Below are 72,089 nucleotides of genomic sequence, written 5' to 3'. Positions count from 1 at the left end.
ACATATCATTCTTGCCCAAGCAGAGATGGCGAACAAGTTATAACTTGTAGGAATTTAAGTCATTCTTGACATGATTGAGATGTTTCATCTTGAAGTAAGGCTAGGAGATTAATGTGTCCCAAAATTTTGAGACATGCTTGAATCTAAGTGTGAGGATCCGCAGGTGTTACCCATACATGCTGCGGGTTGCCCTCATGACATACATGCTTGACATACTGGGGCATTGTAGCAAGGATCACAGACAGTTCGCACAATAAACCATCTTCACGCTGCAGCGCTACGGGTATCGAACCCGTGACCTCTTGCCCTTTGTCTTCCACAGAGGGAAGCGCCTCTTACCAATTGAGCTGCCTTTTTTGTGAGGACCCCACGCCAGGTTGACCCTGGACCGCGAGTAGACCCCAGGATGACCCTGGACAGTCCCCCCATGACATGCATGCTTGACATACTTGCAGCTCAATTGGTAAGAGGCGATTCCCTCAGGGGAATGTAAAGGGCAAGAGGTCACGGGTTCGATACCCGTAGCGCTGCAGCGTGAAGATGGTTTATTGTGCGAACTGTCTGTGATCCTTGCTACAATGCCCAAGTATGTCAAGCATGCATGTCATGGGGGGGGGGGGGGGGGGGGGACTGTCCAGGGTCATCCTGGGGTCTACTCGCGGTCCAGGGTCAACCTGGCGTGGGGTCCTCACAACAGCTCAATTGGTAAGAGGCGATTCCCTCGGGGGAATGTAAAGGGCAAGAGGTCACGAGTTCGATACCCGTAGCGCTGCAGCGTGAAGATGGTTTATTGTGCGAACTGTCTGTGATCCTTGCTACAATGCCCAAGTATGTCAAGCATGCATGTCATGGGGGGACTGTCCAGGGTCATCCTGGGGTCTACTCGCGGTCCAGGGTCAACCTAGCGTGGGGTCCTCACACTAAGGATGTCCATCATTATTTCCTCTGGGAAGTGAATTTTCATGGCTCCCTATAGATAGGATAATGGCAAGTGCTTTAGTAGTTTAAATCTTTAGAGCTCACATATATGTGTGAGAACCAAGAACAAGTATTAAAGAAGAAAGCTATATCAATTATAATATTCCCCTTATGCGGCGTACTTTCCTTTTTAGTATATCTCAAAAAGAATATATTACCTTTTTATAATTAGAAACATTTAATTTAAAATTTCCCTTTTACCCTTAATGAAATAATTTATAGCCACACAAATGTCTAAAGTTTGTTTTACACCATAAATTTCAAAAGTCTTTTTTTTTTTAAACTAGTCAACCAGTGCCACATAAATTGAAATTGATGGAGTATTATTTAAAAGAACTTTTTAGTCATAGCAAACACACCTAGAATCTCTCAAGGCTAACCAAGAATAATTAAACTCAATTATAAGTAACAACACCCTGAAATCAGAACTCACTTGAGAATCCACAATATCCATCTGCTTTTATTTGATGGCTCCACAACTGCAATTTACTTCACAATTTGTGGTTAGGTCCATTCATATAGACGATAAAGCACAAGCAGAATAGAGGGCATGGCAGGGGTGGAATCATAATATTAGATACGGGTTCAGATGAAGCCAATAGCTTTTACTTATGTATTTGTATTAAGAAATCCATGTATAAGTATTTAGTTGTGATCCCAGTAACTAAAAGGAGCTATGAGTTCAATGATAAGTTGAGAACCTATAAACGTTAAATTTTGGATCCGTCTCTGAAACACATACACCACTTTAAAAAGGGAAAGTAAAAAAAAAAAAAAAAAACACACACACAGAGCAGTGCAGCAGCACAGAGAAACGGGGGATCAGCTACAGAGTTTCGTGGCCATACAAGCCCTGAGCACCAAGCATCAACAATACATAGAATGAAGAATAACCTAGATAGTTGTTATCCAATTGCTTAAACTAAAAATAGCCAGCAGATGAATAGTACATGTGTAATTCACATATAATTTGTGTTACAATTAATGTAAATGTATAACGACTTAAAAAAAGTAGGCATAATACATAAACAGACCTTTAAACTTGACCTCAGCTGGCAAGTATGTCTTCCAACTTTGGGTGTGCACAAGTAGGCACCTCAACTTGTATAAAGTTGAACACATAAACACAAATGCTTACGTGGCACTAACGTGGCAATGATGTGGCCCTCCAAAATTTATGTGCCACATCAGTGCTTGCGCTCACATGTTCAACTCTAGACAAGTTGAAGTGCCTACTTGTGCACACCCAAAGTTGGAGAGCATACTTGCCAGCTGAGACCAAGTTTAAGGGTCTGTTTATGCATTATGCCAAAAAAGTAAATAGTAAATCTACTGCCGCCAGTACAAAAGATCACATACAAATTTTTTATCTTCCCTTTCTCTTCAATATTCGTTGATTTAAGGTATTCAAGTAAGCCAAGTAGCTAGTCTTCCCAAAACTTTTTGATACAGGAAGAAGTCTACCGGTTATCTGTCTGTCTTGAAAAGGGTAGAGAGAAATCCAACTCAAGAACTAAGGTGATATGCTCTTGAATAAAGCAGAAAAAAGGTCTCAGAATTACAATACAATAAAGTATAAAGTCCTAAAAAATAAGTTTTTCTGATACTATGTATTCAAGTTGAATCAATCATGTTTGCATAAAATGATATACAACACCCCAGGACTCTTATCCTGGAAAATTAAAAAAAAAAAAAAATTGAATCAATTTATGTATCCAAGTTGAATCAATTTTATAAGCTTGTTACGTATTTTAAGCTATAAATGGAACTACTTCCATTTGACTTCCCCACACATGGTCACATTCATGAACAGTGCACCATTCCAAAAGAAAGAAAGAAAAGTAAAAAGGATGGAGAGAAACTCCCATGCGTAAACAACTAAATAAACAATATTGGAATTCCCTTCGTATGCATGAAAGTTAAGGACCATGGAGTAACAGAGAGGAGCAAGAAGAACAACTACGGCTCAGTCCCAAACTTGTTTGGGTCGGCAGAAATAACATTAATCTATATTTGATCAGATTAGAAATTATTACATCAGAGGGGCCAAATTCCCGCCCTAGACACAATCCAATAACTATAAAATCGCGAGAAATGATCTCATAGGTGGTTGTTATAGGCAACTGACCAGAAGCAAAAATGAACTGTTACTAAGGAACTTACAAGTTTTGACAAAATAAGTCATTCTGCAGCTTTAAGCCATATAAAATGCATACAGGAAAAAAGGGATGTATAATATTTTTGTCACTCATCGTAACAGTTGCCTGTTAACATGTAAGAATGTAAAAGCGAAACTCCGCCTTGAAGATCGATGTACAGCTTAATGAACCTAGAACAATGATCAGGTAAATGTCAGAAACAGGATACACCACTCTATAAGAACATGTTTCATAATATGATAGAAATGACTTACTAGTGCTTCCCATCATGGAAATGTGCATTTTTTGATGACTTGAAAGTTTCTAAAAACTCTTTTCCCTTCTGCAATTCTTGTTTCTGCCTAGACTTGTCCCATTTGTGCTCTGCAGCCAGTATCTCTATTATTCGTGGCAGTGCTCGCTGTGCAGCATCAGTGTCAAGGAAGGCTAGACGACATCTTCTAGCTACAAAATCTACAGCGGATTCACAGTACTCTTCCCGAGCACAGTATGCAACCTCAGCTTCCAAGAAAGGGTATCCATGAGCCAGTCGTTTTCCCAGATTTTCGTTCTATAATTGAGATCAATCAAATTAAGCTAGAATCTCATAGAAGTAGACATGAAATGCCAGAAAAATAGCTTCTTCACTGAGTGACTTTGAAGTAGAGCATAAAGGAGCCGATTGAACAACTTTAGGATAAAGTACTTAGAAAAAACTCTTTTGGCAAAAAATTGTGCAAAAAGGAAAAAGTTCTTTAAAAGAAACTTTTCTTTGAAAGACACTCAAACCACGATATACTTTTTTTTTTTTTGGTGTTGAAAGGTAAGCACTCAAAGCAGAAAACAGTTTTTTGAAAAAAAAAATTGAAATAATTTCTTGGAACAACTTAAATGAACCAAGTTCTCAGGAAACTATTTTTGCAAGGTTATTAAACATCTTCCATGACAAACGCCTTGGGAAGATCCTGAAATCATATTGAGGGGCTGTGAATTCGCGTACATTTTCCCAAGTATTTTCAAAATCTGCTTGATACATTATGGAGAACGGTTTTAAAGCCAGTATGTTCAATCGACAATCTTGCATTTAACATGCATCTTATTCAACAAGTTCTGATACCTATTGACAGTACATGACTCTCAAACAGCAAAAGTTCTTACCCCAGAGTGTTACTGTTACGACTCTTTCATAACATAGGAAGCTTGTATCAAAAATCAAAATCTACTCCACATGCAAGTGTTAACATTGAGAATTTATGTTAATTCAAAGTTGATATGCTCCTAACAAATTTCAAGTCTCAGAGAGAAGTCCATTGGATCAGATATTCCTCCTCAAATCCAAATTCATGAATAGACACATCCCTGATTCTATTCAAAGCTTGGAGACCCGTAGGGATTGCTCAATGACAATAGAAATACTTAGTTCTTTATTGATTCCGAGAAACCTTAAACCTAGCATCTTCATGCAATCTACAATAAATAAGCCAAAAAAAGAAAGAAGCTGTACAGATACCAGAAACTGCAAAAACCACTTTATACTAGCGTCTAAATCAGCAAGCATGTTCAGCTGAACACCTTATTTATGTTTATTTTTGTGCGAGCTACCTTAAGAAGCACTTAAAATAAAATGCGTTAAGGTTAGTATAAAGACATATAGCCAAAGAACTAGAAGAAAAAAGGAACAATTGGAACTAAGAAGAAAGCGAACCTGAGCAATAGTAGCCACTCGTTCAGCCAACGCACCATATGCATGCGATAGATGTTTGGCAGCAGCTGTGTCCATTGCTCCTGGAACAATCTTCCCTGCATGTGACCTTTTCATGCGAACATATTGTTGAGCAAGTACCGTAAAAGATGCAGGATCCCATCCATCTGCACCTATAAGTTGTAGGTTGTATGTCAAGCATTTGTTTGCTGGGTTCAATTTTCCAGATTTTATAGCCGCATCAACCGCATCTTCTGCCATGCTGAAATGGGTTAAAACTTTAAAATCTTAATAAAGGAGAAAAAGAATTCAGGAGATGGACATACATAAGATAACCTGATCTTGGATTGACTTAACCTCATAACCTTGCACATCGATCTATGCGTTAAGCCATTTAAAGGAAAGCTCCTATGATAAGAGGAGTATGAAAAACTAAAACCGCTAGCCTAGTCAGTCTGCTTTGAAGAGAGATTAGGATGCTCCATTCTAAATTGCGTATGGATTTAGAACTTTTTTTTTGGCTTTGCAATAAATCAATTTATTTGCTTTTTTTCAGAAAACAGTTGAGTGTTCGGATTCAGGTTTTTTGGAAATTGTATTGGGTTTGTCGTTTAGAAAGAATAACTATACCTATAAACATTTTTTGAGGCTATTATATGGGTGAATTCTTTCATATAAAATCAAATTGATATCATTGATTTCACAATTCACACCAAGAAGGTGCAAGAAACTATTATATTCTATAAAAAGTTTACTAAACCGATTGAACATCTTTAGATGTTACAAAACGTATCTCCTAGTAGTATATTCTAAAGAAAAAAAACCAAATTTCCAATTTAAAAGGGGGGGAAAAAAAACTATGCTCCAAATTGCAAAAGCTGAAAAGAGGGCACCCAAAAAAAAAGGCTGACCCACTGTTTTTGGAACAAAAAGTACCCTCTCTGGTTCGTTATAAAAAGTAGCTGAAACTGCTTTCCAGAAACAGCATCGCTGTCTGCTAATCCAAACAAGCCTAAGTTTCCCATATTCAACGGAACTGCACCTCTACAAAGACAACTTGGGCCTGCTTTCTAAACAAACAGGCCTCTTTTCCATTTTGAAACGGATCCGCATCTCTTAAGACAGCTAGCAGTACAGCCAGTAGTTCAGATATTATAAGTTACCTTCTATACGTAGTCCATTTTCCACCAGTAATTGTTACCAAACCAGGATGATCTTCAGTGACAACATGATCTCTGGAGATGCTCGCCGTACTCTTTGCCTTGGGATCAACTGCTAGAGGGCGGATACCACTCCAAGCAGATAGGACATCAGCACGCCGCACCTATATTTGAAATCTAACATCATTCTCCATAAGAAAGATTGAACACTATAGGTGATACATAATACAAGAAAAATTGTCTAAACTGACATTTTGGTTGCCTTCAAAGGAAATAGGGAAATCAAACATTCAAGTATGGCATCTGGCCATCTTTACAAACTCTTAACAGAAAAAGCAGCTCTTTTTTAGCAATTTGTGTGTATGACAAAACATGCTCATTGTACTGACAACTTCAACTCTGCTTACTGAAACAATAAGCTCAAACCGAGGAAAAAATCCATAAGCTACTAAGATATTTAGATTCAAGTATTGAGCATGACTGTTTACATAGGAAAAGTATCCTCCTCATCAAGAGGTCACCACATACATAAATACTAACAAGCCCAGTAGTGAAGTTCCTATGACTCACGAACAAAAAGATGGAGCATTCCAACTGCTAAGAAGCTCATTATATGACTTTTAAATTCACATTATTGACAAAGTCCCCTTTTCTCTTCTCTCTTTGATTTGTCCTTTCTCTGCCCCTCTCTCTCTCAATATTTTCTCTAGGATTTCTGAGGTCCTCACAAAATTTGTTGGCTACTATATCCGCTGGAGTTGATATTAGTTACCAAGTTCTCCTCACTTTGTAAACACAATCTTTTAACAGATTAGAATATTATTCACTAGGCCTAAACACCACTCTGAGGGACTTAAAGCTCAGCTTCCAGGAAGAAGTTCTGTTATCAAACAATACATCAAGAGAAACCATCATCCACTATTTGCAAGTTAACATGGCTTCCCTGAATGTGCATACGCGCAGCTTGACCACAGCAGTACTATATTTGTGGAGTTAGCAATTTGCCCCACATATGAAACAGCACTTGAATTTGTTTTATCAACTATGAATTTGGCAAGTACTTCTTTTTGCAATATAATTTAGATAATAAGAAGATCTTTCCACAAACTATTACCATAATATACATCAAACAGGTCGGATAGCAATACTAGACCCATTGGGGAATATATAATGTTCCATGATCAATTCATGGATTTAATACAATGCACATCACTCTGGCTTAACTGATTGTTTGCTCAGTAATCCAAGATATCACCTGTAGATAAGCTACCAAATGGCCAAAAGAGAGTATATTGAATATGTCCTAGACACTTACTGTACTAGCTAAAGATATTTTAGCTACATCCAAAAGCTTAAGAAATTTCAACTGCTTTACATTGATTGTGTACAATTAAGATTCATGAAAAGAAATAATGAAATAATAGTTAGCTCAGTGAAAATGATAGAGCAATTATGCTATCCGATCAGGAAACTAACATTTGAAATTTGATAATAAGCCAAAACGGCGGTCACAGTGTAAACCTATGTTCCGGATTCCCAATGAAGAATAATAATTATATAAATTCATTGACTTACAACATTTAGATTAGAGGCACTCTATGATATTAAGAGAACAAAAGGAAGATCAGGATCGATACCACATCACTGAAATCAACACACCTTAACATTAAGATAATCAGAGATGGCATCCAAAATGAATTCGATCTCATCCTCATGAGGTTCTGGCAGCATTGTTATGCTGGTGTTGGAATCAGTAGTGCCAGCTACTGTTCTACCCAACCATGGAAGCATAAAGACCACTCGACCATCCTTAGTTTTAGGGACAATCAAGCCCATTCCATCTGGAGAATAGTAATCAGGAAGTACAACATGTACACCACTACTGGGACAGATCATGGGTTTTGCATCTTTATCAGCCAACTTTCGTACAGAATCACAGAAGGGCCCAGCAGCGTTAACAACAACTTTTGCATATGCATCAAACTCCTTTCCTGTAAATTAACCTAGAGTGAGACTTTGAGACGGATGAGCAACATACGAACAAAAGGAGAAAACATTAAAGGTCAAATTAATATATCGTACTAAAAGCATCTCTAATCGTCTAAAAATTGAACAGGGACTTATATTGAGATATATAATGGGGTTGGTAGTGTTCTAGGGACAAGTAATACTTACTACCCATGATATCTTTTCTATTCACTCCCCTTTTTGTCTTCTTAACTAGTTTTCTGCTATGTTTGACTACAAATTCAGTCTAGGTCCAAGGAAATGGGAAGCTGAAGTGTCGGCACCTAACTTGTTCAAACGTGTATATACATATTTAAATCCAGATATTGAAAATATAGTTTACTTATCAACCTTAATGGTTCACACAGGATTACAAGCTAACTGTAACCAGTGAACTGAGTAGGAAAACAACTTCCAAATAAAATTCATGAAGTACCTGACAAGTTGTTCCGAATACGTGCACCAATTATTCTACCATCACCCTCATCTTTGAGAAGGGTTACAACTTCTGCATGGTTAAGCACAGCTGCACCAGCCAAAGCAGCAGAGCATGCTAATGCAACATTGAGCCGCGAGTCGTTCATTTGACCATCATAATATACCACAGTTCCCTTCAGAGTTTTTTCTTTACCATTTCGTGCTAGGGTAGGAAACAATTCAACAGACTCTTGTGCAGAATAATACCTAGACAAATGCAGTAGGTGTCGCCCTGCGACCAAATCATACATTTTCAGGCCGGCCCAGTAGTAGATCGCGTCAAACCAATCAAAACAAGGAGTCATGCATGGTAAAGCATGACAAAGGTGCGGAGCATTGTCAATGACCTGTTTACGCTCCTCGAGGGCATGGAAAACTAGCTTTAATTGCCCGTAATCTAAGTTGAAAACTGCTTTCTCCAAATAGCGAACTCCTGAAACATGGGTTCTTAGTATAAGCAGTTTGCATACCCTAGATAAAAGAAGATAACTATGACAAATAAAAGAAAGCTTCATGCAAATATCTAACTACTAATTCAGGGATGCCTCAATGGAGAAATCAAAAGGACCCTCCAAAATTTCTCAGTGCAGAGTCAAGTGAAATCCATTCTGAACCACTAACGATTAAGGTAGCACAAAGAATAACAACTTAACCTGTACGGCTATTGCTTGCTATACCTTTCAAAACTCAATGGTCTGATAGAGGACAAAAAAACATAATTTGGTGAGAGAATCTTAACTGACTAGCCTTTTCTTTGCCTTTTCCAAATTCCCTGGTCAAGATGCAGACCTATTATTTTGGAAGCGTTAGAAGTTCTAAAGGGCTAATGGGCTAATGAAAAGTTGCAATGGAGACAAAATACCTATTGCAAATGGTTTTACGGACATCGTCCTGAGCCTGAGATAAATGTTTGAAGCATTTTATACCAACCAGTGTCAATTGAAAAGAGTCTTAACTCTTCCTTCACTGTACCTATCCCGAAGAGAAGCCAGAGCTAGGGATATGTCGGAGTTTTTGGCCTATTAGCTTGTTCTGGATTATATACAAAGTAAAAGAGGACATATTAGCAAAGAGACTTAAAGATGATAGATAATCCTGTATCCACATTTCAGAATGCCTTTGAAGAAAGAAGAGAAATCCTTGACGCATTACTGATAGCAAATAAACCAGTGGATTTAAAACTAAGAAGCAGAGAGTAGGGACTGTCGTGCAACTTGAATATCACGTAAGGATCATGTAATCTAAAAGTTCCTACTCCCGATGTTTGGGAGAATGGAGATTGAACAAAGAGGGAGAGCATGGATAAGGCACTATCCATGGTGACATATTTCATTCGGTACCATGAAAGTCTCTAACTTACCAAATGGTACTCCATGGGAGTTATTTAGTAGCCCAAGGGGAATAACAGGAGACCCTTTGTCTCGATACTGTTTCTTTTCGTAAGAGAGGCATTCAGTAGACTCATACAAAGGGGATTTTTTAAGGGTTCAAGGGTAGTTGAGAAAGAAATGGAAGAATGATGATATCCCAATTATTGTTTGCAGATAACATTCTAATTTCTGATCATATTCTACATAGAGTTGATACCTCTTTAAAGCTCTGATACGGTTCGGGCTTCGTCAAGATTATGTATAATGGTTTGAATTGTTGTCAGCGATGAACTTAGATTATCCAACGTCTGGCATTGAATTCTGGATGTAAGGTTGATACATTGCATAAATTTTATTTGGGACTACCACTTCGGCGAAAACCAAGATAACCACCTATGGCGACCTTAATCGAAAAATTCAGGAGAAACAAAAGTTGTTATTAGAGGGGTAATATTTGTCCAGCAGAAGATTAAGATGTTGAATTCTACAGTATCTAACATTCCAACATATTATATGTCTATGTACTTGATGCCTTTGACGGTTCTACAAAGGTTGGAGAAGATGATGAGAGACTTTCCATAGAAAGAAAAGGAGGGAAAAGAAAACTAGGCGTGTAATATTTTTTAAATTATGTTTCAGTTTCAAAAAAGGAGGGAAAAGAAAATTCCGACTAATAGATTGGGGAAAGATACTAGGTTCCTATTTATGAGGGGAGTTTAGGGATATGATATGGATTATTGAAGTAGTAGTTGGATTTGTCCATGAGCATGTGAAGGGGTTTTAATGAAGAAATAAACAGATTCTCGATCTCTAAGCAAATCGATGGATTCTTAGTAATGGTCAAAACTCAAAAGTTACACTCTTGGAAGAACATGTGCTGCAGAAAAGAATGCGGGAAGAACTATTGCCATATGTGTTTGGCATGCGAACGACAAAGAGGTTACACTGGCGGACTATTTTAGGACGAAGAGATAATATCAGTTGAGATATTACTTGCAAAAGAGACGTAGAGAATTTGGAACGAGAGGACTTCCTAAATAAAGTCTACGAATAACCAATAAGGATTAATGGGGAGATAGGGTGAAGTAGTGAACGGAACAGGGGAAGGAGCGAATGGAAAAATCTATTATAATTTATGGTAAACCCCTTGTCCCATACCCCTACCTAGGAGCCAAAAGTGACCCTTCCAATTTATTCCTTACGTGACTTGACCTCCAACATTATGCTAAGAGGTGGAGGGTCCTCATCGCTTAGACTGTTCTCTCTAGTCAATTTCATGTTTGATAACTTATTACTTGGAGATATCTGAAAGTGGAGATAAGAAAGAGCTATGGAAGAAAGAGTCGTACCCATCCGAAGAAAATAACTTGCTTACCTGGTCTGAAGAAAAGGAGGCAATACTGATAGCATATTACTTCAGAAAGAGAAGATGCATTGAGGTGCTGGTATTATTTATGTAAAAGGACCACAGTGAAGATGCAAATCATCTCCTAACTCAGAGCAGGTTCAATACTCAGCTTTGAATTGTTTGTACAGTGTTTAATATCACCTAGGTGCCATCTAGAATGAACTGAGAGGCAATCACTACGGGCAGTTCGCAGAAACCACGCCACTGTGCCTTTACTGGGCAATTTGGAATGAGGAGAAGGAGTTTGATCCAGAACCCAAAAAGGGTGTAAGAAGTATAAAAAGGCCTTTTTTGTTTCATTCATCTACTTTTCCCCGGTAGCTACTGATGATTGAAACAGTCATCCCCAATTTGTAAGTGATTGCAACATAGTTGATTTTTAAAAGAGAAAATGTCCTTGTGTATACTGTATGGTTTCAATAGTTTTCTATATGATTCAATAGTTTTATAGATGATTGTGGTTGATCCAGTTACATACTCTAAACACATTTCTGACACCACCTTCGTATGATATTGATAAAATATTGACTAATAAATAAAGGCTAATGCCTTCGATTTTGATAATATATGTGCAAGGAGCTGAAAACATCAAGATTATTCCCCAGGGAAGAAATTGGAGGCATAATCACTTCGATAAAATATTAAGAAATTACTGCAGGCAAGTAACTATTGAGCATACTAAATTGATGAATTTAGTACTTCTCCTATTGAGATTCTCAAATGATAAGAGAAGCTTCCTAATCCTTTCTCATGTATCCTGTCTGATGAGAGATACATGTGTATCCAATCTCCAAGTTCAACATCACAAAGAATTTTAAGTTGGATATTCCTGTGAATTGTGATCATCATCTCAAAAGCCTTTCTTTTCAATCCAAATTTGCCTTGACATTGCGAACTCAGTCACACAACAATAGATGCCTCAAGTAACAATGTTCCACATATCAAGACCCCTCCCCCTCAAGAATAGCTCCCAGAGTTCAGAAACATAGGCAATATTATTCTCAAGGAAAATTTTCGTAAACCACATTAAATCAATTTCAAGATGTCCCAAACAACCATATATAGGGTACCACACTGCATAAATATAGTGTCCCAAAACTAATGCTGCTTGCCTATTATAAATGATACTACAAGATCCCCGATTTTAAAGTTCCATTTATTATATTAGGCTGTCCTGAAATTGTGTCACTTTCATAAAAGGGAAAATGATGCTCGACAGTCTTCAATTCTTTTAAATATCTATCTTATGATCAAAAAGAAAATTTGTACCCTACTTCTATTTTTAAAAAATTCAAATAACAAAAAAACTAGCTTTTATCCTCATTTTAATCTGTGGACGTCACTTTTCATTTTTTTTTTAAAAGTGTCAAAGTGTTACCTCATCCGTAAGCTTGAATCCACTTTTATTTATTACCTAATAAAAAATTACGATGCGTCAGCGAAAATTCCAATAAAAGCTCATATCAATCATTAACTGCACCTCAATCACAATTCAGTTCGAATCAACTACATGTCCTCTATATCCATAAGAATACAAGATGTCCTCTATATCAACTACATGTCCTCAGCACTTCCAGGTGCTGCTTTTGGATATGAATACAAGATGTTACCTTTATCAAAAAAAATAAGAGGATACCTCATAATTTGACTATTTTACGCTGACTGTTATCCTCGTTTAAATTCAATATGTCACCTTAACGTCATTGAATTAACTTAAGCCTAGTATATCAAAGACCTGGAAAACTATCTCGTGAATGTATGCGTGTACATACCAAAACTGATGAAAGTTTTACACTCTTGTTCGGATGGTTGTTACATATCATTTCATAATGTCTCGTATTATATTGTATCGTGTTATATTGTTTTGATGAATATAATGTTTGGACAGATTGTATCGTTTCCCTTTGTTACATAATGTCAAACATCAGCAAATTAAAGAATTAACCTACAAGAAAAGTAGGGTATGGGGTAGAGCTAATATAAAAAGGTAGGGTAAAGGATAAAATCGACAACACTTAGCTACCTTGTAACCTTCCCAGACCCCACTTGTGGGATCACACTGGGTTTGTTGTTGTTGTCGTCCATTTTTACTTGTTCAGTATACTAAAATAGATGTCCACTTTTATTTGCCCAGTTTGGAAAACCAAGAGATACTTTACCATTTCATACCTATTTTACCCTTATTATTAATTATTGACTTGGAAACTTCAAGGAATTGTCAGGGGTTGCACAACATTCAAAGTATGTTTTGATTGATTTCAATTATTTAGATGATTTATAATAATTAGGGCTGATAAAGTAAAATTGTCATTTTATTTTTTACTACTTAAGGGGTGTGCCAAGTCAAACAGAGACAAGTAAAAATGGACAGACGGAGTAATAAGTAAAGACAAAATGAGAAACAAAAATAATGTAACGACGCAATCACACCGAATCCGTCGTTATGCAAAATGTACATAGTGATGGAGATACGATACATTAATAAAATTTAAGTAACAATCAGAACAAACATTGTATTTAAACTAACAGCACAACACAATACAATACAATACAATACAATACAAAAGGTAGGGCAAAGCACAAAATCGGATTATTAAATAATAAGTAAAGACAAAATGCGGGAAAAAAAAGGTAATGAGGCGATCACACCTAATAGGTAGGTTACACAAAATGTACTTATAACAATGGAGATATAATACAATCAAACTTAACATTGTATTTAAACTAACAACACAATACAATACAAAAGGTAACAACCATCCAATGATCCAAACAACCTTAAAGTAACAATCAAAATTAACATTGTATTTTAAACTAACAACACAACACAATACAAAAGGTAACAACCATTCAATGATCCAAACAACCTTAAAGAAGGAAATTTTCAAAAATATACAGCCCAACATAAAATATTACGCCATGTAGCCCAATATACAATATTATACGACATTATACCCGGGCAGGGGGAAGGGGGCATTATACATAATATATCAACCTTGTATATAAGTATGGGCTAATAGAGTATACAAGGGGTGTTTATACACAAAAAATGGGCTAAACCTGGTAACAAACTCATAATGCGGGCCACTTGGTGTAAATATTTTCTCCCAGTAGACATAGAGCTTAATTTTCCCTACATAATATAGGCTACGTGGCAAAAAAGATATTTGTGTGGTTATAATTTATCTCGTTAATCATAAAGGTAAAATATAAAGTTAAATTGATGTCAAATAAAGAAATGTGTCATCTTTTTGGACTGACTAAAAATGAAAGTGTGTCGTATAAATTGGGACAGAGGGAGTAATAAGTAAAGACAAAAGAAGAAGAGAAAAAAAAAAGCAAATAAGTTGTCACTATCAAAACAAACACTATATTTAAAAGGTGTTTATACACAAAAATATGTGCTTAAGTGGCGTAAATATCTTCTCCCAGTAGACATAAAGCTTAATTTTCCCAAAAAACAAGGTAAAAACGCGATCACACGAAATAAGCAGTTACGCAAAATGTACATAACAATGAAGATATGATACAGTAAAATTTAAGTAACAATCAGAACAAACACTGTATATGAACAAACACAATACAATACAATAGGTAACAACAATGACTAACCTCCATGAATTAACTTAGTGGACCTTGAAGAAGTACCAGATGCAAAATCATCTCGTTCAATCAATCCAACTCTAAGTCCACGTGTCGCAGCATCAAGTGCAACACCGCATCCCGTAGCGCCGCCACCAACAACAAGCACATCAAGTGGATTCGCCGAACTGGAACCAATCAAAGCCGCTTCCTGTGCGACACGTGGCGGAACGACAGCCAAAGGATCAGCTATTTTGCGACGAAAATTGTCGAGTGCGGTAGTAGTGGATGAGTCGTTTGATGAGAATGCAGGTTGCCGGAGAATTGTGTATGCTCCGCCGCCTACGGCGGCGATTGCACCGAGACGACGGAGGCGAATTGAGGTTGCCATATATTGGTGTAGGTGAAGAGTATGGACGTCAGACTTTTGAAGATTGAATTGTTTTCTACTCCTTCCACCCGAATTTATATAACTATATATATATATATATATATATATATATATATATATATATATATATATAGTTTAATTGGACACGAAGTCAATAAAAGCTAAGCTTTTAAATTTTGTGATCAAAATATATTTGTGTGGGCCGATGCAGATCTATCATTTAAATTCTAGAGTTATGAATTTATATCTATTATTTTGGAAAAATTTTAGATATAAATTTATATTTCGTGTTGAAAATTTAGGATTTAATTGAATTTCAAGTTATAGTGCTCCATCGGCACCTATGTGCGAGTTATAAATCAATCATGCCTGAAGGCTTATGAGCCCGTTTGGATTGACTTATAAGTTGCTTATAAGCTGTTTTCAGCTTTTTTTATTATTTAGTTGACCAGCTTAAAGTGATTTTGTTTTTAAAATAAGCTCAAAAAAATAATTGAGCTCATTTGACTTAGCTTATCTAAAGCAGCTTATAAGCTGAAAATAACTTATAAGCTAAAAAAAAATTAGACTACCCGAATTTATTTTTTTTAACTTATAAGCTGCAAACAACTTGACAATAAGTCCATCCAAATAGGCTCTATATCTCGTTACACATAAAGTTTAAAATTTGAAGTTAAATTATTGTCTAATGAATAAGTCATTTTATTTAGAACGGACTAAAAAATAGAGTGTAACAATATAAATTGGGTTTATATTGAGACAGGAAGTAATTGAGAAGGTTGCATTGGGAATCGAAAAATGGTATGTGTACCCTCTTGAATGACTATAATGCCCTCCTTCTAGAGTTGAGTTTCGTTCACTCTTTACTGTAAGTGTGCCATTAAAGGACACCACGGTAACTTATAATAAAATCTTTAAAAAAGATATGAAAATTAATTAGAGTTCTAGTGTACCCCTAATCAAATATATTGTTTCCTTTTCTGGTACGTGTCCCTATATAATGTTGATTAAAATTTTGACTTTTCATATTTTTAGTCAAAAAAAATCTTCGGTATAATTGAAGTAATCCTTCATAGTGTTAAATATTGTAAATAATTTTTTATAGTAAGGAGGATTTGAAGGAGAGTAAAAGTAATTGTAGTGCTTAACTTTAACAATCACAATAATATAGTCATTGTAATTCCACAAGTGAGAATTTTTACGGGATAGAGAAATAATATTCAATAAACGTTCGTCTCAAATAAGTATAAAAAGATAAGAAAAGTGAATAACCTTTAATAGCTATGTTAAAATAAAAAAGGGCAAAAATGATTTGATTGTCTATTCATTCAAAAACTCTTTCCATCTTCTATTCCATTGTCTTATTTTACCTCTAAATCTAGATTCTATTGCCATGTTAAAGTAAATAGAAGAAAAAAGTTAAAAACCAACAAACATTATCCATGATGGACCAATTTTGTTATTACATAATGGAATAAGGACATAAAAGGAATTTAAGCTAAATGATTGGAAGAGGATGGAGCTTTAGTGGGTCAACACTTTCCACGGCTGCCGCGCAGAAGAAGCATGGGCTCGTGACACGCCCCACCCACTTTTTACTACATATAACAACAAACTTATTTGTTACTCCATTAGATTTACACGACACTCTTTCCTTTTTAATCAGTTTAAAAAAAAATAACATATTTATTTATTTAGTTAAAATTACCGTTAATGAAATAATTTATAGCCACATAAATTTCTATAATTTATTTTATATAAAAAAAAATTAAAAATCTTTTTTTATTTTTAAATTTCGTATTTAGTCAAATGCCTTGGTATAAAAGGACGGAGGGAGTAACTGTTTTCCCAAATACTTGAATACTTTTGAATTTTCTAACCTCGTAGTAGTTTTCATTAATGCCTTTCTGCCAACAACTCAAGCATCTTGTGATCCTTCAATTCCTTGTTTCGATTGAATTAGTACTCCTTTCAATTTTGCTTCATTGTACTTATTTCAATTTGGGTGGATGGATTTCCTTTCAAAAGATATAACTTTGACTAAACTTTTTTTATGTTTTGATTAGTATGTTTTGATTAGAATAGTAGGGGACGATGGGCCAAAGATCTTGTATAGAATATTAAAATCAGAATGATATTGTTCATTTAAAAAAAAGTTGGAAATTAATTTTAAATAGTCACTCGTACAAAAATAGCTGATAATTTAATCGAGCAGCCAAACGTGTAACTTCTCCTTAAAACTTCATGCAAAAATGAGCTTTACCACTATTTGTTTATTATTACGGCATAATCACCTCCCTCTACCATTGCATAACCACCATTGCCAAGCACATACCAACCACTACCATCACTAATCCCTAGCATAACCATTACCAGGAGATCATCGTCAACGATTATCACCAGCAACGTGTTTCATCAAACAAATAATATTTATATCAAATAATATTTAATTCTTATTTTATTTAGAATTTAATTTGTTAATTCTTAAATAAACATTCACGTGGTGAGAAAATAGCTAGTCTTAATTATCATGTGTTTGTAATTTTAAGGACAATATCTTAATAATCAAATGTCTACTTTGATTTAGACATCTTAACTCAAGGGTCCGCCTTTTACCGAGCTTTTTGCATTTGAAAAATGGTTCGAATCCATGAGACAACTAAACACACATCACATTCTGCATTCTTAGTGGTATACAAAAGTCGTGGAGCGGTGAAGGCTTCGCTTAGTAATATTTATTTCTCTTGCTCGACTCTGAATTTATTGTAATACACCAACTCAGTAAGAAAGTTAAGTTTGATCATGATGCAAGATTGCAGTAGAATGAGCTGGATATGAGTTGGATTGAAACTCTTCCATTAGTTGGTTATTTTCATTAGTTAGTTACAAGTCAGTTAGGAATTAGTTCAAGAAGTTAGTTAGACTCATTGACGGTTAGTTGACAGCTTGCATTGCAATTCATATGATTGTTGTGTACAAGTAACCAATTCAAATGTATTGGATATTCATTCAATGAAATAAGATTTACTTTCTCTCTCTTATACATTTCTTTTTAGCTAAAGCACTCGGTTATACCTATTTTAGCATCATCTTCTTCGAGCCCTAGCTCCTAGATTAACATTTTCCATCAGTCGATTCTCTTAATGTGCATCAATTGGTATCAGAGCTACTGATTCTCGGCACTAAATCATGACTAGAAGCTGTGAAATTGTAACAAGAAGCAAGAACCAAGAACAACCCTCGGATGAAATGGGAGATAAATGGTCTCAGATTCAAGAGCAATTACAAAAATTGATGGAAGGGATGAGCAATATGACTGAACGTAATTTGCTAGCTGACAAGGAGATGATGGAATTAAGAACCACCATCAATCACATGAATGGAAAAGGAAGGGAATCTGAAGTAAGGAGGGTTGAATCTTCATCAGTTGACAAAAATTGTTCTGTAGAAGTTATGCCAGAAATGAGAACCAAGGAGAATCATACTAACCACACACATACTGGTAACTTCTTTACCAGATATTCTAGGTTAGAATTTCCTAAATTTTCTGGCCGTGATTTGAGAACTTAGTTATACAAAGTAGATCAGTTTTTTGATATATATGAGGTTCCATTTGATCAAAGGGTCAAGGTAACTTCCATTCATTTGGAAGGTGAAGCAATTGCTTGGCATAGGTCATAAATTAAATCAGGGAACTCAGTTCTGGACCCTACTTGGACTGAATGTGTTCTAGCTTTGAATGAAAGATTTGGGGAAGAATTTGAAGATCACATGGAGTCAATAAAAAATTTGACTCAGACTGTTAGTGTTAAAGAATACTAGGTTGAATTTGATAGATTGTTGACAATGGTTAATCTGTCAAGTGAAAATACTATTAGTTGTTTCCTAGGAGGACCTAAACCTGAGTTGAACAAGGCTGTTAAGATCCAATCCCCAAGAACATTGATGCAAGCCTACAAGATTGTTAGATTACAACAAGAAGCTTTTTAAGCTTAAGCTAACACTTGGGGTTTAAAACCTGTAGCTAAACCTACACATGGTCCTCTCTTACCCACTCCAAATATTCCTAGATATAAAAACTTCCAGAGGTCAACACCACCAAACAATTCTTTCAAGAAACCTTTTGAACTATATCCTAACATACTTAACAAATTCTTAAATTCCAACCCTGGTAAAAAACTGTTAACTGCTGCTGAGATGGATGAAAAAAGAGCTAAGGGATTTTGTTTCCTTTGTGATGAGAAATGAGTTCACGGTCACATTTGTAAGGGTAAGAAACAACTTTTCTTGGTAGAAGTTCTAGATGAAGGAGAAATGAACTTTGATGTACCAGAAAAGGAGGAAATGATTCAAGAGAAAAGTGCTGGAAACACTGATGAGTACATGACTATTTCCTTACAAGCCTTTACTAGTGTTACAGGATACCAGACCATCAGAGTGACTTGTTACCATGAGAAGAAACCACTGCAAGTGCTTATTGACACTGACAACACCCACAATTTCATTGACAAGGAGGTTGCCAAGAAGTTGGGGTGCAAATTTAGTCCTATAATGGAATAATCTGTGAGTGTAGCTGATGGGAGGAAGGTTCATACTGCTGTAGTTTGTAAAACCCTTTAATGGTTACTACAAGGAACTACTTTTTCATCTGACTTCCTTCTATTGCCATTAGGAAATGTTGATATAGTTCTAGGTGTGCGGTGGTTAAACACACCAGGCAAGATTTTGTTTGATTTTTAGAATAGAACTATTGAATTTGTACATCAAGGCAAGAAACATGTTTTGAGAGGGGAAACTACACAACTTGAGAAACCAAAGCCAAATCCTTGAACATGAAGACAGATGAGCAAATTCAAGTTTTTATGCTTTCACTGATTTCAACTGTTGAACCACAAGGTCAATGTAACAGTATTCAGGCTTTGCAGGGTACTGAAGTCCCTTCTATTATTGCATCATTGATGAAACAGTATGATTGCATCTTTGAATTACCAACTACATTACCTCCCCATAGAGGACCAGTTGATCATAGGATACCACTTATTGACTCAGTTATGCCAGTCAGTAAAAGATCATATAGGTATCCTGATATTAAGAAAGACATTATTGAGAAACTAGTGCAAGAAATGATGGACCAAGGGGTGATTCAGTATAGTACTAGTCCATATGCCTCTTTAGTGTTATTATTGGGAAAAAGGGATGGAAGCTGGAGGCTTTGTGTTGATTATAGAAAATTGAACCAATTAACTGTGAAGGATAAAATTTCCTATTCCAATAATAGATGATTTACTGGATGAAGTAGGAGGTGCTGAGGTATTCTCTAAGATTGATCTTAGAGCTGGATATCATCAACTGAGAATGGATGAGGCTGATATCCACAAAACAGCATTCAAAACCTATGAGGGACATTATGAATTTCTAGTTATTCCCTTTGGGTTAACCAATGCACCATCTTCTTGTCAAAGTTATGAATTATGTTTTTAAACCACTCCTTAGGAAATCAATATTAGTTTTCTTTGATGATATACTGATTTACAGTAAAGACATATCTACTCAGGTAGTGCACTTGGAAGCTATTTTTTCTATTATGAAAAAACACCAATTATATGCCAAGGGGTGAAAATATGCTTCTAGGGAGGCTGAGGTGAAAAAACACCAATTATATGCCAATAAGAAAATTATTGTTGTCCAAACTTGGAAAATTCCTGAAACATTAAACAACTAAGGGGATTTGTTAGGTTAGCATGATATTATAGAAGGTTTATTCAAGGTTTTGGAGTTATATGCAAACCCTTACATGAATTACTCAAGAAGGACAATTTTGTTTGGAATGATGATGCTACTATAGCTTTTATCGGACTCAAGGAAGCATTAGTCACTGCTCATGTCTTGCCTATGCCAAATTATACAAAGACATTCATTATTGAGACTGATGTAAGTGGGCTAGGTATTGGTGTTATTTTAATGCAACAAAGGCATCCAATTACTTACCTCTGTCAGCAAATCACTTGGCCCTAAACATCAAGTTATGTGTGTGTATAATAGAGAGTTGCTAGCCTTAATTTGTGCTGTGACTAAGTGGTCACACTACTTATTGGGAAATCATTTATGGTCAGAACTGATCAGAAGGCCTTGAAACATCTGCTTGAGCAAAATATACATACTAAATTCAAAGTTGCTGGGATTTCTAAACTTATGGCATTTCATTTTTTTCATTGAATATAAAAAGGGAAATGATAACAAGGCTGCTGATGCTTTGTCTAGAAATCAAGGGGCTGAGCTCTTGGCTATCTCCTTACTCACTCCTCATGACACCTTGTTGACTTAAATTCAACAGTCCTGGGTGTCTGTTGCTACTCTACAGGCTGTAATCACCAAGCTACAAGCTCAACCTTACAAATCTTTTACTTGGATAAACTCTCAACTCTGGTGGAAAGGCAGGCTAATTGTAGGTTCTGACCCTCAGCTGAAGCAACATATTATTCACTTATGGCATTTCACACCCCAAGGTGGTCATTCAGGTATGAATGCTACTCTCAAGAGGTTGCAATCTTTATTCTATTAGAAAGCTATGGTTCAGGACATAAGATACTTTGTCAACAAGTGTGATGTGTGCCAAAGACACAAGTATGATGTTGTTGCATATCCTGGTGTTATTCAACCTCTTCTTATTCCAGATGGCGTTTGGACTGATATCAACCTGGATTTCATTGAAGGATTGCCAAAATCCAAGGGAAGAGATGTTATTTTGGTGGTGGTGGATAGGTTGAGCAACTATGATCATTTCATGTGCTTGCAACACCCATATACTACTCAAACTGTGGCACAATGTTTCCTAAACAATGTATTCAAACTGCATGGTATGCCTTCCACTATGATCAGTGTCAGGGATTCTATATTCTTGAGTTCATTCTGGCAGGAATTATTCACTCTACAAGGTATGCAATTACACAACTCCACAACATATCATCCCCAAACAGATAGTCAAACTGAGGTATTAAATAGGACCTTAGAAACATATCTAAGGTGTTTTTGTTCTGATCATCCCCAAGAATGGGCTGCCTATTTACCTCTTGTTGAATGGTGGTACAATGCTACCCACCTTCTGCCATTAAGTGCTCACCTTATGAGGTTCTATATGGGCAAAAGCCTCATATTCACCTCTCTTACCTTGCGGGTTAGTCCAGTTCTGAAATGGTTGATAGATCATTGGATGCAAAAGAAACTATCATTGAGTTGTATTATCCAGGGATCAACAAAGAATGAAGGATATGGTTGATAAACACAGATCTGATAGGGTATTGCTCTGGGTTGTTGGGTATATTTGAAACTTCAACCTTATAGGTAGGTTTCTATAGCAACTAGACCATTTAACAAATTGGCAGCCAAGTACTTTGGTCTTTATTTGATTGTTGCAAGAGTTGGGGCTGTGGCATACAAGTTGTTACTTCCTGCTGATGTACTGATCCACCATACATTTCTTGTTTCTCAGCAGAAAAAATGTCATGAGGTTCCCTACAGTATCAATCATCCTCTTATTCTTCATATGTCAAGCCCTTATTGTCTATTGTCCGAAGCTTTTTTGGAAAAGAGGATGGTAAAAAAGGGGAATAAAGATGTCTGTAAAATGCTGATAAAGTGGGTTGGTATTGACACTGCTCAAGCTACTTGGGAGTATCTCACAAAATTAATGCATAGATTTCCAACCTTCACCCTTGAGGTCGATAGTGTTCTTCAATAAGGAGGTATTGATGCACGATTGCAGTAGAATGAGTTGGACTGGAACTCTTCCATTAGTTAGTTACAAGTCAGTTAGGAATTAGTTCCAGAAGTTCGTTAGACTCATTGGCAGTTAGTTGACAGCTTGCATTGTAATTCATATGATTGTTGTGTACAAGTAACCAATTCAACTGTACTGGATATTTATTCAATGAAATAATATCTACTTCCTCTCTTTTATACATTTCTCTTTAGCTAAAGCACTCGGTTATCCCTGTCTTAGCATTATCTTCTTCGAGACCTAACTCCTAGATTAACATTTTCCATCACTCGATTCTCTTAATGAGCATCAGATCAATTCAGAAAAACATGATGCTGATGTTGAGGCCAAAGAATCATTGGATGCAAAAGAAACTATCATTGAGTTGTATTATCCAGGGATCAACAAAGAATGAAGGATATGGTTGATAAACACAGATCTGATAGGGTATTGCTCTGGGTTGTTGGGTATATTTGAAACTTCAACCTTATAGGTAGGTTTCTATAGCAACTAGACCATTTAACAAATTGGCAGCCAAGTACTTTGGTCTTTATTTGATTGTTGCAAGAGTTGGGGCTGTGGCATACAAGTTGTTACTTCCTGCTGATGTACTGATCCACCATATATTTCATGTTTCTCAGCAGAAAAAATGTCATGAGGTTCCCTCCAATATCACTCATCCTCCTATTCTTCACATGTCAAGCCCTTACTGTCTATTGCCTGAAGCTGTTTTGGAGAGGAGGATGGTAAAAAAAGGGAATAAAGATGTCTGTCAAGTGCTGGTAAAGTGGGTTGGTATTTTTTTTCCAAGTTCTCAAAGTCCAAATAGTTGAACAACTTCAATGTGGTTGTACTGGAGATGTCTGTCAGCCGGAGATTTTGAATTTTGGGGTCCTACTCTTGTGACTCTTGCCTATTGGTCTAGTGTAACTTGTCTACTGTATACACTGCCAGTAACAAAGATAATCCAGTTAAATTTCTCTCACTCACCTAAGAGTTAAGACATACTACTACGTATTTACAGAAGAAAAAAAAACAATTTCTAAAGATATTTCCATTCCTGGTTGGTCCAAGTAAATCAATATAAACCCCCGCCACCACCACTCACGCACAACAGAAGAAAAAAAAAACTTACATATATTGACAATGTAGAGAATTTTATACAACAATATATTTCGACATGATATAAGAAGCTATTTATTTCATATATCAACAAATTAAGATGATTCATACAACCAGGGGCGGAACTAGCATAGAATTTGGAATTCAGCCGAACCCAGTAATTTTGGTTCAAACCATGTTTTTATCTTGAAAAAATCATTGAATATGCATAAATTGTTACTTAAGAACCCAGTAACTTAAAAGAATTAGAATCCCGAATTCACAAGGTTCAAATTCAGGTTCCACATCTGCATATAACAACATGCAAATTAAGATGCTATGTACAACTACCTGTTGTTGTAAGTAATCTTAACCTCATTGTGTAAAACAATCGCCCGGTTAGCGCACAAAAGATGAGCTCAAAAAAATAAACAATGATTAAAGCCAGTAACCGGTGTCTAAGCTTCACTTCTGATTCCAACAATCTTTAGCAACCTGAAATGGTAAGAGTAGTGTGTAACTCTTGTAGTAATAGATTGAACACAAGAAAAACACAGATTTTTTCTTCATTTCTCATCATCAAAAGTGGAAAGTGACAGTGCTTCCATAATCAAACACTAAGTGGAAAGTATTAACAATAACATTATACAGCTACAAACACTGTTTTGAAAAGAAACAACCCTTTAACCCTGGACCAAGCAGTCAAAAAGAAGTGAAAACATACATATAGAGAAAAAGATTGTTGACTTTATAAAGGGATCTTTCCCTGTCCGCGTGTCACAAGTGTGGTCCAGTTCCATTTTTTGTGTACATACATAGACATGCGCTTTTAATTACTGGATTGCCTGACCTCCATGAAGTTCTCAGGCAGAATTAATCCTTCAAGATTCACACATCTACTTCAATATATATAGTGTCATGAATCAACTACATCGACTCGTTGGAGAAGTTCCAAAACACTTCCGGCTTTTCTTTTAGCTCTATCTGTTCCATTCTCTGACAATTCCTTTAGTGCCTCTTCTGCTCCGAGATCCCTAGCTACCTTTAAGTTCTGTACATCACCAGTACATAGAGACCACAAAATAGCTGCAGAATTTTCTCGGTTCCGAGGAGAACCTGTCCTAATTACCTCAACTAAGATCGGGATCGGCTCAGATTGACCGATAGCTGCTTTACCCTCCTGATGACTTGCAAGTATTGCCAATATAGCAAGTGCTTCATCCATCATTCCACCCCCGTGATCCTTGAGCAATCTCATTAGTGGTGGCACAATTCCCGCCCGTACTGCCCGCACCTTGTTTCCTTGATAGATCGAGAGGTTGAATATAGCAGTGGCTGCATCCTTTTTTCCTCTTGGAGTTCCCACACAGAGCAAATCAATAAGCGCTGGGATAGCACCAGCAGCTCCTATTGCCACTTTGTTTTCATCAACCACTGATAAACTGAAAAGGGTAGCAGCTGCGTTTTCCCTTGCTTCCATGCTTCCATTTCTTAGAACATCTACTATGTCGGGTATCGCACCAGCATTTACAATAGTTCCCTTGTTACCTGCATAATCAGGGGTGACAAAATTAGCCCATGAAAACATGACCCGCCCAAGTTTGGGCTGGTTATTGAGCTACCCATTTATTAGCTTAGCCCATAAAAAAATTTGGCTTATATGTAGCCCAAATTGACTTATGAGAAATCTTGTCCAAATATTTCAAAAAGACATTATTTTCTTTGATATGTTATATCTAACCACAATAAAGAAAAAAATAGTCTTATTAGGGATTAAAAAATTATAAAAGAACAAACAAAGAAATTAAAGCTTCGTAAGAATTAGGCGAGTTGGGTTATGACCCGCTTTCTAGCCCAACCTGTTTCAGCCCAAGTAACTTTTGTGCGGGTCAATAACCTGCCAATTTATTATCTCAGCTCATTTTAACCCGCCAAAATTCAGCCCAACCGCACATTTGACACCCTTACCTTCATTTATGGATAGGTTAAGGAGTGCGGTGACAGCATGCTCCTGAGTACGAGAATCTGATGAAGATAGCAGTTCGACAAGCAGAGGAATCGCACCAGCTTCGGCAATGCATACTCTGTTATCAGCATTTCTTTTGGCAAGCAAACGGAGCTCACCAGCAGCTGCTCTTTGCTGCTCCGGATTACCATTAGCAAGTTTTGTTAACAACGAATCAATAGCAGCACGATCACAGTCCGAACCACCAGCTCCAGATCTTTTATTCCTACAAGTTCCTTGATTTTTAGGCAGCTCAACACCATTGTTCTCACACCACAAGGCAATCAGGCTCTTCAAAACGTAGTTAGGAGTTAACGCCGTGTGCAACAACGTTTGCTGAGTCTTAGGGCAGGTCTTGTGTCCTGCATCCAGCCATTTTTGGATGCAAGACCTTTCATAGGTCTGCACATGAAAGAAAAGCAGGCAACAATTAATCTAAGCCAGAGGAGCAATTAATTTAATCCTATAATCCATCAAGGTAAAATGAACGAGAAAAGGACAAAAATAGTGTCTATTTGAGGGTAGGTTCAAAATATTCCCTCAAGTATGCAATGAACAGTCTTGATCCTTCAAGTTTGCCAAAAGTTTAACACTTTAGTCTTCATTAAATATTTACCGAACTCTGTCGGTTAGATTTGACGGGTACTATGAAAAAAATAGCAGGAGCTCACATTTAGAGGTACAATTTTTTTTCGTTTCTGCTATTTGTGATTTATTTCTAGTCTGATTTTTTTTTTTTGTGTGTGTGTAATTTCTGCTATTTTCTATATCTTTTTAGTGTCAAGTGCAGTTTTTTGTTGTTGCATATTTTAGGATTTGTTGGGACTTAGTTGGTGTTTAAGGTTAAATCTTAACGGAGACTAAAAGTGATTTTGGGAAACTTAAAGGACCAAAATTGTTTAATGAATACTTAAGGGACTATTTTAAACCTATCCTCAAACATAAGGGACCATATTTGTCATTTTCTCTGAAATGAACTATCAAGAAAACAAAGGCACTAAACCTGTCCGGTAGATACAATAACAGGATCTTTCATCAACTCAAGTGATATTGGACAACGGAAGTCATCTGGAATGACCGGAGATCTGTGTTTCATCAAACTCTTATCACCCTCATGGGCATCCATTTCAGGATTCTCCGTCATTGCACAGTCCTTTAGCTTTCTAAGGAGGAATGCAATTGTTTCAAAACACTCTTCGGGATCTCCGCCGCTAGAAATGACCATGTCATGGATGGCAAGCGACTCCTTCTTTAGATCATTTATGGTCCTGAGCTGAAGCTTCTCGGACAGCCGTTTAAAAATCATAGGGTCGGGATCTTGTTCCCTTTGTGCCATAGCTAAATCTATTACCAGTTGCACATCGGGTGACTCCATCTTTCCTTTTGCTCTTTTAAATTGAGCATGCACAAGTTCAATCTAGAAGAAACCAAACAATGTGAAGATATTCAGTAAAACAGAATGGATATCGGGTATAACCACTGAAAGAATTGCTAGATGACGTACTTGTTCTTGAACTTCCTCGGATATATCAAGCTTATGGTAAGGAATTTGGCTTAGTGCATCTTCAATTTGCTCCGTAACTTTTAGGAACCTCAACGATATGTTGTCGATCTGCAGAGCCTGCAAGACGAAAACACAGGTGACCCTTAGGAAAGATATCATTGGTTCAAATCTCACTGCCACCTGTCAACAGAAATATTTCCACGTGCTGGGGCCAATTAAAAACATAGGCTAACACGTGAGGAGGTGAGTCGAAGACCACAATAAATAATGGAAGTGTTTCATTTCTAACAGTTTAAGCTTTAAGACGGGATAGTTCGCACAATTCAACAACTATAAACCATTGTGAACCATTGTCGGCTGAGACAATTCAAGTATCGGATGTCCTAAGAAAATGATATCCGTTGGAGAATTCATAGGAACAGTCCATTCTATTTCCTTTTTTAAGTTTAATTAATGTTAGTGTCTCTGGAACCAAAGCCACAAGGAATTCGGGTTTAGAACAGAAAGAAGACATCAACCCCATTTTGATATTAGAACCACTAAAAAATATACAGTAATTAAAACATGGTAAAAGGCTGAACGGAAAGTATAGATTTGATTCAAGTACTTACTTAAGACTCCGAACACACTGCAAAGCTCATGGAATGTAGTAATCTACAGAAGTTTCAAACTTACAAGGAATGATCAAAAATTACAAGCCATAACCGTCCTGATGAGTCTACTAAGAGAGATCGGAAACACAACCATATGAAGACAGGAATAGGCCCCCCAAGAAAACACTAGGTAATGGTTTCAAGGTCCATAGACCATATTGCTACTGCCTCATACGATTTCAACTTTATGGGTTCTAAATTTAATATTTGTTTATACATACTGAATTTCTTAACACACACTGTTTGAACTTTGAACAAAAGCTACTGGTTTGACAAAAACCGTATCTGGGCTTCTACCTCGACCCCTGGCCTAATAAGCTTGACATCTTTCTCAAATTGTCCTGCATTTCAGGAGTAGTTAGGGTGTGCTTGGTATGGAGGAAAATATTTTCTGGAAAATGTCTACGAATTTTCTCATGTTTGGTTGGTCAAAATGTTTTGGAAAATATTTTTTTTAGGAAACAAGTTCCTTAAAAAGGATAATGATTTCCCTAATGAAAATAGGAAAAACAAGTTCCATAAGTGAAATTTCAAGTTCAATATCTTCTCCCCACCCACCCAACGCCCCCCAACCCATTACCATCACACTCCTCACTCCATTCCACCCCCAGTGTTTTGCTAGATTAGATATAAATGCTCTTGAGATAATAGTTTTTTTTTCGCTTACTTACCAAACACTCAAAAATAAGAGAACCCACTGATTTTCCAAGAAAACATTTGTCTTCATACCAAACACAACCTCAATCTGATTTCTGCCAAATAGGAGCTCAAATACATGGTTCAGCTTTTTTCCTTGTCAACAAGCATGTAGCTCCAACAGGACAATTACCAACTAATCTATACATAAAATTCATAACAGATGAAAAAAAAAAAAAAAAGAGTTGAATATCACATGATCTTTCCAGCAACCACAAAATCAGCAAAACAAAGAGCAGGATACAAAACTGATTGTTCCTACACTCAAGATTGATTACTCCTAAGCAATTGGCATAATTCATTCAACAGTGACAAAATTAAGGACCAGTTTGTCCATGAGAATTATTCACTTTTTCCGTAATAATTTTCACGTCATTTCAAAATCAATATTCGGTTATAAAATTTTCACTTTTTTCACTTACAGTACATTCAAACAACCAAATATTTTTTGCAAAAAGTATAACCAAACACAACTCCAACTTTAAAATGCCTGTTTGACCATGACAATTTTTCACTTTTTTCCGGAAAACGTTTTCACTTTATTTGGAAATCAACGTTTGGCCATGGAAATTCCAAATACAACTTGAAGTTGTTATTTGAAATTTGAAAAACAGCTAAAAACCTGTTCACTTTTTTCATTTACAGTACATTCAAACAATCAAATATTCTTTGTAAAAAGTATAACCAAACATAACTCCAACTTCAAAATGCCCGTTTGGCCGGAAAACGTTTTCGCTTTATTTGGAAATCAACGTTTGGCCATGGAAATTCTTGTTTTCACTTTCAATACACTCAAACAACCAAATACTATTTGCAAAAACTATAACCAAACACAACTCCATCTTCAACTCCAACTCTAAAATACCAAATAAAGTGAAAAATATTTGGTTTTCATGGCCAAACGCCTACGCGAATTCAAACAAAGTGAAAAACATTTGGAATCTATGACCAAATGTCTATTAAATCCAAAGCCAAGAGAGATTAAACAAGTAAAACAATACCTGTAAAATCTTACTGCCTTCATTAACAGATTTAAGAAGTTCCAAAGCTGAATTAAGAGCAAATTGCAACAACACGAGTCCTTTAACAACATCATCTTCAACTTCAACATCACTATCTTTTAAATCTTCAATTAAAGGGCTTAAAAGTTTCACCCTTCTCACTAAATTACTGTACATCCTTTTAGATACTGATCGACATTCTGGTAAACCAGAAACGACGTCGATTAACTCAGTTAGCTGATTCATTAAGGCTTCTTTTTGATGATCCATTTGGGAAAAATGGATTCTTTAATGACTAAGTTGGAAATTGAGCAGAACCCAGTTGGGCAAAGGGAAACTTTGATCCAATTGAGAGATAAAAAAGGAATCTTTGATCAAATTTAGAGATACCCAGTTGGAAAAATGAATCTTTGGTCAAATTTAGAGATACCCAGTTGGAAATATGGAATCTTTGGTCAAATTGAGAGATACCCAGTTGGAAAAATGGAATCTTTGGTCAAATTGAGAGATACCCAGTTGGAAAAATGGAATCTTTGATCAAATTGAGAGAGACCCAGTTGGAAATTGGGCAAAACCCACGAAGAAAATGGAACTTTTGATCAAATTTAGAGTGAATTTGAGCAAAACCCAGTTGTAAAAATGGAAACTTTGATCAAATTGAGAGAGACACAGTAGTAAAAATGGAAGCTTTGATCAAATTGAGCGATACCCAGTTGGAAAATGGAGCAAAACCCAGTGGGGAAAGTAAGATATTTTTTTTAATCAAATTGAGAGAGATCCTTTTGGAAATTGAGCAAAACCCAGTTGTAAAAATGGAAACTTTGAACAAATTGAGAGAGACCCAGTTGGGAATTGGGCAAAACCCAGTTGTAAAAATGGAATCTTTAATCAATTTGGGAGAGACCCAGCTGGAAATTAAGCAAAACCCAGTTGTAAAAATGGAAACTTTGATAAGTGAGAGAGACCCAGTTGGGAAAATATGGAATCTTTAATCAATTTGGGAGACACCAAGTTGAAAAAATAGCAATGATTTAGCAAATCTTTTTTTGGTTGGAGGTTGGTTGTTGAGTTGACTGGGAAAATCACTAGTGATCTTCACAAATTTGAGGGAAAATTATGAGAGAAACCATGAGATTTTGGGTTCTTGAGGAAATTTTAACATGACATAGTTCAAAGCATTGATTGAATTTGGCAAATGAAGAGACAAAATTCAAAGCTTTGTATGTTCACACAAGGAAACTGAGCAGGTGAAGCAAAGATGAATTATGAAATGAAACATTGATTGGTGGTCTTTATGTTATTCATTTTAAAAGGAGTTTATGTTAATATATATATATATTGGATAGATTTGACAGAATTACTGATGATTAATAATGAGCATAATACAATAAGACCTTTGCATCTTGAGCCAATGGTATATCACAAACAGCCTTCTAGCAAGTAGTTTCGCTATGCCCTCTCCAGACCCATCTACTGTGATTATATTAAGTATGTTATTGATGTACGGTAAGAACTTTGTCACACTGTCTATTTACTCTAAATTAATAAATATATGATATTTAACATTTTTATCATTTATCTATTGCTTAACATGATTAATATATTATTTTTAAACTTTTAACCGTTAAAATTAATTTCCTGATTTTGTATAATTACCCAGTGATTTATAAGTATCTATCGAATAATAGTATTCCTATTAAATAACTAAGGTGTTACCATCAAAGGATGCTATGCATCGGATGATGTTGCTTCTTTCATAATCAGAGATTTTGGGTATGAAAAATTCTTGATAGGAAGCGCTTCCTCCGAATGGGTCCTATTCTATCGGTACGAATCTGGATTAATCGGATTTTAATGTAAGTATCGGACACCGAATGAGAAAAAATTAAGGTATTTTCAATGAAAATTTATAAAATATAGTGGATTGCTGTTATGTGTGAACTGGTAATGTTAAAAGTGGGGGAGAAAGAGGAAAAATACATGCATATTGTATGGTCAATCTTAACACGAAATAAATTTGTAGCTGTTTTTTTGGACAATAATGCCCTTCTAATTTGAGATCATGTAATCTTTTTCATTTTGTTTTTTATTTTTTTTACTTTTGGAGTAATAAGAAGTTGAAGTTGCACTGGAAACATGTTAGAATAGGTCCACATCTCACTAAACCAAATCAAAGAATATTAGTATATTATATGCGTAGGATACCATGGCTTTTAGTAATTAATTGACCCTAACTTTGTTGCTTTTATATAGTGCTCATGAATACTCTTCCCTCTGCTTTTCGAACTAACGACTGTAAATTTGATCATGTGTAAACCATCTACCATATGATTGAGAGATTCATGAGTAAATCCAGCACCTGACAGAAATAGGAGTCGAAATTTAAACTTAAGTCACATAAAATAATGTTTAGTCACTAATGAACGAACAATTGAGTTAATTAACTTGGATTTGTGTAACTTTAAAGTTGGAATTTAAGACGCGCCACTGAATCATTTCCTTCTTCACTGTTTCATAAATTATTTGATCAATTTGGGTTTTAGCAGGAATTGATTAGAGGTAAGAACACTTAAGCAAAGGGACTTAACTATTGTTTATTAGTTAACACGTTAACAATGCAAACAAATTAAATGATAGATGAACTCACTAATGTTGACTCTCTCAAAAATATTTCAATAACAAAATTAAATTATTAGAGCATAGAAGAAGTCCAATTTGAATGAAGGTAAACATATATTGATTCTCCCAAGTCCCAACTAACAATAAATTGATAACCTTTTTTACGTATACAAAGATTTATAAAGTCATGAAGTTAGAGGTGATCAAGTTATGATTTAATTCCATAGTATACTTTTTCCTATAGCTCAAACTAGGTAACCTTTTTTATTTTCTTTCAGTGTTTGGACTCCATATTAAGATTCCGATTAATTAATTTAGATTCGTCTCGCGTAAAACCCCTTAAAGGGGAAAATACTCCCTATCAGATTTTATTCTATATTTAAAGTTCGAACATGAAATATCTTATTAAAATAGAAAGATTATATCCATCCGACCACTACTTACTGTAACTCAAACTAAGTATTACTCGTAAAGAAAAAGTAGGATTTATTTCCTTTGCACTCCAATAAAGAGACTTGATGCATTGCAGAATATGTTCATATTAGTTTCACAAGGAGATGACATATTTTGAATTTCAGTTATTTGATCAACACTCTGTGTGAGTTTTCACATTTATTTTTGTTAAAATATGCAAAAAATGATCAAACTTGATATATCAAAGCAATGTGTCAACAGTAGCCCTTTGCACCCTATATATATGAATAGCAATATACGTAAGAAATTGAATTATTCATATTTGAAAAAAGTCAACTTTTAATTGATTGAATTTAGTCATTATTAGTTGAATATGTCAAATTTATTACACTGTTCAAGATAGAAAATGAACTTTGAAGTTACACCGTCGACGTCCTCTCATTATTATACGTGGAAAGAAACTACCAACATCTAATTAACTTAGCAAAAAGTGATACAACATAACTATTTCATGATTTATACCGTTAACATCACACCAAAAATGTATGATATATTGATATGTGTCACTTAATTATACATTTTTATTACTTATTCGTAATTGCTTTTCATGCCGCAATACTTGCACCCCAAAACGAAGGGACCAATCTTTCACATAACAAATTCACGATCTAGATGTGACACATAAACTACGTTTGTCAACTAAATTTGTTCAGTAGTCAATAGGTTTGATAATTCATTCAAATTCTCAATTTTAGTCCACACTTAAATTATGGTACATGCTTAGTCGTATTTCGATGGTTACACCAAACCAATTAACTTACTATGATTATGTGATTTAGTAAAATGAGAATATGCATGTCATTCAATTATTTATAGTTAAGTGATAGATACTATGTCGTCTAAATGCACGTCATACATCCATTTAGTTTGTGCAAATCAGGTGAAAGTGCGTCTATATCACAAAACTATGGTACATTTTTAGATTGGAAATTCCATAAAAACTTATATTTACCTTTATTTTGACATATCAATACTAATTAATATGATTCGATACAAATATCGGGATAATATCTTATGAATCAAACACACCTGGCTTCTTTCAAATGAAGCTATCTTATTGGATGCACAAGATGTGGAAGGCTGACTTGGCAAGAGTGGGGAGAATTGGTCAAAATGGGGGCATGAAACATGGGGCGTTTTAGACAGTTGGCATATCTTTGTTGACGTGTTTGCCGGCATGCCCATTGCCTTTGATTACTCCTATTATTGCAATTCTGTTATTGTCATTAATATATATATATATATATATATATATCTTTTTTTTTAAAATCTTGACAAGTTGCAATTTGAATAATAACAACAAAAATATATACTAGTGTAATCTCACAAGCGAGGAACGGGAAAGGTAAGATGTACGGAGATCTCATCCTTACCTTTGAAAGACTGTTTCGATAGATCATCAACTCAAAAGAAGTGAAATCAAAGCAGATAAGAACAAAGCAAAAGAAAAACATGTAACATGTACAATGTGAATAAAAAAAAAATCACAAATTTTCTGTATTAACGATATTTTGTGCTTATATAATTAAAATAATGTTTATAATGATTTAAAATATGATTTAAGGTATATTAAATTTGGGAACATATGATATTTGATGCGGTGGTATTTGATTGAGTATGAAAGTATGAAAGAAATAAGAACTCTTAAAATTAATGGCACAAAACGATCTTAAAATTAATGGCACAAAACGACTCATGGATATTTGTATGGTTATAGATCATCTCACTAAGGAGAAATTATAAAGTTTAAAGTAAATTGTTTCTAAATGAGAAGGATGACATTATTTCTAGAAATGCTAAAAAAAAAACACGACATGTAACTTGAGATTAAAGACCTATTATCGGTAACATTGCACCACCATATTTTATTTTTCAGAAATTCTACTTTTATTGTGACATTTTTCTTGGTCATAACTTTCCTTTTTGTTATTTTACGTGACATTCTTTACTTTTTACATTTTTTTTTACTCTAAATGATATGATGTATAATCACATTATCTAAGCATGTTTAGGTCTCCAAGTTTTAAAAAGTCTTTTTTATTAAACATCTTGCACGGTCAAATAAATTCACGTGAAATGAAACGGACGAAGTATTATCTAATGCGAAAGGATAAAATTTGTCCCTGAACCATGCGAAAGGTTCAAATGTTACCATCTGTTTTAGAAAAATAATTCTTAATTGCGGCACGTGGCATCATGGGGTACTTAGCTACCACCATTTAAAAATAAGGGCAACATTTATTCCATTTCTCTTAATTCAAAGGCAAATTTGACCCCAAATAGTAACCGCGTGGACATATTTGACCCCAACACTATTAACGATAGACAAATCTATTTTATTTTGAATAATTCAGGAGCAAATTTGACCCTGTACCTTAATTAATATATTAAATACTCATAATAGCTCTTGACTTTGCTTGTTCAATTAAGTGATGCTATGGAGTAAGTGTTAGGTAATTCAACCATACCCTTTTTTCTAAATGCAATTAATTAAGTCACTATCTATATGAAGTGAGATCAATTGAACAACGCAACGTTGCCGGCAACAGAGAATGATTCCACCTTTTCGTTTGTGTTTTTTATTTTCATTTTTAATAACTCTTTGAAAAAGTCTGAAGAATAGATATGTTAGTTTGCCTTATGCTGAAGGCATTAACGATGTCCATTGGCTGCTTGTTATTTTCAATCTAAAGTCTTCATAAAGAAAAAACTATAATATTATATAAATCATGAGTTTTTAAATTTCTCAATTCTTAATTATATATTTTAAAAGTAGGATTTTATAAGAGAGTGATCAGGGACGGAATTACAATTACTATTGAAGCATGATTAATTGAAAACTCATTGCCGACGAATTATATCGTATATATAAGTCTTTCTTTTTACAATATATTAAATCTTGAACACTTTTTTTTTTTATTATCCTTCACCATTATCTAATTTCACCACTAGGAGTGATTAAAAATCAGGGGTGACATACTACATCTTTTTTCTGGTCCAGAGTTTGTTTGGTTGTTGATTTATTAGTTGTGTAACTATGTTATGGTTAGATGAGAAAGGCAGTGTCTTTTTTCCTATGACAAGTACATGTGTAATCAACAGAATAATGTTTTACCAAAAAAAAAAAATCCCAAAATAGTATGACAAAAAATCAAGATAAAAGTAAAAAAATAAAATTCAATCGGTAGGTATTCAACGAAATTTGTTTGAGTTAAAATGAGTCAGTTCAAGATTATTTAAGTCTTGTAAAAAACTCGAGTCATTCATTATATATTAAGTTTGAGTGACTACTTTTGCTATGTCTTAAAATTGAGAATCTTTTCGAGCATGCCAATTGCCAAATCAATGGTTTGTGTCAAGTTCGAGAAAGATAAAATTAGTTAAGCTCATAAACATGTCATGAACTAATTAGTCCGATAGTTGCTTGGGTTAAAACATATTTTTGAGTTATAGATCATAAAGAATACCTCCCAACTTAAGTTGAGATTATTACACTTTTATTTTGTGACGAAGTCACACTTTATTGAATGAGATGCAATTGAATTTCTTTCCTTTACTTTTTATATGTATAATAAGAGCATTTTTTGCAACTTCCTTAGTAAAATTTCAACTTTATGTATACAACCTCTGTTGTACAAATCATGAAACTTCCTTACCCTTTTTTTTTGTCCTTTTATTTGAGTTATTTCTTCGTTTTATCATTTTAAGAATAATTATTGGTTCCAAAAAAAATAAAATTGATCGTTTGACTTGAGTTTTTTTAGTCTTATTGGTCAAATGCAGAAGAATGTCAGAGCTGACGCGTTTTGTCTGCTTGACCTACTCTCGTCAGTTGTCATAATTTGGTTCCAATTTTCAATCTTATTTTACTATTTTCCTTTTATTTGTTAAATATAGTAAAAGTATTTTTTCTTTTTACTTTAATTAATAAACCTAATGAGATATTTTACTTTTTTTATTCTTATTATTATAACTAGTGAATTTGCCGCGCTTCGCGTGGTCATAAAAATAAATAAATGAATTTTTAGAAAGTTCTTTATAATTTTAACTCTAGAATTTGACTAAATTATGATACGTTTTTTTTTTTTCTGATTAGCTCCAACACTTTTCATATAACCAGATTCACAAAAAGTATTTTGAAAGAAAAAATGATATTAAGACTACAACAATATATACATATACATAATAAATATACAACCATTTGTTGACACAACTTCTTTTTGGGGAAAGTAACAATTGTTACTAATAGAAACATACTATATGATAACTTTTTTGTTAATTATAGTCATCCATTATGAATTTTTTTTTTCCTTCTGCGAATTAATTAATCTCTCAATCACCATATAAATTCTATATACACCATGTATTATTGTACTTCTTCATTGAAACAAAAAAGAATTTTTTTCTCACTTTAATCAATCTTGACATGTAATGGTGATGGTAAATAAGCGAGTTGGGCCATGTAAAATACGGATTTGACCCATTTTATCCATTTTATATGACCACAAGAGTGGGAGCTCTATTAACCACATTGTATTAGGTTAAATTAACGGTAGCAGCTAAAGGTAGTTGTTCTTATGGTTTTTGTTTGCAATTTTTTCTAAATTCTCATTAGCAACAGACAATGAAACCTAGTTGTGGAATAAAAAGATCCAACACTTCAGTTTGCATTGAATATCCACTCAGTTTACATAATCAGACCATCCAATAATCCTCTTTTTGGTTCTTAAAGAAGCTTGTACTATGAAAATTGACATATCAATATTAACAATTTGACAGGAATATGCCTAATCCTAGCTATTCTTATACCCAAAGGATTCCAAGACCTTGTAATATTGCCTCCTGATAGACAATGTAAGCACTTAGTTGTGTAAAAGAAACACGATTATTCTTGTATCAAATCCCGAATATTGTATTTGACAAATAAATGGCTCTAAAATGGTTATGCCTGGAATTTGATTTTCAGCTCCTTGAAACACATAAACTCTTGGCTCTCTTCTGTTCATGCATTAAAATGTTTAGCAATTCTTATACCCACAACAACACAACTCCATATGCACACATCTTTTTCACCATTGTAAATAAGAAAACCAAGAACCAACTCAGTTACTAAATACCCCTGCAGTTTCAAATACACAGAGTGCACCAACGCATTAGATAAGCTAGCAGCCACAATTTTTTCTACACAACCTTACATATCAATGAGAACCAAGTGTATGAAGATACGGTTGAAGGTCTAGCGCAATTTCATCCTCATCGTACTCTTTTTTTTTTATATTATTTTTTATCCTCATCGTACTTTGATTCACTGTAATCTTACGAAAACAGACAAACAAAGGTAAAATTAATTTATTGCAACACCATTACGACAAAATAAAATAAAGCTATAATATGCCTAGAATTATTTACCTTCTTGCTCGCAAAGCCAATCTCTGGTACACAACTTTGCCTCCGCATTTGCAGGTAAAGTAGAATTTGAAACTTGCCAACAAGTCGTTGAGAAAGAAACAAAAAATTACACCGTATATATAAGGTATTTTTTTTAAAAATTTTTATGTACATATATAGATTTTGAACACCCTAAAAACAACAGAAGAGGTTGGTTCAGTGGTCTAGGGTGTTCAAAATTCACCTTGAGGTTCTAAGTCCAAATCTCAGTCACTACATTTTTATTTTTTGAACACCTTCAGTGAAAATCCTAGATCCGCCACTGTTAACGCAAAATGTACATGTATTTATAGCTATGTAAAAGAATATTGCTGTTAATAACCTATACAGGTGTCCTACTCTTATTTGTATGTGTGTAACTAACTACTATTTACAAATATTGAGATATGAAATAAAATGCTGAATATTTACCCAAATGAACTATTAGGAAGCTTCTGGTTGGTTTCGTGTGTATGATGAATGTGCCAGCAATAGTGGCCACGTGTCTGCTTCTCCTTGCGTGAATAAAATGGTCCCAAAGCCACTTTACTCTTTTCCATTTTCCATGAACAGCAAACCAAACATTCCTTAACTCAATCACACCTTATTCTTCATTTCTCCATGGTTATCCGGTGACTTAGTGTCAAAATCAAAATCATCATCGTCTACTGCATTACCCCCCTTCAAGTTGAAGGTGGTGAACGAACCCCCAACTTGTTCAAAAGAAGATGATGAGATGGACCCGAATGTGGTTTTGTAAACAAATCTGCTACTTGTGATGAAGAAGGGATGAAAGACAAGGAAATGAGACCATCGAGGTATTGTTGACGGACGAAGTGACAATCAATGTCAACATGCTTCGTCCGTTCATGAAAGACGGAATTTTTTGCGATATGTATGGCAGCTTGGCTATCTGAGTGAAGAGAAATAGGAAGTGAAGGTGAAAGTGATAGATCTGAAAGAAGACGAACGAGCCAAGTTAATTTGGCGACTACCCTGCGCATCGATATGTGTTCGGCTTTCGCCGATGAAAGTGAAATCGACGGCTGTTTCGTAGACTTCCAAGAGATGGGACTACCACCCAATCTAATAAAAAATCCGCTTACAGAACGTCTGGTGTCTTGGTAAGTGTCCCAATCCGAATCGCAAAAAGCAAGCAATTTGAATGATGGGGAGCTATTGAGAAAAATTCCTAATCCCGGGTCGAAGAGTAGGTAACGAAGAACATGCTTAGCAGCAGTAAGATGGACATGGTGTGGAGATTGCATATATTGACTTAGATATTGTACTGAAAAGCATAGATCTGGTCGAGTATGTGTCAAGAAGTTCAATTGCCCACTCAATCGACGATAAACAGTTGGATCTGGTAACGGAGAGTCCATGTTGGTTGTCAATTTCTGAGTAGGGTCCAAAGGTGATGAAGCAGGCTTCAGATCGTGACAATGGTATTCATCAAGGAGTTCCAAAATGAACTTCTTTTGACTAAGTATAAGACCCTGGGGTTCACGAATAATCTCAATCCCCAAAAAATAGTGTAAGTCCCCCAAATCCCTTATCTTAAACTCTTTGTCAAGAAATGATTTTAATTCATCAAGTTCTTCTTTGTTGTTACTCGTGAGCAAAATATCATCCATGTAGACCGCAATAAGAGAAATAGATGAACCAGAACATTTGTAAAACAATGAATAGTCGTTTAAAGAATGATGAAACCCCTTGTAAGTCAAAGCTGATGTTAATCTTAAATACCACTGTCGAGAGGCTTGTTTGAGCCCGTATAAAGACTTCTTTAATCGACAAACATAGGATCACTGACTTGTAACCCAGCTGGGAACTTCATGTACACTTCTTCGTCTAAATCCCCATGAATAAACGCATTATTAACATCCAACTAATAAAGCCCCTATCCTTTTTTAATGGCAATTGCAAGAACACATCTAATTGTAGTGATTTTGACTACTGGACTGAAAGTCTCAGTAAAGTCAATACCTTCCTCTTGTATATCACCACGTACTACTAATCTGGCCTTTAATCTCCCCAAAGTACTACCAGAATTGAGTTTAGCTTTATATACCCATTTTGAAGGTAAGGCCCTCTTTCCAGTAGGCAGGGGTACAACTTCCCAAGTGTCATTTGTGATCAAAGCCTCGAGTTCCTTTGTCATAGCATCTTGCCAACCAGGGTATAAAATAGCTTGAGAAAAACTTTTTGGTTCAAAAATTTGACAAATAGATTTATGGTAATTTTTATTAGTTGGAGACAAGGTATGGAAAGAAAAAGGAGAAGGAGAAACAGAAGAGTTAAAACATGAAGAAGTGACATTGGAAAGATGAATGGCATTGCCTATGTAATCCTGCAAATAAGCTGGGGGTATTGACTGATCTAGTAGATCTCCTTAGGGAAGTTTCGGACTCAGGAATATGTATAAAAGGATCAGATGAGTTAGGGTCTTGAGAAGATGAGTTAGGTGATAGAGGCAATGATGTAGGAAGAGTAGTAGGTGATTGTGGTAGGAGTTGTATGCTAGGTTGTGAACTAAGTGGATCATGGGAATTGGAATCTGTAAATGGAATTGAATCACTAGGAAATGTGGGAATATCTAGAGTAGGACTGTTAACTGTGTCATTGAGAGGAAAAATAGAACTTTCAGAATGAATGGAAATAAAAGGATAAATGTTCTCATGAAATAACACATTTCTAAAAACCAAGAATTTTTGAGATTGTAAATTGAAGAGTTTGTATCCTTTTTGTCCAAAAGGATAACCAAGAAATACACAAGCTTGTGCTCTAGGTTCAAGTTTAGTTCTTCCATTGGATAATGTAGATGCAAAACAAAGACAACCAAAAACTTTCAAATGAGAATAGGAAGGAGGATGATCAAATAATGTCTCATAAGGAGTTTTAAAAGATAAAATTTTGGTAGGACACCTATTTATCTAATATGTGGCTGTCATAGGGCAATCACCCCAGAACTTAGGTGGCAAGTGAGATTGGAATAGTAAAACCCTACATATCTGTAACAAATGCCTATGTTTCCTTTCAACCACACCATTTTGTTGTGGTGTGGCCACACAAGAGGTTTGATGAATTATTCCTTGATTGGATAAAAAAGAAGATGTTTCTGTGCTAGAACCCAATTCCCAAGCATTGTCAAACCTTATTACTTTCACTTTCTTAGCAAATTGTCTTTCTACCATGACAAGAAAAGATTTTAGAATAGGGAATGCATTAGATTTAGTAGATAGAAGGAAAGTCCAAGTACACCTACTAAAATCATCAACTATGGTCAAAAAGCACTTATAACCATCATAAGTAGGTGTCTTATAGGGTCCCATGTATCAATATGTATAAGATCAAAACATTTCTTGGAAGATATATGGCTGTTAGGAAAAGGTAATTTACTTTGCTTTGCCAATGGACAAACAGAACAAGGAGTCAAAAATTTAGAATAAACAGTGAAAGGAATTCCATTAATATTCTTCATATTTGAGAAAGGCATATGGCCCAATCTATGGTGCCATAATTTACTCTTAACATCTGAAAAAGAAATACAACTGAAACTAGATGAAACATACTTTAGGAAATCAACAACATAACTAGGTAACTTAAAACTAGACTTAGGCAAGAGTGGAGCTTCTGGATTCCTATTGTTGAGCACATATAGTCCTTTTTGGTCTCTACCAAGCAGCATGGGGCTCTTCATTGAAGGGCCCTGCATAAAACAATGAAAGGGAGAAAAAAATCATGAAGTTAGAAAGTTGTTGGCAAAGTCTATGGACAAATAAAAAATTAAAATGAAAACCAGGAATAAATAAAACATCGTGGATAGTCAAGTTTGAAAACAACTTGATAGAACCAAACTAAGAAACTGAAACTCTTTGAGAATTTGGTAATTCAACATAGACAGGATAGGGAAGTGATTTCATATTGATAAAAAATTCTTTGATGTAACTCATATGTTCTGAAACCCCAAAATTAATTAACCAAGTTTTGTTAGTAATTTTTGTGATATCAATCTAAGAATTTAAAGAGAAAGGGCTCAAACTTATACCAGCACCGTTTGCATTAGCTATGACATCAGAACTGTTGGATTGATCATATGATTTCAACTGTTGTAGCATCTGCATGATTTGTCTCAATTGCTCAGGACTAAGTAGTTTTCCTTGCTCATTAGACTGAGTAGTTCCAAGAAAAGTCTGAACAGATTCATCATTGTAGGACACTGCATTACTCTGAGCTGATTTCTGGTAGTTTCTTTGTTTATTAAACTTGAAATTAGGAAGAAGACCATGTAGTTTATAGCATTTTTCAATAGAGTGGCCACGTTTCTTACACTACTTGCAAACAAGTCCAGAATTCTTGTTGTCATTGTATCCCTTTTGAGCTCTGAAATTAGTGGTAAAAGACCTTTGTCCTGTGGTGTTCTGTTGAACAGCAGCAAAAGAGGAAGATTTCCAGGGAATTTAGGAGTGCTATGCATCTCCCTCTATTTTTCCTCTTGAATAAGCAGTGCATAAGCATTAGCAATGGTGGGTAATGGTGAGATCATAAGTATGTTTCTTCTAGCACCACAGAAAGAGTCATTAAGTCCCATTAAAAACTTCACTAGTCTTTCATCTTATTTGAACTTGACATTCTTTTCTTTTACTCCATAGGAACAATCCCAAGAACATGGGATGAATGAAACCATAGTATCCAGTTCATCCCAGAGCCTCTTGATTTTAGTAAAGTACCCGGCCACATCATATGACCCCTGAACAAGGTCACTCAAGTCCTTCTGGAATTGATACAATCTAGCCCCAGAACTTTGTCCAAATCTGGCTTCTAATTTAGTCCAGGTGTTCTTAGCAGTGTGATAATATAGCACACTTTCAGAAATGTCCCTAGAGAGTGAGTTTAATAACCATGAAATCACCATGTTATTGGATCTAGACCAAGTATAATGAAGGTTAGATCCAACAGCAGGTTCAGTGGTAGTTCCATCAACAAAACCTGCTTTGTTTTTAGCAGTTAAAGCAATCCACATAGCCCTCTTCCATCCCCCAAAACTTTTCCCATAAAAAACAGTGTTAACTAAGAGTGTTCCGGGGGAATATGAGGGTGAGATAAAGAAGGGATGTGCTGAGTTTATAAGCTCAGCAGATGAAGATTTCTCAACCAGAGTCTCAGAAGTTTGTTCACCCATTTTTTCACGAAGGAACAAGATGAAGAAGATGACTAGAGAAGAATGAAGAGAGTGAATACTATCACTGCTCTGATACCATAAAGGAATAAAATTAAGAACAAAAGATTAAGATAATTTTTCTCTGTGTATTTGATCACACTCACTGTACATGTATTTATAGCTGTGTAAAAGACTATTGCTGTTAATAACCTATACATGTGTCCTACTCTTATTTGTATGTGTGTAACTAACTACTATTTACAAATACTGAGATATGGAATAAAATGCTGAATATTTACACAAATGAAATATTAGGAAGCTTCTGGTTGGTTTCGTGTGTATGATGAATGTGCCTGCAATAGTGGCCATGCGTTTGCTTCTCCTTGCGAGAATAAAATGGTCCCAAAGCCACTTTACTCTTTTCGATTTTCCATGAACAACAAACCAAACATTCCTTAACTCAATCACACCTTATTCTTCATTTCTCCATGGTTATCCAGTGACTTAATGTCAAAATCAAAATCATCATCGTCTACTCCATTAGATTACAACACTCAACTTGACACTCGCAAAGACCAATCTGTGTCTGCAGCCATGGCGGTTGCTTGTCTCCTTTGCCTCAGAAGAGTAATTAGGCGAAAAGACCCTTCAAGTCTCGCTATATAACTTTTGTTAGATTAGCCCAGAAATGGCGAGAATGAGGCACACGAGAAAGAAGACATTTGCCAACAAAAATTTTGTTGTTGTCATAGATAGACTATTATTGCAAAAAGTACTTTTGACAACAATATTTTTTTGTTGTTACATAAACTTTTCTCATCGGCTGTTATTGCAACGACGTGCAACAAATTTTATGTTATTGCTAAAAGTACTTTTTGCAATAACATCCAATACTATGGCAACAAAATTAAATTGTTTGGCAACAAAAAAAAAAGTTCATTTTTAAAAGATTCATCATATATGCCAACAATAAAACTAAGTTGTTGCCAAATATTAAATTTTGCCAACTATATTATTTTTGTTGCCAAAAGCGCTGTTACCATTTTTGTACTTTCTTGTAGTGACAACAGATAGATTATGGGTTTTCTTTCAAGGGTGGTTGCCCCTCTCTCTGCTTTTCCTATGATTCTCCATTTTTTAACAAACCAACGACCCTTAAAAGAAAGAAAGAAAGAGAGAGTCTAGTTCAGTTTCTGGGTAATGCATATCTCTGGAAGGAAACGAAAGAAGAAAGGGAGAGGGAACGGAATTAAAAAGAAACGAAATGAGGCATTTAAAGGATAAAAAGGAAACGTTTCAAAAAGATTGTAATGGCACCTGCGTTTCAAGGATACAAAGAAGCGTTTCAGAAAGGTCATAAATGGTATTCCTCTGTTTCAGTATGTGAACCTATTTCTTTATTAGTTTGTGTAAAAAAGAATGACCTATTTTTATATTTGGAAACAATTTACCTTTACGCATTGATTTATAGCCACACAAAATATATGTGACTCATTTAACAGCATAATTTTTTAAGTATTCTCTTCTTTCTTAAACTCCGTGTCCAATTAAATGAGTTCACATAAATTTAAACAGAGGGAGTAATACCTATTAATGAGGAAATAGATTACTACTAATAGACGTATTAGGTGAAAATAAGGGGGAAAAATATTAGGAAATTAGATAAATAGCAACCCTGGCCTAGGAGAGTGCCACATCAGCGAGCTTATGTCCCGACTTTATATAGATATATAGATTGTTTCTCAATTAATTGAATTGCTAGTATTTAAATTTAATTTTTAAAACATTATAATATGAATAATTTAGTAAAATAAAATACTCAAATAATGCTTTTTGAAGAGCATTCAAAATGTAAACTGAACAAGTAAAATAGAACATAGGCAGTATTATACATATAAGTGAACCTAAAATTCAATGCTGGACATGCATGCTTGATTTTCATTAGAAAAAGTCAGAACTATGAGGCTTCAAATATTAACTATTCAATTCTGAAATTAATTATCTTTGAGCCATGTGGTTTAGTCATCGAATCTCAGCACGAAATGTTAAGATTGCTTAATCGATTGGTCAAAGAGAATCAACTAGTTTAATTTTGATCTAATATATATAAGTATGCTCGTAATAGGGAATACCTTAACCTTGGAATTAAACCGAGGCCTTGTTATAAGTTCTTCATTTGCATTCGACATTTTAGCTTTTGTTTGTCGATAACTTATCGGACTATTTCAACCTGGTTCGATCAGGATCACATCTTATCACTGTATATGCTTTTATATGACCAGAAGTTCCATTGGCACTTTCTATTACGTTATGTATATAGATCCTCGTATATAACACGAGAGTGAACACATCTCTTCAGACAATATGAATTAATAAATTCTATTTCTTAATATCGATTATACATTTAATAAAGTAAGTACTTCACAATTATCTAAAGTAAAACTCTCTCGTCTCTTAATTTAGACAAAATAAGAAAAAGAAAGAAAACACAAAAAGAAAAAGACCTCTTGTACCCGCTATTTACGATAAATCTTGTCCCTAAGAAAGCTAGAAAAACTGACAACCATTTTCAGACATAAATGAATTGGTCTTTTCGGAATTTGTTACATATTATGTCCCAATTTTTTACATTGATCCATTTCTCACGGGACCTTTTAACCCCCATATATACCCATACAAAAAGTCCAAATTCCCACAACACACACTCACTACATTTCATTCAGTAGAAGCTAATTTCATCAATGGCAGAATCAGAAGGCAAGAAGAAAACAGTGACACTAAAATCGAACGATGATAAGGAATTTGAAGTTGAAGAAGCAGCAATTATTCAATCGGAAATGATCAAGAACATGATTGAAGATGGATGCGCTACAAGTGTTATTCCACTCCCAAACATCGATAGCAAAACCTTAACAAAAGTCATTGAGTATCTCAACAAACACATTACCAAAGACGAAGATGAGGACGAGGAGGAAGAGGATGCTAGAAAGGCTGCGGAAACAGGTGAGTAAGAGCTTGTAAATAAGCGAGTAAAAACGGGTAAAGTTTACAAATAGTCACATGTAGTTGAAAGTAATCATTGTCGTGGAGTTTCAGGTTTCACTAGTAAAATTTCACACGGTTATTTTTCAAAGCCGGAGTGGAAAAATGGCCAGTAAGGTCATTTCTACGGTATAAAAACATGTCATTAAAAAAAAAAAAAACCGACTCACTTAAAATTTGCTTGGACCAATATCGGTAGGATCAAATAACGGATCATAACTCAGCTTGCCCTAACATGAGTATATCTCTCTTACTATTTTTTTCTTACTTTTTTGCTTTTTGATGTAATTCTTTCAAATTAATTTAATTTTCAAATTTTTTCTAAAAAAATTGATTTTTTATGCTTGAGCTTCGGTTGGAGTTTGACTAGTCGGATTATTTGTTTTGATCCATTTGACTCGATATTTTGATGGGTTATTTTGTTGTTACGACTAGCTGAGAGCAATGTCCCCTCCCTTGTATTTGGAGGAGTTGGATGATTTTTCCGCTCTTTGGGACCTATTTTTAATTCTTTTTCGTTAAAATAATTACAAAAAGATTGCTAGGAATTTAGTTTCTAGGCTACTTTAGCACTCATGCCTGAAGATAGGCTCACTGCTTTCATAAAAAAAGATATGAGAATTTATGTTAAGTAATTGAGTGTGAGAGCCAAATAAATCAAAAGATTCATATTTGGTTCCTTGAGAGATTATGGAATTTTCGAAAGAAACGAAAAATTAATTGACTTTCATTAAGTATTCTATTAGATAATCGAAATACTATTCAAGATGGGTCATAGCTCAACTCGTTTAAACTTGGAACAAGTTACGAATAAATGAGTTGATTTTGCTACCTCTTGCAGGAGAGGAAGACGATCTCAAGGAGTTCGATGAGCAATTCTTAAGCGTGGGTTGGGAAGAGCTCTTCGACATCATAATGGCGGCGAATTATTTGAACATTCACGAGTTGATGGAATTGTGTTGCCAATCTGCAGCTGATAGGCTGAAGAACAAAAGTGTTAGAGCTGTTCGGGAGATGTTAAAGATTACCAATGATCTCACTCCAGAAGAAGAACAGGCAATTATCGATGATGCTCCATGGGCATTTGAAGGTCCTGAGATTGATGATACCGTCAACTAGATTATAGTAATAGTGTCATTTATTAATAAGTAGTAGGTGTCTCATGAATTTAGTCGAGGTGCGCGCAAGATGTCTCCGACAAGACGCTCGTTAATTGTTTTTTTTTAATAAGTAGTAGCTAAAGGATTTTTTGGGTAGTGTGGGCATTTTTGAAACAATGATCTCTCTCTCTCTCTTGTTCTTTTACTCTGCATGTTATTCATGGTGTTTTAGTGTATTTGCACTAATGAATAATTTGGTTATTTGTTTCTTTGGCTCTAATTAGTTTGTGTTTATGTTTTTTTATTGTGATGATCTTTTTACTATGCAATTTTAACCTATGACGTTGAGGATTGATTTTATGTATCGTCATTTTTATCGATAAGTAATAACCATCTCGTGAATTAGTCGAGGTGCCAGCAAACTGGTCTCAAAACCACACTCGTTAAAAAAAAAAAAAATTATTAGTAGGTAAAGGGTTTTATTTTGGTAGTGTGGGGATTTTTGAAACAATGATCTCTACATTAGGGTCTATGGATATTTCAGATACTAGTTGTGGATATGTGCGTTGCACGTATATCCCATTTTATTCGGTGCAAACTTTTAAAACCACATAATAGTGAAAATGTGAGATACTTATAAAATAATATTTGAAGGTTAAACTAGTGCAGGTGCAATTAGTAAAATGTTAAGCTGTAATATAAATTGCTTTGTATTCCATCATAATTTATTAAAGTTATATATTTGGATCACACTTATGTTATTAAAGGAACATATAGAGACTGATGATTATTATTTTAAACAAAGTAATAATATGACTGTGATAATTGCTTACCTAGAACTTTGATCTACCATTCTTCTCCAATTCTAAATAAAAGAGCTGTCTTTTTTATAAAAATTAGTTAAATCATGAAAGCAGTAATTTTTATTGGACCAGTAAGTACCTTAGCTAAGAAAATGAGAAAATAAGTGTTCATTGAATTATTTTATAGGCATTTGATGCTATGCATAAAAAAACTAAACCTGATAGCAAACAAAAGCTACAGAAACAACACAGAATTACATAGATAAACTATACCTAGAATCCCAATTCTTGAATCCAATTCCGTTTATCTCAATGTAGCACACATAAATTTTGCAAGGATAAAGATCGCAAAAGAAATAAGGAGACATCAATAATCTCACTTCTGCGACCAAGCATTTTAGAATTGCGGCCATATAAGTTGAAGCATCAGGAGGATCCAGTTTTTCTTTAATATTGTAGATCCTTGGCCCTTGCAAATTGCTACTCTTTAAGTTACAGAATGTATATATATATATATATATATATATATATACACACTTAGTAGAGGAGTATGAAACTGACAAGAAGTGAGATGAAAGAGTTAACCCTATTATTAGATGAGTTAATCCTATTTAGATTGAATTTATTATAAAAGTAGTGGAGAGAGCTCCTTTAATGTGCCTACTTTAATATGCTGATTTTTTCCTTATTTTTATTAGAATGTATAATTTCATCTTTGTATAAAAATATTATCATAGTAATTTTTGTTTGAAGGATAGAATATTCGTTTAATTTTTTTTTTACAGTCAATAAGGTCACTCAAGTTTTCCCTTTTTTACACGTATAGCTCGTGTCGAGAATAAAAAATTTAAAAGATTACGTAAGAGTCCTAAAAAGTTTTGTTTGAGCAATAAATTAAAAATTGAAGAAGCAAGGATGGTGAATACGGATCTTATATTGCTAGATCAAAGAAAGAAATATTTTGCTATATTAGGTTTATGTTATGAAATATTAAGTATGGATGTCCACCACTCTAGAAATAAATTCCCACTTCCTCCATGATCTCAAAGGTTTAATGGAATGTCTCCCACTTCACCCATGATCTTCCCCACATTCTCATATGTTGAATGTCATATTTATATCTACCCTTTTATATGCTTCTATGCACCACTATAAATAGAGGCATAGGGATTCATATTGTATACACTTGAACACATTTGGATGAATAAGAAATCTCTCCTCTCTTGTCTCTCTATTTCTATTGTTTTCATCCTTTACTATTGTTACTCTTTTAGCTTAATTTACAACACGATATCAGCACGAGTCTCTAACCATTGAGACAGCGTAATCTTTTTCCTAAAGGAGTCGATCTGATTTTCTATCGGTTCAATCTCCAGGGAAACTACAAGGTATATAATAGTGGTTGGCTAATTTTTGTCCACGAATATCATTTTCGGAGTAGAGACAAGTATTCATTCTTTAGCAATCACCATATTATTATCCCACTCGTACTCGGCCAGGTATGTGTCTTATTATGTGTATGACTTGAGTACTCCAGAAAATATATCCCGAGTAAATAACTTGTTTTGACTAAGCAAAAATTTTACCAAGTCTGTTTTATGAATTTTCTAATTAAATTTGCAAGATGCAGTCCCACATAATTTTGACATCTTAAATCCATGTTTGAATAATCAACTATTAAGCATCTACATATGCCTTTATATATTGTATGTTTAGTTTGTTATTCAGCACTTTGCAATTCGTTGGAGATTGTGGATCGGTTAATCAGTTTGTCCAAATCAGTGGATGCGAAAATTATATGTTACCGGTTTTGGATTTGGCTAGTTGACTTAATAGTTTTCAGAACTGTTTGTTTTTCTCTGTGGCAATAAATATATTTTAGCTTTATAGTTCTAGTATATTTTATGTTGATAACTCACATTTACACAATATAATACCCATAAGATAAAAGGAGCAGATTGCCTTTATTTGTTATGAGGCCTCATGAATTGAATTATCCACTCTTTTCTTTTGATTAACATTTTATTTGGACTACAATATGTACTCCGTGTATGCTACTTGATATTTAGTTTGCTCCACGGTATCAAGACTATTTACTTATTTTGGGTGCAATACAACGAAAAAGACAAAATAGAAGATGAAGGTATCTTAGTTCGGCTAGTTTGACGAAATGTATTCCCCTCTGAACGAGAGTCGTTATTATTTTGAAAGTACAGATGAACTGCTTAAATTATATGTTCAGTTACATGCTTAAATATTTTCAATGGCTCATCATGACTAAATATGTTGATTATTTGTAACCATTAAAGGTGATAATATTGTTTAAGGCTCGACGGTGAGCCTCGCTGCACTTTGGGCCATTATGCTATTGGTTTTGGATAAGAAGGTGGATTTAAGTCTCATCACATCAAGAGGATAAGACATCGGGTAAGTCCCGGTGCACCACAATAATATAAGATATTGGGTTCAAGTCCCATCGATTTATAGCGTAACAAGCCTTTATATGGGTAAGACGTTGGGTTTAAGTCCAAATGCACTATAATGATGATATAATGATGACCGACGCAGAATAATATGATTTTGACGAAAAATTATGAAGCCCGCTCCACTGATGAATTTGCTCCATTCTCTTAAGTGAATGTGGAAGCAGTATATGATACGTCTGAAAGATGACAAAATAATTACAATGGTTATACGAATAAACGTGGGCGTGCTAAGGGACAAAATAATAATAGTTATCATTGTGGTAATTATAAAAGGAAGAACACTATGGGTTCTCCAAATAGTCCTTCGAAAGGTGAAGGTAATTTTTATCACCAATATGGTGGTGAAGGTAATTTTTGTCATGTCATCAATATGGTATGAAAGGTCATTGGGCACGCGGTTGTCGTGCAGCCTAACTTGATGAAATTTTATAAATCCTCCATCAAAGCAAAGGATACAATTTCAAAGTGATGTCGAGGTGGGTCTATGAATATGATAAAGACAATAGGCTTATAATGAAAATTTATGAAGTACGTATATATGACTATAGTCCATTCCTTGAACATAATATTGTGACTTGTGATGAGCATCGTGAATGCTCGCCCATTTTGAAAGTGAAATATGAATACATTATGGATAAGGACGTGCTCATGTATAGTTGGATAAATACCACAACTCTCCTCTACGGAAGGTTTGAGAGAAATAAAAAGAAAATATTTTGGCATAAATGGTCATTTAATTTGGTCACGTACTTTTAGTACGTCACAAATATTGTGATGTGTTTTATCATGAATTACCAAAGGGTAAAAACAAGAAATAAATCTTGCTTATAAAGGTTTTGGCCATGACCATAATGACAATTACTCCCCTAAAAGGAGATGTTCACCTTACAAATGGGATTATGAAATGTGTGGTAGTACATAATTAATTGGGAGCTCTGGAAAAGCTAATTTGTTACTACCCGGAGGAATGAAATTGTTCATAATATTGGTGTTGTAGTAAGTCTCAAAAGAAACTTTTTAAGTTTCAAAGGCATTGGCCAAATATGAATTATATTGAGACTATATAAATTATGGGAAGGTTTAATATCTTCATATTACCACAACTATAGCGGGGAAACAAAATGTGTGTGAAATGTTGCCCCATTTTCCTCTGAATTTGTACCACATAAATATAAGCATGATGGAATCACATGCCATGGAGGTTGGCATGACCGGTTGCCCATCCCGGTTCAAAAGTGATGCGAAAATAACTGAGAATTCATGTGGTTATATTTTGAAGAAATAAAGAGATTCTTCAAGAATTCTCTTGTGCTGCTTGTTCTCATGATGAAAAATTGATTAATTTACCAACTAAGGTTGGGATTGTATCCTATGATTTTGGAACGTATAAAAGGTGATATATATGGGCGCAGTCACCTACCATGTGGACCGGTTTACTATTATATGATTTTTAATAGATGCATTTATGTTATGGTCACATGTGCATTTGGTATCAACTTGCAATTTGGTTTTTGCAAGACTGTTTCCTCAAATTGTTATATTAAGAGCACCGTTTCAAACTATGAAATTATGTTGATAATGTTGGTTTATATCAAAGTTGGTTTAGCAGAAATTGTATGCCTCCAATTATAGCTAAACAATTGGTTATGAGAACAAAACTCCCAAAAAGAAATTTGGGATGAGATATGTTATTTAATATTAGCAGCACTTGTACGCATCAAGCCAACAAGTTATAATAAGTTCCCCTATAATAATTGGTTCAGGGTCAGGACCAAATAATTCCCATTTAAAAATTTAAATGTGTGGTATATGATTTAATTGCTCCACCACAACGCACATAGATGGGTCCCCAAATAAGGTTGAGAGGTAAATGTTAGATTACCTAACATTAGGGGGAGGGATGATAAGCGGTTGGAAAATAAGGTATATGTAATGAATTATCTCTGGTATGATCCTCGTTTAAAAGATAATTCAAGTAAATTGCCATACGCATTTGATGACCCAAAAGTGAATATTATATTTTCCTTGCAAATGCTCCAATTAGAATAAAGGATGAGTCTATGGCAATAGACCAATCGGTTCCAAAGGTAAAACTCCTTGAAGAAGGAGAGAAGCAAATGATCAAGATGGTCATAATAATGAGGCAAGTGCTTTAAAAGAGCACCACGACATAATACTTTATAAAACCTTGGAAAAGGTTCAGGTACCTGAAATTGATAAAAAATGAAGAGATCTCAATAAGTTATGTCACATTGGAACCGATATCAAATAAGCGTCGACGGTATCTTTGAAATAATGTAGCGCTTAACATTATAATGGTGATGAGGATCTTGAATTCAAATCTATCAAAGAATATGGACATATATAATGATTGGTCAAATAAAATACGCAGTTCAAGTATATTTTGTTTCACTTGGAAAAATGATGTTTTGGACCTACAGTCCGATGACCTCAAGGTATAATTTCAGTGGGGGTACAAATGGATTCTTGTGCGAAAAGTAAAATGAGAAATAAAAACCGTAAAAATAAAGTACGGCTTGTGCCTTGTGGCATAAAGATTTTTCGCAAAAGTCCTGACATTATTGTATGGAGACGTATGTACTCTCCTGTGGTGGATGCAATGGGGTTTCTTATCAGTCTGACAACATATGAAAATATTTGAATGCGTATAATTCATTGTTGTCAATATGGCTATATAGACAATGAAAGAAAATCCGTAGGGATTTAAATTGGTTTGAAGCATTTGAGGTTTATGAAAATAAAGCTTCAACAAATCTTTATATAGGTCAAAGCGATTCCATTGAGTACCCAATGGTTGTGATGTCGCTAAATATAAATAAACATCATTTTGACCTCATGATAATGATGAATATATTGTATTGCATACTGCAAAAGAAATTATTAATATAGATTTGTTTGTCCTAACAGCTATTATCAAGGTTTTGTTGGTTATGTAAATGCAGGCCATTATTTGTATTATTACATGAAGTTTGGTCTTCAAGCAAGTATTGATTTGCATGTGAGGATACTGCCACACTATGACGTTCGACATGACAGTCAATTGTTGATACTTATACAAAGCAATTCAGGAATGCGTGTCTGGCTGAGATCAATAATTCAATACATTTTTCAATAATATGATGTTTATTTGGAAATGAAAATTTCAACAATATTGTACGAAGCTTGCATAGCTCAATTGAAAGAAGGATATAACAAAGGAGACAAAATACAACACATTCCTCAAAGTTCTTTTCGAGACATGACCTTCAATAGAAAGGTGAAATATGTTTTCAACAAATACGCTCGATTGATAAGTTGACGGACATGTTCACTAAAGCATTGCTAACTTCGACATTTGAGAAGCTGATATACAAGATTTGGATGTGTTGTCTCCAAGAATTAAGTGATACTTTAATCAGGGGTAGTATAATACGCACTGTACTCTTTTTCCCTCAGCTGAGGTTTTGTCCCTAGTTTTCCTAGCAAGGTTTTTAATGAGGCAGCTAGCAATGCGTATTACGAGATATGTGTACTCTTTTTCCTTCACTAGAATTTTTTCCCACTGGGTTTTTCTAGTAAGGTTTTAATGAGGCACATCATCTATTAAGACATGGACATCCAAGGGGGAGTATTATGAAATATTAAGTATGGATGCCCACCACTCTAGAAATAAATTCCCACTTCCTCTATGATCTAAAAGGTTTAATGGAATGTCTCTCACTTCACCCATGATCTTCCCCACATTCTCATATGTTGAATGTCATATTTATATCTACCCTTTTATATGCCTCTATACACCACTATAAATAGAGGCATAGGGATTCATATTGTATACACTTGAATACATTTGGATGAATAAGAAATCTCTCCTCTCTTGTCTCTCTATTTCTATTGTTTTCATCATTTACTATTGTTACTCTTTTAGCGTAATTTACAACAGTTTATCTTTTTCTAAAAGGCGATATCGGGTAGCACAAAATAGATTCATTGCACAAAATTGCTTATTTCTTATCAATCTTTTAAAATAAACATTGCAATTAAAGAGAAACTGAAACTAATCATCTAGATATTATACTCTGCAAAAAATGCATTCAAATATTACATTTGATTTTACAAAGGCAAAAATTTAAATAATGCTATGATCATAAGAATACAAAAGAATTAAAAAACCAAAACATGGAAAATGAAGTTTCCCGATAGGATTTGCTAGAGAAATCGATTACTGTAATAATCCATCAATCGCATAAAATCAAGTTGCAGATGGATTGAAAACATTAAGAAAGAAAAACAAATTTAATTATCTTACAAAATAATTATTCTAACAAACATTGAAGGGTACCTCAGAACGATTGACTATGAACCTACATGATAAGATAAAGTGAAATTGAAAGAAACTAAAATTCTAATGGCGACGGTTGAGGTAAAGTTTGATGATTTTCTCAACTAATGAAGAAGGCAAGATTACGGAGCAAATCAAAAACCCTTAGTTGGGCGGTGAAAAGGTTTACAAGTTTAATTGTAATAATTTATCATTTAATAGAATATCTATTAATATATAGTTAATCACTTTCATCCGTAATTTACTATACTATTTTCTTTATGATTTATAAAGGTGCATTTACATTTTAGTACAATAACATTATATGAATAATTTTCAAGTGAACGATAAAATAGTTTTTCAACTTTTGATGAACATTTTGATAATTCAACTTTTCAACTTAGGGTCTTCCCACTTTTGAAATAGTACGATAATAATGTTGGTTCTTTAGTCCTTTTTTTTTTGGGGGGGGGGGGGGGGGGGGGAGGGAACTTTTACTCAGTATGTTATTCATGGTGTTTTAGTTTATCCCCCATGTTGAGTATTTGAGTTTTTTTTTGGGTCTAATTAGTTTGTGTTTATAGTTTTTCTTTCGATGGTATTTTAATATGCGATTTTTAGCGTTTGACATTGGGATTCAAAATATAAAGAAGTAAAACACACAAAGAAGTTCGGAAGATTTAACACCTACTAGATATACATACACATAATTTTGATCTTGTACATACAATGTTGTTACCCCTAATTCGAGTTTATAGCCCGTTCCGCCCATGTCGTCTAATTCAGTTTATACCTTGTTCTTTTTTCCCAAATAGACCATGGAAATTTGCATTTCTCAATGATTCAAATGTCAAAAAGCATATTTTCTTCTCTCTCTCTCTCATTTTTTTTTCCCATTTTTTTGGATAGAGGATCTCATAATATGGGCTAAAAATTCGATTGTAGTTCTTCTGATCCTAAATTTAGTGTGTTGCCGTTGTGTTTTTACAAAATAATCTTTAATTTTCTACCAGATACTAGTGCAAATCAAAGATGAATAAAACCTGTTGCTTCTTTGAAGTCCTTAAAATAATCTAATTTCCTCAAGAAATGACCAATGAAAAATGAAAAAAGATTCTTCAAAATGTGGTTTGCTTATGTATTAGAAGTGATGTTGCTCAAACTCTCCAAAAATGCCGTTTGGGTGAGTATTAGATCTTTAAGAAACTATACACTTTTTGAGAATTCGACACGAATGTGACAACAATTCTGAAGAGTCCAAATAATACAACTTAGAAAAACGTTTATAGGAATGAGCTTCCTATGATGAGGTAAGCGCTTACATCACGACTAAGATGAGGTAAGCGTTTACATCACGACTAAGATGAGGTAAGCGCTTACATCACGACTATGTGAGACCCAACAAATCTCCCACTTGAAGACTAATTTTAATTTGTCTTCACACTTTGATCGATGCAGCAACTCTTTCCTAGTTTCATACTTCGTGCAGGCCAACTGAAGCTGAGCATAGCTTCAGTTTGTCTATCGTCACTGCCTTTGTCAGCATGTCTGCTGGATTCTGACTCCCTGCGATCTTCTCAAGCACTAGCGCTCCATCTTCCAAAGCTGATCTAATGAAATGGTACCGGAGTTGTATGTGCTTCGTTCGAGCATGGTAGACCGCGTTCTTTGCCAAATGAATGGAACTTTGGCTATCACAATATAACACACTTCCCTCGTGGTCCTGATCCAATTCCCGCAGAAAAGATTGTAGCCACATCATTTCCTTTGTGGCCTCCGTCACAGCAACGTACTCAGCCTCACAACTAGAGAGAGCTACTATCTTTTGCAACTTGGAAACCCAAGAGATTGTAGTACCTCTGAATGTGTAAACATACCCGGATGTGCTCTTTCTGCTATCAATATCACCACCGTTGTCAGCATTAACATACCCTTGCAATCCTGTTTTTGATTTTCGGAAATACAGAGCTGAACTCGAGTTGTCTTTCAAATATATGAATATCCACTTCACAGCCTCCCAGTGTTGCTTTCCCGGATTGCTCATAAATCGGCTGACAACTCCCACTGCATGTGCAATGTCTGGCCTTGTACATATCATTGCATACATAACACTACCGATTGCAGATGCATAAGGTATCTTGTCCATCTGCTTCTTCTCATCCTCGGTTGTCGGCGACTGATCCTTTGACAACCGAAAGTGTCCAGCCAGGGGAGTGCTGACTGGCTTGGCATCATGCATGTTAAACCTTTTGATAACTCTCCTCACATATTCTTCTTGTGATAGTTTGATGCCCTCCTTGCTTCGGTTGATTCTCATCCCAAGGATTTGCTTTGCAGCTCCCAAATCCTTCATTACAAACTCTTCCGATAACTCTTTTTTCAACCGATCAATCTCCTGTAGGTTTGCTCCTACGATTAGCATGTCGTCGACATAGAGTAGCAGTATCATGTACGATTCTTCAAATTTCTTGAAGTAACAACAGTGATCTGCCTCGCACCTTGAAAAATCAGCTTTCTTCGTAAAGCTGTCAAACTTTAAATACCACTGTCTTGGAGCCTGTTTTAGTCCGTACAGAATCTTTTGAAGTTTGCACACCAGATTCTCCTTTCCTTTGACTTTGAATCCCTCCAGCTGTTGCATGTAGATTTTCTCGTCTAGATCACCGTGAAGAAATGCAGTTTTCACATCCATTTGTTGCAGATGTAGATTTTCCTTTGCTACCAGTCCAAGAACAGTTCTGATAGTCACCATCTTGACTACGGGAGAGAAGATCTCCGTATAGTCGATGCCTTCTTTCTGTTGAAATCCCTTTGCAACCAGCCTTGCTTTATAACGCTTGCTTCCATTGGGTTCTTCCTTTATCCGATAAACCCATTTGTTTTGCAATGCCTTCTTATCCTTTGGCAACTCGGCTAACTCCCATGTATGATTTTCCGATAGTGAATCCATCTTATCTTTCATTGCCTGCTCCCACTTGGTCGATTCATCGACTTGCATTGCTTCTTCATAACATTCCGGCTCCCCTCTATCAGTGAGTAGAATGTAGTTGAGGGATGGAGAGTACCTGTGAATCGGCTTCCTGATTCTGGATGATCTACGCAGTTCTGTGATTGGCGTCTGTTGATTTGTTTCAGAATCAGCACTTTCATCATCACCTTCTCGGATTGTTTGTTCCTCTGCCTCGGCTGTACCTGGCTGCGGCTCAGGTGTCGGAAAGTCCCTCAAATCAACTATTTTCGATTCCTTGTCCTGACATTCTGAATTTTTTTGCAACTTGTCTTTGTACAGCACCTCTTCGTTGAAGACAACATTCCTGCTTCGGATGATCTTCCGATTTTGTTCATCCCAAAATCGGTAACCAAGCTCGGTGTCACCATAGCCAATAAAGTAACACTTCTTTGATTTTGGATCAAGCTTGCTTCTAGCCGTATCATCATTATAAACATATGATGAGCAGCCGAACACTTTCAGAAATGAAAGATTTACCTTCTTGCCACTCCAGACTTCTTCTGGAATTCTGAAATCCAAGGGAATTGACGGTCCTCGGTTTATTTTGGAAGGCCACGGTATTGACTGCATCTACCCAGAATGTCTTGGGCAGTCCAGAGTGTATTCTCATACTCCGAGAACGCTCGTTCAATGTTCGGTTCATTCTTTCGGCTATTCCATTTTGTTGCGGCGTTCCAGGAATATTCTTCATTATCTTGATTCCATTATCGGCACATTACCATTTGAAATCACCATCGGTGTATTCTCCACCGTTGTCGGACCTCAAACACTTCAACTTGAGGTTTGTTTCATTTTTGACCATGGCTTTCCATCTTTTGAATACACTAAACACATCGGATTTATTTTTCATAAAATAAGCCCATACCTTCCTGGTTGAATCATCAATGAAGGTCACGTAGTAGTGTGATCCTCCAAGAGAGAGGACAGTGGTAGGTCCCCACACATCTGTGTGCACCAATTCCAGCTTCTCGACCTTCAACTCCCTGCCTGCATTTGAGAAGCTTACTCGCTTTTGTTTTCCGAGAATGCAGCTCTCACACGTATGAAGGTCCACCGTCTTCAGCTCCGGAATTAAGCCATTTGTCACCAACAGCTTCATCCCCTTCTGGCTGATATACCCCAGCCGACAATGCCATAAATCTGTCTTCTTTGTGTTGTCAACCACAACAACAGTATCACGACAGCTAGTCGTCATGTAGAGAGTGCCAATCTTCTTTCCTCGGCCAACTACCATAGCACCTTTCGCCACCTTCCAAGACCCATTACCAAAGTTGAGATCATATCCCTCATCATCAAGCTGACCTACTGAGATCAGGTTTCGCATCAGCTTTGGAACATGTCTAACTTTTGTAATCTTCCACGAGGATCCATTTGACATCTTCAAATTAATGTCTCCCGTGCCAACAACGTCTAGCGGCTCTCCATTGGCTAAATAAACTTTCCCGAGATTCCCAGCCACGTAGTTTGTCATTATATCATGATGTGGGGTGGTATGAAAGGACGCTCCTGAGTCAAGCACCCAAGAGTCTATCGGGCTGTCAACCGATAGCAACAACGCATCGCCAATGTCTTCCGTAGCAGCGTTGATTCCAGCCCCCTTGTTGTCCTCCTTCTTTGGCGCCCTACAGTTCTTCTTGAAGTGACCTGGTTTTCCACAGTTCCAACACTCAAATGTTCGTCCTGGTCTGGATTGACCCCTGCCATTTCTTGACTTCGATCTGCCCCTATTTCGGTTGTAGTTTCTGTCATAATTTCTGCTTCTGTTTTCAACATTAAAAGCAGAACTCGTCGATGCCTCTCCAGAATCTGTCTTGCGCACCTCCTCAGCAAGGATACGATCCCTAACATCGTTGAACTTTAGTTTGTCACTGCCGACAGAATTACTAACCGCTGCTCTCATTGGCTCCCAGCTATTTGGTAGGGATGCCAACAAAATTAGATCTTGTACTTCATCATCGAAATTAATTTTTACCGATGACAAATGATTTACAATGGTATTGAATTCATTTATGTGTGCAGCAACATGAGCATTTTCCATCATCTTTAGATGAAATAGTTTCTTCATGAGAAATACCTTATTATTTACCGAAGGTTTCTCATACATGTCAGACAATACCTTCATCATATCTGCGGTGGTCTTCTCCTTTGCCACGTTGTGAGCAACGTTCTTCGACAGCGTTAGCCGAATGACTCCCAGAACTTGTCTGTCGAGGAGATCCCAATCTGCTTGCTTCATCTCCTCTGGTTTCGGACTCAGAAGTTCATGAAGCTTTCTGCCATATAAATAATCTTCAATTTGCATTCTCCAGAACGCAAAATCTGTACCATCGAATTTACCGATGCCGTGCGTCGTACCATCTTCGCCTCTCATCGTTTCTAAATCACAACACAACCTATTGCTCTGATACCAGTTGTTAGGATTTGAATCCCAAATCCGACCTTTGTAAGCAGGTTCCCAAGAAAGATTGGAGGGTCACAGCTGGACCACTTAAATACCAACCTCCTTAGACAGAACCTACTTACTCCGTGATGTAAGCGAAGAATAAATAGCACACACAGATTTATAGTGGTTCACCCTCAATGTGAGAGCTACATCCACGTTGCTGCTGCAAATCTTATTAAAGAAGAAATATTACAAGTGTTTACAACACTCAACCTCACAACCCCAATCCCAATTCTACTCAAGAATTTTATCACAGAAAATTCTCTCAAAGACCTTCTCTTACTTAGACCTTTCACTAAGAGTATTTCTCTTAGATTTTTTTTTTTCTCTTTGGGATGTGTTTAGCAAATGATCTTGATGTTTTACAAATGAACCATAAGCTGCCTATTTATAGGAATGAATTTCCTATGATGAGGTAAGCGCTTACATCCCGACTATCATGAGGTAAGCGCTTACATCACGACTAAGATGAGGTAAGCGCTTATATCACGACTATGTGAGACCCAACATGAACAGCTACTGAATCAGTGGGTCCGCGTGCTCCACTGATGTAAGGATCTAAATCTGCATCCACAAAGAATGTAGCAAGTGTAGTATGAGTACAAAAACAATACGCATCCAGTAAATATCATTGACTGACACCGTTGAAGTAGTGGCTAGGTTTGATCTTTGAAAACACTTGCTTGGATTTAACTATAAACATTTATAAAATCAAGGGAGATAAAGGTGAAATAGCTCAAGTCAATCAGGTATAGTTTCCCTGCTTTTCAAAAACAGAGACAAACAATGTAAATCAACAAGTTAGATAAAGATGGAATACAATTTAAGGCGATGGCCATGAATGCATCCGGTATACATACATATCCAACAGGGTGTCCGAGAGTATTCATGGGGCACTCGCAAGGTTCATACATCTGTTGAAAGCGTGCAACCCCATCCAACCATAATATATATTCTACAAGCGTGCACCCGATCTGGGGACCTATCAATCCCTAATAATAACATCGTGCAGGCGTGCAACCGAATCCGGAATCTATCAGTCTCCAATAATAACACTGTAGAAAACGCATCTAGGCAACTTCATTATCACATGAGTTCAAGATACCCGAAGTGATCTATCAATAAGCGATCAATTAACAGGATAATCCTTTTTCCGACTCATAGAATGTTTCAGAATTCACATATGGTACCAGGCCAGGCCAGATAGTCACATATATCAACTAAATAATCGGCAAGTTACCCGTACGTGCCACCTGGTACCCGCATAAGTGTTCGTCATCTCAACTATACGGTACCTCCTTTTTCCTTAACCCGCATTAACATGAATTATGTAAACATCCCTCAATTGGAGTTTAGAAAGAAGTCTTAACTTACCTCAATCTGTACCCAAAAACAGAAATGAAATAGCTTTGCCTTTCTTGAGCATCTCTGAACGCTCTCAATCTAGTCAAATAAGACTTTTACATAAGTATACGAGTCCATTGATACTCATATTGACATAAAATTAATCAGTCAAAAATTCAATGAAAAAGTCAACCCCGAGCCCTTGAGGTCAAATCTAGATTTTTAATCCAATATTGTTTTACCCGTAGTCTATAAGTCTTAAATCTCAAATGTCAACCAATTCTATCCGCGAATCGAGTCCTACATTATTAATTTTTCATTCTCTAACGTTTAAGGCAAAAAATCAAAATCCCTAATTTCTTCAACTCAGTCGTGGATAAAAACGGCAAATAATTGAAGGAATCATAGAAAGTACCAAACTGAGGATTAGACACTTACACCCATGTTGAAACAAGAAGAACTCCGCAAAAATTGCCCAGATCTTAGTTCCATAGCTCCCAAAATATTGAAAATACCAAAATCCCGAAATTTGTCTTTAAAATATTATCAAGATATTTTTCTTCTTCACAATCGCAAAAATACTCTTTGCTCTTAGAACAATTTTCGCATTAACTGTCTACCCCCATTTTCCTTCTTCGCTATCCGGAAGAACAATCTCGGCACTAGACAATCAGCAACAACTATTTGCGTTAAAATGATCCTAACTTTCTCATATGCGTCAGTATTCGACTATTCTTGTTGTTATGATTCCGAAATCACGATATAGATCTAATAATCAATCAAAACAAAATTTAAAGCTCATGTGCTTAGTACAGTACCTTCTATGCTTAAAATGTCGTTCAAACATCAAATATGATTGTAACACGATCAAAAGCCTCATCGGATCTAATCAAAACTTGCGGACGAGTCCAAAATCATCTTCCAAACCTATTGAAACTTTCAAATGATGAATGTGAGATTGTCTAGTCAACTTTTTGATGTGGTCAATACTTATTTTTTGAAATTACTAGTTTCTAACTTAAGCGTTCGAATCACTCCTCAGCCTCTCAGCCCCCATCCAAGCTATCCAACTAACTCCCAGAACACCATACAAACCTATAGGAACTTTTAGACCTTGACTCCGAGTCTGTTTACCTAAAATATTGACTTTGGTCAACTTTTTTTTCTTTCCTCAAAGCCTCTCTTTTTTTTTCTCTTCTCCGATACTCATCTAATTGCCTCGGTAACCATGAAACCCGTCCTTACAAGTCATAATTCACATTTTAAGTCTACGTGAAGGGTCTTTCAAGGAAAAGGAGTCTTAATAAATTCTCGTCCTGCCACTAGAAACAAATTACTTCAAACACAAAAAACTTAAGACATTTTACTATTATATTAACACAATAAAGTAAACATAATCATAGTGTGGAAACAAAATTACAGAAGGACAGGAATACCTTTTCCATGGAGTTCTTGTAAAACTTGATATCATCCATTTCCTTCCTCAATCTTAGGCTTCTTCAAAGTATCGCGTGCTTGTTTAATAGCTGAAAAATCATCCACCATCTTCTCCCATGAGCTTTTGCTACTTCCAGTTGTATCCTCTGCTCGTTTCCTCGTGATTACAAGTTCCACAACACGCTTCACTTGTTTAACTGTTTTTGCAACGTAACAGAGAAGTTTCCTGGACTCTGCCTGTGAATTCTCCAAGTATTCCTTCAAAGTGGTGATTTCATTAGCCATATCTTCTTGTCTCTCCTTCATCTTCTCGATTTCTGACTTCAACGTATCGTTGAGATCTCTCTGGCTCCTCAACTCTTCCTCTACCCCGTAATAGTAAGTTTTTTGGCTAAAATCTTTTTGGACTTTCAGATTTTTGCCTCTTCCCTTTACGTTAGTCAACAAGTATTTTTTCCCTGCTTGAAACCAATAATTTTCAAACTCCCATTTTTGAAGTCCAATCAGCTTCTTGAACCCCTGATCAATCATATCATTAACACACATACAGTTGGAATTAATAGGATTCATTCACTGTTGTATTGAAAAATGTACATAGTGATAAAAAAAACGCGGTAACTTACATAGTTATTGAGCTGACAAATGAAGCTTGACATATTGGTATGCTTGAAATATTTGGGTAGAAGCTCGGAGCTAAATTTGATATGATCCAAAATAACGAAACTAGTACCAGATGGACTCCAGCATATGATAGGGTTCGTATTCGGATCCTCCACCATATGGTATGTCTTCGTTACAAAAGCGGGAATAGTAGGTCCCCGTAGTAGTTTTACACCAGCACCATGTCCGTTTTCTCCAGTAGAAAATTGATTGACATTGTTCATTGCCATGTTTCTGTGTTGAGAGAAAGGAGAAGGTTTTTTTTTTTTTTGAAAAACTTTGCAAAAATGTGATGTTTGTTCTTCTTTGTATAGAGTTGATTATAAGCAGATGAAAGTAATTAGCTTTTCTTCTTATTGTATTGACACAAAATAAAATCAGCGCCTTTGATAGATAGTCCTATTTGATTCTACTTGACTTGTCCACATTAACATGCAAATTGAAACTATTCCTTCTTGTACTCTTCTTCCCTGTATCTTTAAGTCCAAAGTTTATTTTATTTTGGTTTTCACCCGGTGTCTGGTACCAGGTGCTCAACTAATCCGAATTCACATCGCGTAAGACCCATTTAACGGAAAAGCTCTCCCTATCAGGTTTTTTTTAATATCCAGGCCTTGAAACCGAAACATTTAGTTAAGGGTGGAGGGATCATGTCCATCCCACCACAACCCTTGGTTGTAAGTAGTATTTATTACTAGTGAAAAGAGAAAGACAAGGAAAAGGCTACTGAAATTAAGAGAGAAGAAACTTGTGTGCTAGGAGTTTCATGGTGTTTTAGTGTATTTGCACTATTGAATAATTGAGTTATTTGTTTCTTTGGCTCTAATTAGTTTGTGTTTATGTTTTTATTTTTATGGTCTTTTTAGGGAGCAATTCTAGCCTATGATATTGAGGATTATATTTATATATTGTCGAATAGTGCCAGAGCTAGAATTTTATTAAGGGGATTTATAATTTAAAAAAGTAAACTGGCAAAGAAATTTCCGATGAACCCCTTGCGGCCCCTAAATCCGGCCGTATCGTTTTTTTTTTTTTTGCAAGCAAATCCACTAGGCTAGGTGCCTAGGACTAGTTTTTATTTATATAATGAAAACAAAACTCAAAGGAAAAAGTACAAGCAAGAGGGGTTTGGCCTTACCTTACTAATCCTATTGAGGTGTAAAAAACCTCTACTGATTAACATGCGTGTAAAAAATAATAAGAAGAAAGAACTAAATATTCTATGATCATCACAGATCTTATAACACACTATTACAAATAATAATAATTAAATGATGAAAAATTAAAATAAGCAAGAACCTAGGGTTATGTTACACCTTGGAAAATTTCGCGCTACCAAGGTCGTAGCCAGCTTAGTATGAGCCGGAGGAAGAGCAAAGTTATGCGAGGATTAAGGAGAAAGGTTATAGTATAAGAGTGTAATAATGACATACATATGACATTTGGGAGACCATATGGGTTGAATTGGTTCATATGTCATTTGCCGAAAAGCCCTCGTTGCTGTAAGTCAGGTGGGGCCCACACGTCGAAGTTTTGTAAAGGACATATGAAGGGATATATGAGTAGTACATGGAAAGTTGATCAAGTCCTAAGAAGGACCCATAAGCCAAATATGGGCATAAGTCATCCAAAAGGACGATTTAATGAAACATTTTCGGATGATCTGACTTGTGGGGGCCAAAACGCCATTATAAATTTGGAATTTGGAAAAACACTAAGAATGAAAGTTGTAGATAATTGAACGATCTTTCCAACCATAGGTTTTGGGACCTCACACGATATTGGGATCAAAATCTATGGCCATTCTACGACAGACTGTCTGAGCAGGGAATTTCTACGGACCATTTGACGGTCCGTAGGAATTTCGACGGCCCGTCAAAATTTTGACGCTCCGTCAAATTGACACAGGCCAGCGTCAAATGGTCACGGTGACTCATACTTGACTGGGCAGTTCTACGGGCCATTTTGACGGTCCGTAGGAATTTTGACGGTCCGTCAAAATTGGCGTAGAATTGCCCGACAGACCAGATTTTAAGTCATTAAAAATGAGACCCAAGTTCATTTATTCATTTCATTTCCACACCACTTCTCTCTAGAAACCTCTAGAATATCCCCACTCTTCATTCACAAGAAAACAAAGGAAATCAACGATCAATATCAAGAATTCAAGTGAATCAAGTGTATGAAATTCATCAAAGTCCATCCAAGCCAAGAAATTTCAAAAGAAGTGAACTAGGGTTTTGGTGCAAAAAGAGTAATACCACTCAAGGCTTATTCCTACACTATCTAAGGTAAGTTTTATGGTATTTACATGTTATTTGAGGTATGGAAAATTTGAAACACTTGGAGTGTAGAAAGATATAGGAAATGGGTCATGAAAGTGTGAATAGTAACATTATTGAGTAAAAGGTTTGGATTGAGTCATGATAATTGATGAATTGTGATTGTAGAAACTTTATAAATGACATTTAGAACATGGGATAGGTATTATATATGAGAAAACGTGATAGTGAGCTATAATCATAATTGTGGAGAAATTGAAGAGAAATGGTGGATTGTGGTCAATGTATATAAATGATGATTGTTGATTGCAATATTGTGAATGTTGTTGTGAGTGTTTGAGAGTTGATATAGAATATGGGAAAAGTTGTAGAAACAAAGGAAATGCTACCCAATTTTCCCTAGAAATAGTAACACGTTCTTATAGCCGATTAACTAACGCTAATGCGAATTCTTTTGAAGGTAGAGACGTGGGGATTGAAGGAGAACAAGCAAGTGATAGAATAGTTAAACGTAAAAGGTATGTGAGGCTAATCCTTTCTTTCTATGGCATGAATCCTATAGCATAATTTTCTTTCCTCTTCATGTGTTCCTATATTTCGGAAAGCTAAAAGCCTATGCCCATAATTAGCTACACAAGACTATCGACGAGTGTTCCATAATGAGATCGGGGAATCACGACCTTACGTCACCCCGATAAAGTATAGTTGTTCTTGAGCTATTATGCATGTACTATTATAAGCACATCATGACGAGCATATTATGATGATGATTATATTACACCGCGCCTATTTGGCCGGGCAGTCACCGCTAAGGCGGGCAGCTATACACACCATGGCCAAATGGCATGGGCAGACACCACTAGTGGGCGGCATGAGTTAATCCCCGGACGCGGGAGGCCTATACGCAGGCTAATATTATGATTATCACACCGATCCGATATGGACGGGCAGCTTATATATTACTACACCGTACCTATATGGGCGGGCAGCTTATACATTATGCATACATGATAGGATGACGAGTATGAGTAAGACAGCATGACTTAATTATCTTATACTTGACAGTCAGATATAGATGTTCCATATTGATATTTCCTTTATGTCATTGTTCTATTTCATTGTTTATGCCTCTCATACTCAGTACAATGTTCGTACTGACGTCCGTTTTCTTTGGACACTGTGTTCATGCCCACAGGTAGATAGGGAGGTGAGCTTGATCCAGATTCGTAGGAGCTGTCAGCTGATTGAAAGCACTCCTTTGTTCCGGAGGTGCTTATGATTATTCTTTTGTGTATATAGCTATGTACATATATTTTTGGGCATGACGGGGTCTTGTCCCGTCCTTATGTTTAGCACTCCAGTAGAGGCTCGTAGATGCGCAGTGTGGGCTAAATGGTCTCACGATTTTGATAGCCTAAAGGCTTGTGTATATAAAAGTATTTTATGTCCTCAATGAAAGATGATTTTCTCATGAGTTGAGTATAATATTGATAAAAGTGCTTTAAATGAGCATGATGGGAAATAGAACGAGCGGTGCTCGGTGGTGAGCCCCGGGTACCCATCGCGGCCCCTAGTTGGGTCGTGACAGGTTAGACACTTGTTTCTTTGAAATTGTGAAATCTTCAAGGTGATATAGCCCGATAGAAGTTAGATTCTTCACCTTGTCTTCTTCCTCCAACCGCTTCAAAACTTCTTGATATTTCATTAATTCTTCTTGTATCTATTGCAACTTGTTGATGTAGTTGAACCTTGTCTCCTTTTGTTTTCCCACTCTCATTGGTAGTTGCCTTAGAACAACATCATCAGACACCTTATCATCCCAGCTATGTTTTCTTACATGAGTTTCTTTGTCTTGAATCCTCCCTTTGTTGCCTAGGTGAAAGATCTCCATCCCTATCCACCTTAGCAAAGCGTTCATCCAGTATTTCATTCTCATCTTCTTCATCGAATATGTCAAATCCCAAATCACCACCAAAAGTTTCCAATGGATCTTCCACTAAAGCTCCAGGCTCATACCTCTTGGCCACTATTCCAATAGGCTTCCTTTTAGTAGGATTATCCATAACCTTCAAATTTTCCGTACCATGTGACACTAAAGCATGAAGAACATTAGTAGGGGTCAATTGGATATTTGGAATACTTACATTCAAAGGTACACTTGTTTGAGCCATAAGCTGCCCCGCGGCTAAAGATGAAAGAACCATGGCACGGCTTGGCACAAATGTCGGAACTACTGGACTCAACTTGCTGCGCATTGGAGGGGATGAGGCCTGTCCCTCATCCTCCATCATGTCCGCCAAACTCTTCACACTTGTACCACCTTTTTGGTCACTTTTCGTTTCAACATTGTTGCTTGAAAGTGCTGGAGTGGAGGCCACAATCTTGTCCACATATGGGTCATTAGTTTCTTCCCAGAGTCATCAAGTTTCTCACCAAATGACTCCATAGACAGAGTAGGGATCTCAAATGCCGAAGTGTTCAATGTGACCATCAACGGCTTTAAGACGGATCGTCTAATTCAGGTTATCTACTGTTTTTTTTAATTATAGATCATGGGAATTTCCATTTCTGGATGATTCAATTATCAAAGGAAATTTTCTTCTTTCTCTCTTGTGGGATTACATTGAATATATGTTGTTGCTTTTTAATATAACATCTCATGATATGGGCAAAAAATTCGATTGTAGTGATTCTGATCCTAAATTTAATGTGTAACCCTTGTGTTTTTACAAATTAATCTTTCAGTTTCTGACAAATACAAGTACAAATTAGATGAATCGAACCAGTTGCTAATTTGCAGTCCTTAAAAATCTAATTTCCTCAAGAAATGGCAATTAAATGAAAAGAAAAAGGATTCTTCAATCTCTGGTTTGCGTATGTATTAGAAGCGATAGTGCTCACTCTTCAAAAATGTCGTTGGGTGCGCATTAGAGTTGCATATCTGGTGGTTCAATTCGGGTTTGAAAGTTATTGGTTAAATTTATCGGTTATCGGTTTGTCGACATGTTAAACTGTTAAAGAACCGTTAAGGTATTGATTATTGGGTTATCGGTTAATCAGTTATTGATTGTTATCGGTTTGGTTATCGGTTTAACCGTTAAGATTTCACACAAAAAAAATTCAAGAAGAAAGAACCCATAAAAAAAATGGCTTGACCTACAACTACATAACAAAAACAAAAAAAAGAACAATAGCACAAAACTTAATTACGGACAATTAACCAACCAAACTAAACTTCCAGTTTAGTCAAGTACCTCTACTAATTCTTACTCTTACCATCTTTGATGGCATTATCTACAACAACTACTTTGAACTTTTTGTACTCATCAAATTCCTTACTAATACTTTTCATTACTGCAACACTTTGTACAACAACAACATAAAAGGCTAACAACATTACTTGCATTAGCTACTGGCTTGACCATAAAAAATGCACCTCATGAAATTGCAGCAACTTTCTCACTAAAAGCTTCACACATGAATTGATATAAAGATCAGGCCACTTGAGAGTTGAGACTAGAGAGAAAAGGGTAAAACTGAAAGCGTCGTTTATGAAATGGAAGTCAAGTAACCCTAGTCCAACTGTCCAAGTGACTTTATATATGAAAGGGGTAAAATTGTAATTAAATAATTAATTATCGGGTTATCGGGTAACCCGATAACAAAATGGCCAAACCGTGATCCGATCCAATAAGCCAATAACCACAGGGCACCACCCGTTACCCAAATCATTGATCCATTAACCCAAACCATTAATCCAATAACCCATTACCGGTTTAAATTATTGGTTTAACCGTTAATATGCACAACCCCAGTGCGTATTGAACGTTGTGCATTTTTTTAGAATAAGACACAAGTGTGACAACATTTTTTGAATGTCCGAGCAGTATAGGTTAAAAGAACGCTTCTATACCAAGTACTAAGTTATTTCTAACAAATAAAAGGAAGAAATAATTGACTTTGGAAAATCATACTACTAAACACACATATATATAGAGTTGATGATAAAAGTTTATATTATGTACATAAATATATAGCAGATTAACTAAATCCTAAACTAATCAACAAAGGGAAGAAAAAAAAAAAGATAAATGAACTCTCCAAGAAAGGCAATATTTGTTGTGGCTGCACTCTTATGTCTTCACTTCTCTCCCTGCCACTAGAAACAAATAACTTCAAACACAAAAAGTTAGATATTACTACTATATTAACACAATAAACTAAACATAATCATACTGTGGAAACCCAATTACAGAAGGACAAAGAATACCTTTTCCATGGAGAACCTGAAAAAAAAAAAAAAAAAAATCATTCACTTCCTCCATCAATCTTAGGCTTCTTCACGATATCGTGTACTAGTTTAACAACTGAAAAATCATCCATGTTTTTCTTCTCCGAGCTGTTGCTACTACTTCCAGCAGTATCCTCTGCTCTATGTTTCTTGGCAATTACATCTCTAACCTCCACAACACGCTTCGTACCAGACTTGATTTCAACTTGCTTAACCGCTTTTGCCAGGAAACAGAGAAGTTTCCTGGACTCTGACTCTGAATTTTCCAAGTATTCCTTCAAAGACGCGATTCCATTAGCAAAATCGTCTTGTCTCTCCTTCAGCTTCTCGATTTCTGACTTCAACGTATCGTTGAGATCTCTCTGGCTCCTTAACTCTTCCTCTACCCCGTAATAGTAAGTTTGTTGATTAAAATCTTTTTGGACTTTGAGATTTCTGTCTCGTCTCTTTATGTTAGTCAACAAGTGTTTTTTCCCTGCTTGGAACCAATAATTTTCAAACTCCCATTTTTGAAGTCCAATCTTCTTGAACCCCTGTTGAATCATATAGTAATAAATACATATACAATTGGAATTAATAAGATTCATTCACTATTGCATTGAAAAATGCACATGACAATCAAGAAACGGAGTAACTTACGTAGTTGTTGAGTTGATAAATGAAGCTTGACATATTAGTATGCTTGAAATATTTGGGTAGAAGCTCGAAGCTAAATCTAATATGATCACAAATAACGAAACTAGTACCAGATGGACTCCAACTGATCATAGAGTTTGTATTCGGATCCTCCACCATAGCATATGTCTTCGTTATGAAAGGGGGTATACCAGGTTCGCGTAAAAATTTTGCACCATCGCCACAGCCATGTTCATTTTCTCCAGCAAAAGATTGACTGATGTTGTTAAATGCCATGTTTCTTGTGTTGAGAGAAAGGAAAGTTTTTCTGAGAACTTTTGCAGATGAGTGATATGTGTTGCTTGTATTGAGTTATAAGCAGATGAAAGTAATCAGCTTTTTCTTTTTATTGTACATTGCCACAAAATTAAATCTGGGCTTTTGATAGATGGTCCTATTTGATTCTTACTTGACTTGTCCTTAGTAACATGCAAATTGAAACTATTCCTTCCTGTACTACTGTTGTAGTCTCAGTACCATTATTTCAACCTGTTTTTCTCTAAGTTATTTACTGGCTTAATTAAATATTAACAGTATGATTGATCTAAATGTTGCTATCAACAATGTTCTACTAAGTCCAATTTATTT

At 35.5% G+C, this 72,089-nt stretch overlaps 5 protein-coding genes across 6 annotated transcripts; 1 reads left to right on the top strand and 4 right to left on the bottom strand.

Moving 5' to 3' along the window:
- Positions 1-2,927: 2,927 nt before the first annotated feature.
- Positions 2,928-15,296, bottom strand: LOC132613976 (glycerol-3-phosphate dehydrogenase SDP6, mitochondrial). 2 transcript variants are annotated; one of them, XM_060328298.1, is made up of 7 exons: positions 14,853-15,295; positions 8,422-8,895; positions 7,638-7,969; positions 5,982-6,142; positions 4,822-5,080; positions 3,392-3,687; positions 2,928-3,307 (listed from the first exon to the last, which is right to left on the bottom strand). In XM_060328298.1, coding segments are annotated over exons 1-7 (1,884 nt in total). In that variant the 5' UTR covers positions 15,214-15,295; the 3' UTR covers positions 2,928-3,306. The 2 variants fall into 2 exon arrangements, with proteins under 2 accessions (XP_060184281.1, XP_060184282.1); XM_060328299.1 differs by lacking the exon at positions 2,928-3,307 and having other exon boundaries at positions 3,391-3,687; positions 14,853-15,296.
- A 9,310-nt stretch (positions 15,297-24,606) lies between these two features.
- Positions 24,607-31,249, bottom strand: LOC132615947 (U-box domain-containing protein 14). Its single transcript, XM_060330551.1, has 5 exons — positions 29,930-31,249; positions 27,580-27,696; positions 27,079-27,492; positions 26,039-26,477; positions 24,607-25,618 (listed from the first exon to the last, which is right to left on the bottom strand). Exons 1-5 carry the CDS (start codon positions 30,197-30,199, stop codon positions 24,987-24,989), a joined length of 1,872 nt encoding a protein of 623 aa, XP_060186534.1. The 5' UTR covers positions 30,200-31,249; the 3' UTR covers positions 24,607-24,986.
- A 15,054-nt stretch (positions 31,250-46,303) lies between these two features.
- Positions 46,304-48,070, top strand: LOC132615343 (SKP1-like protein 1). The gene is made up of 2 exons (XM_060329927.1): positions 46,304-46,613; positions 47,494-48,070. Exons 1-2 carry the CDS (start codon positions 46,352-46,354, stop codon positions 47,769-47,771), a joined length of 540 nt encoding a protein of 179 aa, XP_060185910.1. The 5' UTR covers positions 46,304-46,351; the 3' UTR covers positions 47,772-48,070.
- Positions 48,071-63,623: 15,553 nt separating this feature from the next.
- Positions 63,624-64,483, bottom strand: LOC132612680 (heat stress transcription factor A-9-like). The gene is made up of 2 exons (XM_060326792.1): positions 64,217-64,483; positions 63,624-64,112 (listed from the first exon to the last, which is right to left on the bottom strand). The coding sequence occupies exons 1-2, from the start codon at positions 64,481-64,483 to the stop codon at positions 63,624-63,626; spliced, it is 756 nt and encodes a 251-aa protein (XP_060182775.1).
- Positions 64,484-70,843: 6,360 nt separating this feature from the next.
- Positions 70,844-71,738, bottom strand: LOC132612679 (heat stress transcription factor A-2-like). The gene is made up of 2 exons (XM_060326791.1): positions 71,466-71,738; positions 70,844-71,359 (listed from the first exon to the last, which is right to left on the bottom strand). Exons 1-2 carry the CDS (start codon positions 71,736-71,738, stop codon positions 70,844-70,846), a joined length of 789 nt encoding a protein of 262 aa, XP_060182774.1.
- Positions 71,739-72,089: the final 351 nt, after the last annotated feature.

This window comes from Lycium barbarum, chromosome 10 (genome assembly GCF_019175385.1).
Source record: "Lycium barbarum isolate Lr01 chromosome 10, ASM1917538v2, whole genome shotgun sequence".
NCBI classification, from domain to species: domain Eukaryota; kingdom Viridiplantae; phylum Streptophyta; class Magnoliopsida; order Solanales; family Solanaceae; genus Lycium; species Lycium barbarum.
Note: the sequence above shows the minus strand (reverse complement) of the source record. Positions and strands in the feature narration are given on the sequence as shown.

Bases quoted from the DNA above. Each gene is read 5' to 3' on its own strand.
- LOC132613976 (XM_060328299.1), bottom strand. From the start codon at position 15,213: ATGGCAACCTCAATTCGCCTCCGTCGTCTCGGTGCAATCGCCGCCGTA. The intron at 5,081-5,981 runs GTAACTTATAAT...AACCCATTTCAG, and splicing joins AAATGGACTACGTATAGAAG to CATGGCAGAAGATGCGGTTG. The intron at 3,688-4,821 runs GTTCGCTTTCTT...TCTCAATTATAG, and splicing joins GAGTGGCTACTATTGCTCAG to AACGAAAATCTGGGAAAACG.
- LOC132612680 (XM_060326792.1), bottom strand. From the start codon at position 64,483: ATGGCAATGAACAATGTCAATCAATTTTCTACTGGAGAAAACGGACAT. The intron at 64,113-64,216 runs GTAAGTTACCGC...ATGATTGATCAG, and splicing joins TTTGTCAGCTCAATAACTAT to GGGTTCAAGAAGCTGATTGG.
- LOC132612679 (XM_060326791.1), bottom strand. From the start codon at position 71,738: ATGGCATTTAACAACATCAGTCAATCTTTTGCTGGAGAAAATGAACAT. The intron at 71,360-71,465 runs GTAAGTTACTCC...ATGATTCAACAG, and splicing joins TTTATCAACTCAACAACTAC to GGGTTCAAGAAGATTGGACT.
- LOC132615947 (XM_060330551.1), bottom strand. From the start codon at position 30,199: ATGGATCATCAAAAAGAAGCCTTAATGAATCAGCTAACTGAGTTAATC. The intron at 27,697-29,929 runs GTATTGTTTTAC...TTCGTCTTGCAG, and splicing joins AAGGCAGTAAGATTTTACAG to GCTCTGCAGATCGACAACAT. The intron at 27,493-27,579 runs GTACGTCATCTA...GGTTTCTTCTAG, and splicing joins CCGAGGAAGTTCAAGAACAA to ATTGAACTTGTGCATGCTCA.
- LOC132615343 (XM_060329927.1), top strand. From the start codon at position 46,352: ATGGCAGAATCAGAAGGCAAGAAGAAAACAGTGACACTAAAATCGAAC. The intron at 46,614-47,493 runs GTGAGTAAGAGC...TACCTCTTGCAG, and splicing joins TAGAAAGGCTGCGGAAACAG to GAGAGGAAGACGATCTCAAG.